General features: G+C 33.6%; 2 protein-coding genes across 2 annotated transcripts; both read left to right on the top strand.

Annotated features, from left to right (window-relative positions):
* The first annotated feature begins 19,172 nt into the window (after positions 1–19,172).
* Positions 19,173–20,499, top strand: LOC125051211 (carbonyl reductase [NADPH] 1-like). The gene is made up of 2 exons (XM_047651417.1): positions 19,173–19,303; positions 19,533–20,499. The coding sequence occupies exon 2, from the start codon at positions 19,564–19,566 to the stop codon at positions 20,428–20,430; it is 867 nt and encodes a 288-aa protein (XP_047507373.1). The 5' UTR covers positions 19,173–19,303; positions 19,533–19,563; the 3' UTR covers positions 20,431–20,499.
* A 7,082-nt stretch (positions 20,500–27,581) lies between these two features.
* LOC125050985 (carbonyl reductase [NADPH] 3-like) lies at positions 27,582–28,637 on the top strand. The gene has a single exon (XM_047651096.1). The coding sequence runs from the start codon at positions 27,623–27,625 to the stop codon at positions 28,583–28,585; it is 963 nt and encodes a 320-aa protein (XP_047507052.1). The 5' UTR covers positions 27,582–27,622; the 3' UTR covers positions 28,586–28,637.
* The last annotated feature ends 33,500 nt before the right edge of the window (positions 28,638–62,137 follow it).

Raw genomic sequence — 62,137 nt, 5'->3', positions numbered from 1 at the left:
AGGGAAGTTTGTGTATTATCTATTCTCCGCGGCTAACTTTCCTTTAATGGTTTACGCATTTTCTGATGGAGTACAAAGGAAATATGTTTCAAAAGACATTTGTAGCTGTTGTATAAAACGCTAAATGTCATCTATATAAATAAAAACGAATCGCAAAATATGTTGCCAAACGCAAATCTCGAAGATGGCTGGATATTTTTTTTAAATATATTCTTTGAACTCTGAGGTTTTTATGGAGAGAGGAATTGGAAATACAGTGGCCAAAAAGTCATGGTGCGAGCTGCAAAAAATTGTTAAACGTTAGGTCCTTGTAATACAGGTTCACTTTTCGGTAGAGTATTTTTTTTTCACAGTGGGGTCCGAAGTAAACAAAAAGTTATGATTTGAGAAAATTTTATATTGTATAAATTAATATTATCTTCAATACACCCAATAAAAAACCGTAAATAGCATGTCTAACGCAAGGACTCGTCACTACCAATCTAGTGGATATTATGAAAAAGATACAGGTACATTTTTTTTTTAAATTTTAATAAGGATTAGTAAAAAAAAACAGTTTTCTTATAAAACGCAAAATTAATTATAACTCTGCAGGACCTCCCGTAGAACAATTATTGCAGCTGATGACCCCATCTAACCCCTAGTTGCGTTTGATCCACGACTTTTTGGCCACCCTGTATATGAAAAAGAAATTGAACAAATTAGTACTTAGGTTTTTATTCCGGAAAAGCGAACAGTCTCTAAGGGGTAAATGTTCCATAGCTACTAAAAAAGTAGGCTAAGTATAAAAAATCATATTAACGCGAAACAAAGTTCGTAGGGGACAGCTAGTTTATAATGAATACTGTTTTAGTCGTGAAACGAGCTTTCGCTGTGAAAAGCACGGGACAAACTGCGAGCATAAATGGCCGCGGCGCGAGAACAACTCGCGGAACTCCCCACAATCTTCACGCTCGGTGCCGAAATCATTAAAATATACTAATTCAATCCACAGTAACGTAGTTAATATTACTATAATTTATTAATATTACTATAATTAGTTTGGATACAGCAAATAATTGTTTCATTAACTGACACTCAATCTTCAAAGTATTAATCACTCAATTATTACAGACAATAATATAATCTAATATTTATTACATTTAATATCATATACACGTAGGAAACCTTTTCAACACTTTTACTTGGTTTAAAAGTACTTTTCATTTATTTTTAGTTCTAAACTACCGCACTACAATTATTTGTAAATTAATTTTTACTAACTAAATCAACGTATCCAATATTTTCTTTTTATATTATCAATATAATATAAACGTTAAGGGGGAATTGCTTATTGATACGTTCCCTGTACTAAGAAGTTGAACTTTGGTCAAAGGAAATTGTTATTATCGAAAACTTTACGTCTAACTGCGATACATTTTTCTATGAATATGCTTTCAAACTACGCTTTAAAAATAGTAAGAGTAATTTTTCTTATTATAAATTTCTTATTCTTCTTAGATTAAATTTGTTAAATTTTATTTAAAATACTATTTCCCAGTCTCCTCTTTCGCATGATTAAATATTTTGGAAACAAGTATAGCCTTTACAGTGATTATGTACCATTCGTTAAAACTTACAAACACATATTCTTCTTTATAATATATCTCATCTAGTATAGACTATTCTTCAGAAACTAGTTAATAATTAGTCGTGTTGGAGCCAAGCTCAGTTCTAGTTAAATTGAACATTAATAATCTTTCGCATCTCTATTATAAGTGGGTCTTATTAAATCAAGCAAACAATAGCTTTGAACGCGTTCACCGAAGCGGAATGCGGCGGGGAAGGGTAAGAGGGGGAGGAAAGGCGGCCATTTATAGCGAATGCAGTTAATTTATGACCGGATGTGAATGGATGGAAGTATCTGAGGAGCTCATCAATCTGCCCACCCGTTGGGAGAGCTGGGAAAGCTTCAATTGTCATCTCATATTTTATTATTCTATAGATGGTATAGACTACAACAAGTCATAGATAATATTTATTATATAAAGTAAATGTTGGGCTTAAGTACCTCGCCGATGCTTCAAAGGGAGACATCCGATACAAGTACCCAAAATTAATTCTTTGATCTGATACAAGCGTCTAGATATAGCACGTCTAGACGCTTCGTCTAATAAGTTTTGTATAAATAAAGGACTTTGCAAAAAATTTTGCTCAAACATCAAATACTTCTAAAATAAATAGAGCTATAGAAGCCCTTCTAGTAGGTACTCCATGGTATAAAATATTAAAAAGTATAGTTTTAATTATACGCTGATTTATATCACCAATTTATTTTCATTTTAAATGACGACCATATCAAATAACATAGTTTGGCAAACAGCAAAGGAGTGGAACTCCTTGACCCCTTCCTAAACAGTTGAATATTGGTTCATTTAAGACGCGGTTAAATAGGCATCTCTTGGACCTGCCCAAATTGCCCTCAAATTGGCCGCATCTCACTTGACACGATGATTGTGTCCAAACGTCTATCCAGTTCTCTATTAAAAAAAATATTCGTCTGTCAAACCATTATTTTCTGTATGAAGTTTGACATTATTTGATAGTGGTTTCGAGATTGTGCCTTGACTGTGAGCAGTGCAGAGCAGAGTAAGAGCAGTATTGGCCTAGTGGCTTTCTTGTCATCTGCGCATTTAACATTCGCTCGAACGGTGAAGGCAAACATCGTGAGGAAACCGGCTTGCCTAAGACCCAAAAAGCCGACGGTGTGTGCCAGACACAAAAGGCTGATCACCTACTTGGCTATAAGACTGACAAATGATCATGACACAGAAATCAGAGGCCCAGACCTAATTAGGTTGTAGCGCCACTGATTTTTATATTTTATGCTATGTATAAATAAAGTAGTAAGTAAACACAATTAACTCTGTTGTGTTTTACCCTTATATATTGATAAGATGTGAGCGCTAAGCGGACACTGGGTGCCTGTACGTGATCTTGCATCGCTGCACTTGCATATTATAATTTCCATTAGGTTAATTCCTTTGATATGAGCATCTCCCTGCACTTCACAGAGCTCACTGCACAATACTAATCGATTTGTGTTGAGTGCTTGTATAATATTAATTATTCAAACTTAAGAGATGTTTCGTATGCCTTAGATGGGATTCTTGGACATGTTATGTAATAGTTATGTACGATATTTATTATAACGTCTTTGTTTACACATAGGCAATTCCTAGTTTTTAACTCAAGTGGCTGTCAAAAATGTTGTACGTAGAAATTTGTGCAGTATTTTATTCGGACCATTACAGATTCGACCATTACAGGATGTTTTCTCGGACACTGCCACAATGGTGCTTTATTCGTCAATAGTAAAGTCAATTCTTGAAATCAGGTACGTCATGGCATCTACGTGGCTAGAAAGGGTGCAAAAGATGTTCCTTTGAATTTTATATAGAGTAGGTACAACTTCTTTCCTTATCTACTAAGTTCTTGATGAGGGCTTTAGGGTATGATTTACTGGAACTTCGTTGGGATTATTAAGCTTTGATCAATTTTGGTTGAAGCATAATTAATACCGAAATGGAAAGCGCATACTTCCTGGATGAGATTATGAGACTGTACGGCGTACGCTCCGGACAGTCATAACCTTTTTGCTGTGCATTCGACTCGCACTGCCCAGCGTCATCGAGGACCATTCCCCAGTTACTCTTGCAGCTACCTATTCTACTATACCTATAAGCTACCTATTTGTTAAGGGAATGGGGGCATTTAATATATTAGATGGTTGATTTGTAGAGGATTGATGGATAGCAAAGGGTTTTCTGTGGATTTTGTAAAAGTGGCTTAATTATATAGTAGTATTATAATATTTTTCTTGAAATTTGGCTGTAAATAAATAAATAAAATAAACGTACAGCACTTACTTTTGTACTATATTATTTCATTGTCTATTTAAAAATATATATACTCTTCTGGATAATGTCACATTGTATACTTATTTTATATGTCATATCTAATAAGTATATCAATTTTCATAACAGAGTAAAATTTGCCAACTCTATCTACTAAAAACCTTACTCGATCATTATATAGAAATGTATAATGTATCACCTTAACGTGAACATCTCGCTGAAGTTCAAACAACGAAATCGGATACATTAATACAATAGCCAACTTTTATAACAATGTGTTACTCCAAAAGTAGTTCGCTAACGTCTCAAAGGCTTACAGTTGTCCCGACGCGCTTCGCCAACTGAGTCTCAAGGATAAGCAACCTTTTCCAAAGATCCGAATCTCGATGAACGCCGAAACGAGATGAATCTGAGACTGTGACGATCCTGAATAATGCAACATTCCATTATATGGAGCGGAATTTGTTCCGTAAAACGAGTCAATTCATCTAGTTCTTGTTTGTCCCTTCACGCCTATCGTGATTGATGTTTTACTCGAGAAGGCTGCTAATCGTATTTTTTTTATAACTGGGGCAACTGATGGAGGCTCACCTGATGTTTAGTTATACCGCCGCGTATTTTCTGTTGCAATCTAACGAACTGTGTATTGGCTTTCGGTGGAGCAGTCTTCCGTGAAAGATTTGACTTCTAAATAATTAGAAAAAAGATAATAATAATTAGAAAAGTGCTCTAAATAAATAATTATTTAGAGCGCTTAAAGGCACACACTCTTTCTTTCAATTGCTACGCTCTTCGACTGTCCGAAGAAAGTTTGTTTTATTGAAACTAAAAGCAATAGCTCGCTAAAGCAGAATACAGTTAAGTAATCAACGCAACAATAACGCTGAGTTATCGTTATCATATATATAGCATAGGTTGTCTTAAAAGCAAAGTCAATATCTGATAAGTTTAATTTATTTCTAGTAAAGTATTTAACGTTTTCTTGTGGTGTTTGAAAACTTGGTAATTTTACATGTAACAAATATAATTAATACTATTAATATAAGATATTTTTAAGGTATTTGGAAATATATTATTTCTTTCACGTTATATATGGAGCAGTGTTGGCCTAGTGGCTTCAGCGTGCGACTCTCATCCCTGAGTTCGTATGTTCGATTCCCGGCTGTGCACCTATGGGCTTCTTTCTATCTGCGCATTTAACATTCGTTCGAACGGTGAAGAAAATCATCGTGACGGAACCGTCCCAAAAAAAAAACCTCGACAGCGTGTGTCAAGCACTGGAGGCTGATCACTTACTTGCCTATTAAATTTAAAAATGAAACAGACTCAAAAATCTGAGGCCCAGACCTAATGAGATTGTAGCGCCACAGATTTATTTTATTTTTTTATTTGTAAGCGGTACTTGTTGTCGTACCTTTAGATACCTTATAGGTACCTTTTAGATCAAACTCTCTATTCTGCAAAACTGAATAGAAGTAAGAGGACGCCAACCAATTGAACAGTGTTAAACCTTTTATAACCTCACGAGGGAATAAAAAGCAAATGGAACTAGATTTTCTAATAGTCAAAGAAATCTGATTGAATTTGAATCGACTTTATTTAAATCTTCCTTATCTAATATTTTACAAATCATCTAACATGATTCATTTTATAAAATCTATACCCAAGAGGTAAAGATTTAAGTAGTTAATCAGTAGCATAATCCGTAAATTATTATTTGTATTACGTATTTGTTTATTTAATTTGGCGATATTAGTATAGTATCAGGTGCCTGACACAATCTTCGGCCTTGGAGAAAATGATTTCCCGTTAATCAAAACATTATCGTTGCTGGGATATTTTTCTTTTACTGAAAATCTGAATAACGTAATGCTAAATAAAAATACTTTTTAAAAGATGTAAGAATTACTTCAAATTAAATTCCTGCTATGATTTACAGACACTTCAACTGTGACACAATGTCTTTCTTTCAAGTTAATTTTCATTCCGGTTGATTATGAATAAGAATTAAAAACCTGGACTGTATGTATACATCAAAAGTCTTTGCTCCATGCAAGTATACAAAATTTTACACCACTTAAGCGCACAAAAAACAACTCATTATTTCTCTTTGCAATTTTAGTGTTAACAAGAAATGCGAGAGAATTTACGAGATACTTGAAGAAACAGTACTAAAGTACAAAAGGGTGAGGTTAAACAGAGCCGATTAAGACATGTTTGAATACATCTCGGGCAACATTAACCCCTTTCCCGAAAGTGGGCTAGTGTGGGAAGGCGAGGAATTGGCACATAAACCAGTATTTCAGCGAGAGTGGATCCCGCTATTACGTCGGAGATAACCCGCCCTACGTCTATGGCTTTTTACGCAACTGCAGATATATTTTGTACCTACAAAGTATATCATTACTTGACTACCATTAAGTGGTTGTCGAAGACATACCTGTACCTGACAGCCAAGAATTTGGCTAGACCCCTTGCTTCTATTGAGCAAGCATTAGATTATAAGACCTTGGAAGAAATTCCAAATAATATTTATTTAAATTAGATAATAGGACAACAGAGCACCACTCTTGCAATAATAAGGTAAGTATATTATGTGATAAAATTCATTCCCAAAAAATTATTGTGGTTCATCAAAATATACAGGGGATGAAAAATAAAGAATTAGAAATTGAACTATTCTTGAATAGTCAAAAAATAGACTTTTTGTGCATAACAGAGCACTGGCTAAAAAAATATGAAGTTTTGTTTAATTTTTGTAACCACAGGGTTGGTAGTGTGTTTTGCAGAGAAAATGCAATTCATGGTGGCTCATTAATCCTAATAAGTAAAAAACTTAAATGAAAAGAAAGAAAGGATATTATCAGCCTCTCTGTAGAACTAACTATTGAAATCTCCTGTGTGGAACTGGAGCAATTCATTGTTGTATGTCTATATTGTCCTCCATCAGCTGTCTATAATAATGTTGAAAATGTATTAGAGGAGATATTGTGTAAATTAGTAAAGTGTAATAAAGGGCTAATTGTGTGTGGGGACTTTAATGTCAATTTACTTTGTCATTCTAATTCAAGTGTACGCATACTTAGTCTTTTTCGTTCATACAATTTAATAAATCAATTTCATTCACCCACAAGAATAACAGCTAGCACCGCAACTTGTATAGATAACATATATAGTGACATAGCCCCTTTGAATGTTTGTATTTTCAATAGATTTAAATCTGATCACACTGGTCAATGGTTTGAATTCCAATTAAGGAAACAAAAAACATGTAAAAAGAAGAAAATTGTGATAACTCCTATTACAAATGACCGTTTGGACAGATTTAGAGAAGCATTGGTCTATAGAATGCCATTTCTGTGTGGCAACTCATCCCCTAATAATTTATACAATACTTTTTTTGGATCATTTATTGATGAATTCAAGAAAGTATTTACTCAAAAGACTTTATTGGTCTCTGAGAAAACAAGTTTCTGTGACTGGGCAAATGAGGAGTTACACAGGAAAAGGTTAAAATTATATGAAATCTATGACGAAATGCAATATAACACTAGTGTGGAATTTAGGGAATATGTTAGGTTGTATTCAAATAATTTCAAAAAAGATTGCAAAACTGCAAAGTCTCAATATTTAAGTTCAAAAATAAAAAATAGCATGGATAAAGTAAAAGCTACCTGGAAAATAATAAATGAAGAATCAGGTAAAACGTCTGACAAACGAACTGATTATATGTTAAAAGTTAAAGGGAAGTTAATAAAATCTGACCCAGAGGTAGCTTCTTCTTTTGAAGAGTTCTTTACAAATGTACCACTAAATACGACCAAGTCCCTAGATTCTTCACCTGCTGCTGCGATCTCATTGCTAGAAAAATGTGTACCTGAATGTAATATTAAATTTCAGTTTAAACATATAACTTGTAATGATATCGTTAAAACTTTTAAGCTTATTAATTTAAAAAAAAGTAAAGATATATGGGGTATGTCAACAGTCATTTTAAATTCCGTTATTAATGTAATAAGCTCTGAATTGTCTATAATTTTTAACAGCTGTATCGATTGTGGAGTCTTTCCGGACGAAATGAAATTAAGTAAGATTACACCGTTGTTCAAGGCAGGTAGTGAGTCTGATCCGTCAAACTTCAGACCTGTTTCCGTGCTCCCTGCGTTGAGCAAAGTTTTTGAAAAGATAATGCTAGACCAGCTTTCTTTACATTTTAATAAAAATAAACTCTTACATAATAAACAGTATGGTTTCACTAAGGGTCGCTCCACAATCGATGCCGGTGTGAAGTTGATTTCGGACATATTTAACGCCTGGGAAGAATCATATGATGGAGTCGGCGTCTTTTGTGACCTGTCAAAGGCCTTTGACTGTGTTCATCCTGATATACTCGTTGGAAAGCTTCAACACTATGGCGTTGATGGCAAAGCTTCCAGCCTGATGAATTCATATTTAAAGGGAAGGATCCAAAGAGTTCATGTCAATGGAGTCACCTCTCCGGGTTCGCAGGTATCAATGGGCGTCCCCCAAGGATCGATTCTCGGGCCTTTCTTATTTCTGATTTACATAAATGACCTCCCATTCTTTGTCAACGAAATTCATGAGATGGTGAAGTGTCATCAGCAAACAATGCTGATGACACTTCACTTCTATTTAAAGTGAATAGGAATAACGTATTATTGGACGATGTAAACAATTCTATCTCTCGTATAGTTAACTGGTTTAATGTAAATAACTTATTGCTTAATGAGAATAAAACAAAATGTATTAGATTTACAACTACTAGCGTAAAGCGAGATATTGGTAACCTGAAAATTAAGGACAGTGAACTAAACTTTGTTGACAAAACTGTTTTTCTAGGCATAACAATAGATAGTAAACTCCAATGGGGCCCACACATAGAGACTCTTTCGAATAGGCTGAGCTCTGCAGCATATGCAGTAAAGAAAATCCGACAGTTTACTGATGAGGACACGGCTAAAATTGTGTATCATAGCTACTTTCATAGCGTTATGTCGTACGGCATTTTATTGTGGGGTGCTGCTGCAGAGGTTCAATCCATATTTGTGCTGCAGAAGCGGGCTGTTCGGGGTATTTGTTGTGTTTCTCCGAGGGAGTCGGTACGGAATAAGTTTAAGGAATTAAATATTATGACACTATCTGGTCAATATATTCTTGAAGCCTTGTTGTATGTCCAAAAAAATATAAACGATTTTAAAACAAATGGTGACTTTCACCAGTATAATACGCGAAATAGAACTAATTTGAGTGTACGACCAACCAGGCTCCAAAAGATAAATCACTCCTTATATGGAAATTGTATTCGTTTTTACAACAAACTCCCAAGCGCAATTAGAGAATTATCACTAAATAAATTCAAAGTCCTCGTTAAACGAAAATTAATCAACAAAGCTTTTTATAAATTTGAGGACTACTTAAATGATCCTAATCCTTGGGATTGAATTGCTCCAGTTCAAACAATTTGTTTGACAATACTTGGCGATTAAAAAGAGTGGCGGAAAGTTTCTTGCCAGTTCTTCTTACCCGCTCTACGCCCTTGACTTGCGAACTGGTAGTAAATGTAAATTTACGATTAATTTAACTTGACTATTCAAAAGTGTACTTGGTTACCTACTTGAATAAAGATATTTTGAGTTTGAGTTTGAGTTTGAGTATATCTTATTATAATGAAGATAGCAACGAAGCACCTGTGCATTAGGTTAGGTTAGGACACTGGGACCACACTTTTTAGATTTATTTTCTATTATATTACTTGACTTTATCGCACGAATATTTGATAAATAATCGTATATGTGCGACTCGACCCTCAGAGTTTTGCGATCGAATAACGATTGTACTATTCTTATTCTCTCGAATATGTATGCATTTAACACTTGCAGTAAAAAACATCGCGAGGAATCCGTCTATCGTCTAATGAACAATAATTAAGAAAAAAAATATCACGAAACTGATGCAGAAATCGAAGATATCTTCTCTACGGTACGATACGATGTGATTTTTGGCAGCTCAAATGCCTTCATTCAATTTAGAATAACGAAAACGCGCTGGCCTATCGAAGATCAGCGTGTTACAGCCTAACAATAACATATACGTATATAACGTATCGAAGGTTAACGTGCAATTAAATTATTTCCTCATTTATTTTATCTAATTTTTGTTTAAACTTTGACATCGAAATATTAATATTTAATAACAGGTACACTGCTACACAGAGCAAACTTTTTATATTTATTTTCTATTTATCCATTTTTAATTATGACTATTTAAATTATGAAGATAATGTTATCCCTTTTTCAACTGTTTTAAACATGCACCACGTAATAGTTGTTTTCTAGTTACCCACAACACAGGGCCTCCCTAGTATGGGGACTAGCGCTATATGAATTCTGTCACAACCCTTTTGTCATAAATAAAGTTTTTATTATTATTTATTTATTATTAATAATTTATTCCAAATACCACGTAATAAAAAACGTGAATTTAATTACTCTAAATGTTCAAAGCATTGATATCAAATCAGATAATGACGATGAATGTCTATTATACATTATGAGTTTGAACCAATCAATAAAGGAGCCTCTGAAAACCTGTTGCGTTATACAAAATTATAGGTTTAATCATATTACCTTTTACAGATAAATACGAGTTTTTGAAAGCGGAAAGAAATCTCATATAAGCCGAGCGTGAATTCCACATCTTTCATAGAAAAGGTACGCTATTTAGTTTGGGAAAAAATTGGACTTAATCTGAAAAGGTAGTGAGGGGAGATGGTATTTATTTGTTTACAGGCGATAGGTTTCTTTGAGACGCGTTAGAGCGAGATTATTTCATAGAAAATAGATTTAAACGGGTTTACCTGCCTACGGATGAACACGAGAGATATTTATTCTATTACAACAAATTGTTTTTAAGCACCTTACAAATATAGCATTATATTATAGTAAAATAAATTATTGTTTACACAATTAAACCGACTTAGAAATTACTACTCTACTACTACTTATTCGAATTAATAAACAATAAACTACAAGCTCCCACCTTTTCAGAATGCCAAAGCATAAAATGACTGCTTCACGACTGATTTGAGAGCGACCGCCGATGCGAAAACCGCTGTGTGAGTTCGAAAAGTGAGTTACAGAATCGCAGGGCAGCTCTGATAATTAGAGTCACTTGCGTAATTATGTAATACTACTAATATTATTATAGTGTGCACATAAGTTCAGATGTTTTTATTACAAAATACATAGATTTTTAGTAAAACGGATTTATTAATAAACTTGTCCAACATATTATTATGTTGAAAACATGCATGACCTACAATGTTTTACTTTAATCTTAAGCATAATATGTAATTACGTTTTGTAAAATTAATCATCATAGCCCTACGCGCTGACATGTCGATGATCAGATCAAATAAATGTAATTGCTAAAATCATTTTACTTATACATATATTTAATACACATATTTTTATTATTCACCAACTAAATATTTAGCTTTAAAATAAAGCCGTCAATGCCCGACTTTTCATACTTATGAGCTCCAATAACCCGTGCCTGCGAGGTCGGTACTGCACTCAACGAAATTAATTCAACGAACCAAATTAAGACGTCTGCGATATTCTCACCTCGGCTTAATAGGAGCTTAACTTAGCTCGAGTAACGTTTAGAGATTTAGGCTAAAAGCATAGCATATTCACGTGAATTAAGCAATTGGATCGCTTTAGAGTTTAGACGATAATTACAGTCGTAGAGGCGCGCGCGGCGATGGTTTGCATTACCACCAATTGAGTTCCCTGAATGCCGCTAAACGCTTTTCCTGCCAGAGAAATATAGCACGAAGCTGTACGGAATATAAGCGACATTCCCTCGCACGCGGATAATGCATGAATGAATTTTGGTTACAAACTACCTATTGAATTGGTGATTTTTGGGAATGCCAATTACATACGGCCGATTAGTATAATAATGACTTGTTAGCTTGGCTCTATTAGCAAAATATGTTTGCAGAAATGATGGATGAATATTTAGAATTGCCTATTGTGTTGAATTATTAGGCAGAATTTGAGCCGATTAAATATTACTATTAAATAAAGTGTTAAACTGTGTACAGATGGATGTTTCTTTTTATGCGCAGATAACATTAACCAACAACCCCAAACACATTACGCGTTGTGTGAACTGAAAGCTGATCATTAACTAGCAGAAAAATAAAAAAACAAGTGCAATCTGTGGGCCAAGGCCCATTAAAGGGTTATTATTGATTGACAGAAATGTGTAGATTTTGTTGTTTTGTTACATAATATATGACAGAGAACTAGAAAAGAAATTAGACCAACATCGTATAGACATATTAGAATTTACTACAGATTTATGTTTTATTACTGGGTGCAAGTCTCATCCCTGAGATCGTAGGTTCGATCCCCGGCTGGGCACAAATGGAGTGTTAAATCTGCGCTTGTACAGTGAAAGAAAACATCGTGAAGGAACCGGCGTGCTTTAAACCCAAAACATGACAGCATATGTCTAGCACAGAATGCTTATCACCTTGCCTATTAGAGAAAAACAAATGATAACGAAACAGATACAGAAATCAACCCAGACCTAAAACTGTAACGCCACTGGTTTCTTTTTGTTCAATCTAGGCTCAAGGGTGTTAAAAACCGCCCACAAATTTATAGTTGATAAATTTTTCCTAGAAAAATTTATTAGTCAAAACATTTTTATTTTTATTACACATCTAATGAAACCCTCATGATCATATATATTTCAGTAAAATTACAGAAAGTAGATAGCGACCGGCAGGTAGGTGTAAATCGTTGAAAATAAATAGAAAATTCCGTAAACTAAATAAATTGATCTATTTAAATACAAACGTACAGTGTAAAATCATAAAAAAGTAAAACAATATTTTAACATAAACATAGTCTATCTACAATCCCTTAATGTTATTACAAAAACCCGAGTAAAAAGTATCCGCAAAATATCCCTTTTCCAATCCGGCTATCACGTTTATTACTGTACCCCTGTAAAGGTACGTCCACCACGAGATTGTTATCACGTGCCCAATCGTTCTGGTACCTTGTAACAGCGTAAAGACTCATTCCGCAACATCCGACCCCCTCAAAAATAAAGCGGGCCGTAATTTGAGCGAACTCCGTAATTAAGTGAAATCTCGTATAATCCCGAGTAATTCTAATATAACACAGGGAATTTCCCGCTCGCAGTTCCCAGTACTTTTTTCCTAATAAATTTAATTCCATTTCTGACGCAGAATTTAATTAACGAGAGCCTGACAATGCAGGTAACGCTGTTGTGCTTAATCGTTCTAGTCCGGAACGAAATTATTATTAAGTAGGAACAAATTACGTCGTCAAAATGCCGTGGCGGTAACAACGATTCATTTACAATTCGTCTGGGGCTTTGTGTTAATTTTAGGGGTCAGGTTTTGGTACAAAATTATTATATCAATGTCTTATTTAAATAATTCATAAATTAGATTACCTCGCTATGGTTTGTTAGCATAGAAAATTTGTTGAGACGTCTTTGGTACAAATAAATCTTCAATTCAACTAAGTATTAGTTAATTCTTTAAATATTGATTTATAACATTTAAGAATATTATAAATACAACCTTTTTCTTATAGTTTTCTTTTGCATCTTGATTTTTGAGCAAAGTTTTGAGCTTACTAGGAGATTAAAGACAAAAAGATGTTGGGCTGCGTTTCCTCGATCTATTCCCTTTTATTATTTGTTATAAATACTTCACAACTATGTGTATTTAACGTAACCTGTAAAACCAGTTACCATAATAAAACAATAACACGACAGTGTCAATGAAAAAAGTATTTTTTTTAAATAAGTTAATCATAAGTATTGAAAAATAATCCACTATTAGCTATAGCTCTCTATTTCCTTCACTTTAGACAAAATATGCCTTAATTTTAGAGAGGATATTTTACGTCTTATCTAATTTAGAAATAATACATATCCAAAGAAAAGTTTACCGGCTTTATATAATTTGGGGAAGCAGAAACATTTTTTTCTGTAAATAATCCCACAGCCTGGTACGTTAATTTGATTTAACTCACTATCCTTACAGGCGAATTAATGACATATGATATCACAATATAATATAACTTGTTAAGCCATTTACCACAATAACGCGATAGCACAACAATGCAACTGCAACTTGTTAATAGCTTTCAGTATTTCCGCGAATTTGGAGAAGCCACTCTAATTCCCGGCCAAAGTTTAAAGTGCTCGAATTTATAATCCGTAGCGTTTGCACGAGAACACTATACCATACAAGCACACACCGTACACTATACATCACACATACATCTCGATTCTGGCATCAAACCTGTCACCAGCCAGCACTTTAACATCGGCAAACTGGCCGCAAATTGCTTCAATCTACATTGAATAAAACCAATACACGATAAACCGTTTTGTTTTGCATAAAATTTTGGGACATGTAAATCAAAATAACGTTGTAATAGGCTTGGGTTAAAAACAGTTTATAACAATATAATTTTGTGAATTAAATGATATTAAAGTATGGAAGAAACAAGATCAGGTTATCTAAGGTAATAGGAATGTCTAAAATTACTTAATATCTTCTAAATGTGATACAAAAATAATTGAGTTAGTTTTCATATGTACAATGAAATCTCGCTAGCTCTCTGAGCCAATTTAATTTTATTTAAAATTAAATAAACTTTCGTAATATAAAACTGTGAGAAGTGCAATATATCATCGTCCCGGACACAATACAATACTGGTACTGCTCGCTTCTCGCCAAAACCGGAGTATTCAATGTTTCTATATTCCACAGGCATATGGAGGCATCGCTACACAGCATCCAATACTGATGAAATCAACTACACAATATATAATATAATATTGTATGCAGTGTACAGTTATGAAATATTACAGTGGTGAAATATTGTTTGTAAACGTAGAACGAGACTTTTAAGTTATAACTGTTTATATGTGTCATATTTTTTTTATTAATCCTCCATCCTGTTTATTGAATGTTGGTAAACGCTTTATAATTGATTGTAAGCAAAGAAGCAGCCCTTAGAATTACTACTACCCATGGATGTTATTGCTTACCGCTACCCATGGATCTGCAACGCCTGGAGGTTTTCGAGTGTCGCCTTTAATGACACGCTCAACACGGTTGTATTTCGTTAAGGATTATTAGTTGTCTGTATAGATTTTCTTACTGTGGCATATGTACTGTGCCAACGGCTGTCTCTTGGCGGATCACTCATACCTTATTCATAGCAGAGCCGAGGGGAAACTGCACCAAAACGGCACACTTTATTTTATTTACTTGCGCTTTGTTTCCATTTCGCAGGCAGATCTCAAATCTTTTATATTTTCCAGCTTTACAACGCAATTGTTTTCCCTACATTTTTAAAGTATGCCCGTATTTTGAGCCATTACCTAGCATATTCTGTTTTTAGAACTTCTGTACTAAATATTTCTAATAATTTTATTGTTTAACATAAAACTGTTTACACATAAATTTATTTTCTACCCGCAAGTTGAAGACCGTAAAGTTACTTTTATATTATAAAAAGTCCAGACTGAATTGGAAACAAAAATGGTCTCATTTTTGGTTCCAAGCCGGTGTCAGCACGCGTCACCGAATACGATATCATTGAGAGGTAGATACATAAATCACCGAACAATATAAAGGTTCCGGCGCGATGCCAGACCTCGCCAGACCAGACCTGCCAGCCTGCTTGCCTGGCACGCTGCCAGACGATTTTAATTAAACTGTCTCGACTCATAATCCCGGACAAATTGTTAATGAGCGTTATGCGAGGTTTGACGAAGTTACGATCACATATTTTAATCACTTTAATTTTTTTATACAATTTGAATAAAAACTTGATGTGCGTTAATAATTAACGTTATAATAAAACCGTTAATTATAATTACACCGTATAAAAGCTATCCTTTGATGACTTATTTATTAACAAAGAAGCGACAAAAAATAACGCCGAGCCCAAATAATTGGAATAGAAAAGAAAAGTTTTCGAATCCGAATAATCACTTGTGAAATTAGTTTTTTCTTTTTCTGTAAAACCTTTTCATTGAGTCACGGTTCATCAAAGGACGTCCTATTGAGAGACATTATGTTTCGATTTAGAATGATACGTATCTTAAGAACAATATTCATTATTGACTCATGCTTGCTACGGGAAGGTGTATGCAATTTGACGCGCTTGCAAACTCTTGTATATTAATAAAGTAAGCAACAATACATTTCATTCTCTTATATGAGGCCAATTTTAAATAATAATAAAAACACTTTATTTACAGTAATATAACACAAAAGGGGTAACCGTTCAAGTATTGCATAAATACTATAGGGGGGAATTGATTTTCTTATTTGGTGATTACGTCAACAGTAATTATTTACTTTTTACACATATTACCCACACATTGTCTATCCTTGAAAACGAAATGCATTTTCGAGGATTCCTACAAAACCTCAATAAGTTTGCTTACTTTTCCTGACAAGAGGAGGGTGGGGGGGATAAATTGCAGTAAATCTGCTTACGTAATACTTAAAAGACCCCAAACCGGAGAAAAATAAAATTAAATGAATGAAGGCAAATGGTGTAAATGGGCTGTCTTACTGACAAAAGCAGTTTCTAATCTGTTTTTATACTTTTTCATGCATTTTGTCAGCCATATTTAATAAAAAGAATCTGTTATCTGTGCACATGTGTTATGGCGTGCATTATATTCAAAGTAGAGCCATAACGCATACGTCGTACAATAAAGGCAGTCGTTCTACCGGTTATGGAGCTCTCGAAGCGTTTATACAGCAGTAATGAGCACGTGATGTCATAGTCATTACACCTGATGGCCCAGTGTTTGAGCGCTTATCATGCAAACTTCACTTCTTACCAACTTTAGTTATCGTATAAGACGGAACCATATTTGGATCTGTTATACGATAATGAAAATTTCTGTAATGAATATTCTTAAAGGTAACAATGTAATACTTGTAAAGGCGACAATTTATAGTATCTGTAACGAGGCGTCCCCTAGCAAATGACCTTGAGTATTTCTCCCTGCCCCACCGCACCCCAAGGATATTTCGTTAAATGTTCGTAAAGTGTCATCTCGCTCATAACATACGCTAAATAACTTAATATAGCAGACGTGACATTTAAAATATACGGTAAACCTTTATTCAAAGAAAATCAAGAAAAACTGCATTTACAAAAGCAATGTTAGTGCTGTATTATGTGTTTTTACTTTTTAATAACAATATTATAATCTATGAAACAATTTTTTTAATCGGGCTGTCCTTGATAACATTAAAATTCTTTTTTAATTTTTGAATCCACTTGAAAACACAAAAAACTTCATCAAAATTTTAGCTCCAGTAGTTTATGAGGAATAATAACGAAGACACGCAAAAAAAGATATATATGTACCATTTTGATATCAGTTATTTTACGATAAATTAAGTTGTACAAAAATTGGTGTTTAACCAATATATACAGGCGAAACATAGTAATGACATGTAGGCGTATTTAAATCGAACATTGAATTAATTTATAGTAATAGTAAACATTTTAAAGTAATTAAGAATTACAGATGTGTAAAAATAGACTAGACCTCGGGGTAACTTAAAATGGTATTCACGTAAATGCCAACAAACTGTGATCTAAAAATTGAACCTTAATCTTTAATAAGTATACTTTAAAACAAAGCCACTCAAAGTCATGTCATGTCAGTCAACTGTCAAGAAACCTGATATACCATTTCTGCTCTATAAAAGAAAAATGAAATAAAACTTCAGAACAAACGTCATAATGAGCAAACGAAATTCTACAGAGCATTGACCTTTTGGTTTTAATAAATATATTTACGCTCGCTGCTATTAATACGGACATTTAAAGCTCTCCTCGATAGAACCCACGTTCCAGAGTAAAATTAATTTACAATTTAAAAGAACTAGCAGAGTTCTTTATACTGTAGTATAACTATTAAACAAAAGTTTATAGACCCTTCAATGAAGCATTAACGCTTTATGCCTTTGAACCTTCCATTGTATACTCACTAGTATTTTCACTTAGAAAACTCTCAACATAAGGTCTGTACTAGCCAAGGCTGTACATTTTACTCAATGAGGCTTTCTTAGTTTTATATGCTTGGGATTACCTAAATCGTCAGAGTTACAGACAGTATGGGCCTAAGTATACACTGCTATAACATGATTCCTAGTGAAATATTGGAACTGCCTTTAAACAGATTCAAAACACATATCAAAAAAACCTTAATGTGTAAAGGTTACTACACAGTCAATGACTACCTAGAAAATAAAAACGCTTGGCAATAGTTCTAATTATATTCTTATAATTTGATTTGTTATCTTTGAAGTGTTGTGAATATGTGTGTAATGGTGAATGTAGTAAATCACAGAACAGATTTTTATTTATTTTTTGCTTATGTAACTTTAATGACGTTGTGGTTTATGAAATTTCCCTTTGAATAATTGTAATGTAGAGGGAGCGTAAAACTTGCCGAGTTTCTTGCCCGTTCTTCTCAGAACAAGGCCTCCTGGTAGTTTTGCGAACGGATGGCGTAGTCTTGCTCTTTCGCGAATTTTGTAAACGTTTGTGACTTGATAATTATACCGTAAGAAACATGAAGGACCTCATCTGCCACCATGATGACGCTGCGTTGTCAACAGCGTTTCAAAAATGTTTAAAAAAAGGTGGTTGATATTATGTGCACATGTCTGCCTCTGGGGCGGATGATCATAGTCACCCTGTAACCACAAATATTCATAGAGGCATACACGTGCGAATGATTTAATATACGTACATACGCGACGTAGGACCTTAGTTGACTGGACCAAATCAATTCGTACTGACGTAAACTGCAATCTACCTCGATGTAAAACTTGTGAAAATCATATTCCTAAATGCTCACCAGCTCCCTAACTATATGTTCTATTTATTATTTTGATTATATAAACAATTCCTGAATATTGTGCCTTTAAACCGGCGCCCTATATAGCTTTTGGTGACGCAGATCAGCGCACCATCCTCTCCAAGGAGCGTAGCTGACTTTCCTTGGTTTACTGTATTTACTAACTTATGTAGAATATTTTTTGTTTCTTTGTTTATATTCCATTTTAATTGCGAACTGCCTCTGTGTTTGTGTTTAGAAACTTGTTATTAAGATAAGTCTTTGTTTTTACGAGCAAATCGTGCGTATTTAACACGATTTCTGATTAATGACTAGCCATAAACATAGCGATAGTTTAACAGTAATCTACAGGTTCTTTCTATACAATAAATATTTCATTTTTAAATCCACTAAACAGTGCAGGAAATTAATAAAAAGTAAGTATTAATAATTAATAAATTCTGTTGTTCTTTCATTACAATTACCAATATATTAAAGCGATACGATCATTAACAATAGTGCATATATTATCTGAGTGTTATCGACCGATGCATTAATTAATTTTTGTTTGAAACAATCGCTTTGTTATTACACTTACATACACATTGTTTCGATAACATTTAACCGGTTTTATTAAATATAGATAATTTTAACAATAACAATTAGGTGCTCGAGCCGGGACAGAGCAGACGTTATCATGACGGAACGTGTTGCCGTCGTCACGGGCTCCAATAAAGGCATCGGTTTCTCCATAGTTAAGGGTCTCTGTCAAAGGTTTAAAGGAGTAGTCTACCTCACCTCTAGAGATGTCAAACGAGGAGAGCAAGCAGTCTCACAACTTAACAAACTAAACCTCCATCCCCTCTACCATCAACTCGATGTAGCTGATCGTGACAGCGTCCTGCGATTCAGCGAGTATCTTCAAAAAAAGCACGGAGGTGTCGATATTCTCATCAACAACGCTGCTGTCGCCAATAGCAGAGATCTATACAACAGTTACGAAGAAAACAAATACATCGTAGACATCAACTATAAGAGTATATTAACGATTCAAGAACTAATATTTCCATTGGTAAGAAATAACGGTCGCATTATAAACATATCGAGCGACTGTGGCCACATATCTAATGTAAAAAATGAGTTTTGGTTAAAAACGTTGTCTAAAAAGGATTTAACCTTAAAAGAAATCAATGAATTTGTAGATTGGTTCCTGGATTCGTGTAAGAATAATACTTTTAAAAAGGATGACTTCGCTGATAATGGTACGGTGGTCGCTTATAGAGTGGCTAAGGTGGCGTTGAGCGCTCTAACTATGCTCCAACAGAAAGAGCTGGATGGCAGAAATATTAGTGTGAATTCAATGCACCCAGGCCTGGTTCGCACGGATATGACTTTAGGCGTTGGGTTCTACAATGCCGATGAAGCGGCCGAAACACCTCTTTACCTTGCTTTGGAAGCCCCACAAAGTCTGAAGGGTGCTTATGTGTGGTATGACAGGAAGGTTCTTGACTGGTACGATCATGGAGCTGATTATTATTTTAAGACATCCACGCTTCGGGCTTGATCGCAACGTGAGTAATACGCGGCACTAGCACGCCCATTGTTTTAATAAATAAAATGCTTAATAACTTGTAAATTTGAATTTTTATTTAAAAAAGTTTACTAACGGGCATTACAATAAAAGAGGTGTCTAAGAACACGCAAAAATAACTATAAAAACTGATAGTACTACTTTAACTGGCAAACACATTATGCTTATACTTAATAACTATTGCTAAGTAAGAGAATTCTTAAACTATATATTTTGATCTAAAAAGCGAGAGATATAAACGATAAGTTATTGAATTTTGAGAAAAGATAGCTCTGGGAAACTGTCGAGTAAGGTGAAAGGGCGTTTACTTTTAGATATTGCTATTTGCGATTATATATATATTTCGTAAGATATTTTCTTAAGCATGAATGTTTCTACGTCTTTCCTTTGTAATGTTTATAAAAAAATCTGTGGGCTACAACCATTTAGGTCTGGGTATCACTTTCTGTATCTGTTTCGTGATCATTTGTTTATTTTAATCGGTAGGTAATCAGTCCTCGACATTTTGAGTCTAAGGCTGAATTTAGTCTCACGCTCACCGTCAGCGCTCATAGATCAGCGCGTAGTTCATCAGCGCTGACGCTCAGCGTGGTTCGTTTTAGTATCGTACTGACCGCCTTACTCGACCTGTATCCACTTCGCGATTTGCCATGACTGTACACGCTGACGACGTCCGTTCGACACTACAACGCTCACTGAAAGCAGAGGCGCTCTAGCGATCGTCAGCGCTACGCGGCGCCGACGCGCGACGTGTACGGCCGCGCAGCCATCGGCGCTGACCACCGTGCGCGCTGATAGCTACGCGTCATTCAAAAACGCTTCCTAGAAGTTCATATATCTCGACCATCAGCGCCGACGGTGCGCGTGCGGTCGGCGCTAAATTCAGCCTAAGAGATGCCAATTTCCCCACGATGTTTTCCTTCACTGTACAAGCGGCTTTAAAACGCGCACATAAAAAGTCAATTGGTGCACAGCCGGGATACTACAAACTCAGGGATGGAAGTCGCAAGCTGGAGCCACAAGGCCGACACTGCTTAGGAATGGTTATAGCAACCCTTTTATCATCAGGCTTTAAACGATAATATATTCATTTATCACTAAACGCACCATAAGTCATACCTGTTTTTAATGAATACATATTTCATATTCGACAGTCTTATCTCAATTGAATTCATAGATAAGGCTTTAGTCTTGCCGCCCACCAAAATGAATTATTCATCACTCAATTATACAGATATTGTGTTAGTGCAACCAACATTATATTATTGTTTGAGCTTTATTAGTTATGATCAATAACTTCAATTAACCAAGTACTGGATATAATTGTTAATTGGTAACGACGTTGAGGTTAATTAGGAGTTGTCGTACCTTGATAAATTTTATACAAGTAAAACATTTAGTTTCAAAAGTTAGATTGCTTCATTTTCTATTCGTTATAAGTTGAATCGATAGAAATTGAGCATTAAATTTTAAAAGCATTTATTATAAGCAGTACCTACTCAGAGTTTATTAAATTATATTAAGGGTCTGTTTCACAATGTATAGATAAAGTACCAAATAGTTATGTAACACATAAATTATTTGGAAGATAAATTGTGCTATTTGACATTTCATCGGACTCATAACTTATGATGGACTTTATGTGACGAATAGCGCTGACAGTCGTGAAACGCAACAATAGTGTTTATCCTACCAATAAGTAATTAATAGCTAATTTGAAACTTATGTAGAACTTATCCGAACATTGTGAAACAGACCCTAAATGTTTACTAAATTTAAACTTGTCAATATATTCTTAACCATGAGGCAACTCAGCTTTGAAATTTCAATTCAAAAAACGGCTCACTTCAGCTAGCATTGGGCAGTTTTAGGGTTTGTTGCATGAAAAGGATTTTTAAAATTCACCTCAAGTAGGCTTATTAATATCCTACCCTTTCGTTTTATTATATAAATTGGGATTAATTTATCTCGACTATGTATATTGTATATGTGCTCCAGTAAAAAAGTTTTTCTTAGTTATTTTCATTATTTTTATTAATTGCTTCAAATGTGATGAGGAGCATGATGTTGCAGAACCTTACAAACATTTTGTAAAACGAACAACTTGGAGATCAAAAATAATGACGGTGAGTTTATTGACAGTTCTCCTCTGTTCTACGCCCGCCCCTTTAATTCCTTAATCAGAACTTGCAGTAAAACCTTATAAGCATTTTTTGACGTGATAACGTCTTTAAAATCGTTTTAGTCGGGTGACATGTTCAGAAACTTGTGTCACACCAAAACCTCACGAGCGCGATCGCAGGTATAACGAGAGAGAGACGGACCGATCTCCCGTCTCATCTCGAGCGCTGCCAGTCATTCCGTGAATGTATGAAGAAAAATGTATATCATAGTCGAATAAGTAAACTTGTCATTTTACACCCGAAATTTATCATCAAAAGTGTGAATAAAACGATAGATGTAATTTAAAATTTGAAAAAATTGTTATCTTCATTAATTCCTTACTTCCCAAAGACTTATATCACCAATAAGACGTTATCACGTAAACATCTCGATCGTAAACCTACTTTACAAACAACCAATATTTTTTTTAATAATTTCCTATTGACGTCTAAAGTGTATATTATTTTAATCAAATATAATCATATTTTGAATTTTGATTTAATCATATGAATGATTTATGATATTCCCTGTATAAAGTACGTCGTTATAGTCTAATGTTTGTAAATTGAATAATATATTATTACTAGCTGATCCGGCAAACGTCGTTTTGCCATGTATATCATTTATAATAAAAAATAGTAGAGGTAGAGGGGTTGTATGTATTTTTAATGATGTATCATAAAAAAATAAACAACAAAAATTTATCTAAAATAAAAAAAAAAATTAGGGGTTGACTACCCTTAACATTTAGGGGGATGAAAAATAGATGTTGTCCGATTCTCAGACATACCCAATACACACACAAAAGTTTCATGAGAATCGGTCAAGCCGTTTCGGAGGAGTTTAACTACAAACACCGCAACACGAGAATTTTATATATAAGACTAGCTGACCGGGCAAACGTCGTTTTGCCATGTATATCATTTATAATAAAAAAATAGGGCTTGATCGTAGAGGAGTGAAAGTTAGGGGTTGTATGTATTTTTGTATGTTGTATCATAAAAAAATAGAAATTAAAAATGATGTCTAAAAAATAAAAATAAAAATTTACCCCTAACATTTAGGGGGATGAAAAATCAATAGATACCGGATAAGCACAAAAAATTTCATCAAAATTGGCCGAGCCGTTTCGGAGGAGTATGGCAACGAAAACTGTGACACGAGAATTTTATATATAAGATATAAAAACCTGCTGGTTTTAGATTATAAATTAATTCCAAGCTTCTAAATACGATATAGTATTGTGTGCCGTTTAACAATAGAACTGTGAATCTCCAGAAATAAGAGATACAGCATATTAACTCGCGCTCATTGTTACCTTTGAAGAGAGTTAGCGCGGCGAGCGGCGTCACTGATTACTGTATAAATTAGATTGCCCTGTCTCTCGTACTAATTTTAACCCTGCTTCTTCAATTTCAATTTCATATGAATAATTTTAATGAATTAAAGTTTTCTATACTGGTGTATTCCTTCGTAACCTAGTAACACAAATTGTGTTTACAGCTATCCGTTTCGGTATCCGTTTTATGTATTAGATACAAATCAGACATAGGTTAAAATTTAAATGGACGTGGAGCAACCGTTGCCCCATGACTCATTAAAAATTATCCAAACAAACCAAAGCTTTGCTTAAAAAGCTTAAGATTCAATCTTTACAGTAGCAATCAATAGAAATGTTTTATTACCATGTTTATACTCAATACATACATATAAATTATTATATATATTTCATTAGCCCAATACTTGGCCTAGAACCAGTACAAACGTTTATATAATCTGTTCGTAATTCTAACATCAGCCCTGCGATTCTGTAACTCACTTCACGAACTCACACAGCGGTTTTCGCACCGGCGGTCTCTCTCAAATCAGTCGTGAAGCAGTAATTTTATGATTTGGCATTCTGAAAAGGTGGGAGCTTGTACTTTATTGTTTATCAGAATGCCAAATCATAAAATTACTGCTTCACGACTGATTTGAGAGAGACCGCCGGTGCGAAAACCGCTGTGTGAGTTCGTGAAGTGAGTAACAGAATCGCAGGGCAGATTAGGTAAATTATGTACATTTATATCCAGTTTACCCTCAATTAATAAACATAAATCCAATTAAGCTATAAATTTGAAATGCACAACCACATCATTTATGCTTGTTTAAAATTTATTTAGACCGTTATATTATGCAAGTTGCAGTTGGCTTACCATATAATTTCAATATTGAGGTATCTTACCACCTTATTTTATTCGATATGGTGCTAAAAATATAGGAATGCAATGCAATGAAACACCAATGAATTGTAAACCATTTATTGATTATTATCAATTACAGAAATGGCCATAAAAGTTTACTTGCCTGACCTGCGATTCTGTAACTCACTTTTCGAACTCACACAGCGGTTCTGAAAAGGTGAGAGCTTGTAGTTTATTGTTAATTAGAATGCCAAATCATAAAATGACTGCTTCACGACTGATTTCAGAGCGACCGCCGATGCGAAAACCGCTGTGTGAGTTCGAAAAGTGAGTATCGAATCGCAGGGCTGGACTGCGAATGCTGCTTCAGTTATCAACAAAACCACTGATTGTTTTAAGTATTAAAGATTAAAAAAATAATTGAAATAATGATTCATTGTTATCGGTTGCAACTTAATTTAACAGTAAACATTAATCGGGCTGCATTGTAAACGCAATGCGGCCACAATAGTACTGTTTTCAACTTTAATTATATTTAACAACGAACCTTTCACGTCCGCAACACATCTTTTGTAATTCTGCACGTTTGAAGCTGTTTTTATTTTATTCAAATTCTACAATCTACATGAATACACATTATAACTAGTATAATGTCTGCCCTGCCATTCTGTAACTCACTTTTCGATCTCACTCATCGGTTTTCGCATCGGCGGTCACTCTCAAATCCGTCGTGAAGCAGTCATTTTATGATTTGGCATTATGAAAAGGTGGGAGCTTGTAGTTTATTGTTTATCAGAATGCCAAATCATAAAATGACTGCTTCACGACTGATTTGAGAGCGACCGCCGATGCGAAAACCGCTGTGTGAGTTCGAAAAGTGAGTTACAGAATCGCAGGGCTGATTATTAAATTACTTACTATTATTTTATAATTTTATGAATTATGAATATACCCGGGTTTGGTTACCTCTCTGCCGTTACACTTTGAGAACTAATACGGAGAGTCAAAACAACTGCAATATAATGTGATGTGAATAATTTTACTGTGAAAATTAAAATTAATAACATTAATTTATGTTCTTTTACTTAGTTTCTTTATGATGTATATTAATCCCATTGAAAGGATATAGTTAACGTGTATGTACGTAACACAATACACGGCGTATCGTTTGATTGTGATTGTTCGGAGTATCTCTAGTTCAATAACAGACACGACATTAATCGACCGTGCTGTCTATACAACGAATTGGATATGTCACCGTAAAATTGTAAACACCGTTAGATTGTAATATATCTCGCGAGATTGTAAACTGTCGAAAGATTGTGAACCTCAACGAACTGCTTACAATTTAAGGTATTATTATTCGGTAGTTATATGAAATTGTTGGGAAGTAAAATTAATCTGTAATTGACCAAAGAAGTTTGAATGATAACTAAGTTAGTGTAGTACAATCTACCGAATAATAATACGTTAAATTGTAAGCAGTACGCTGAGGTTCACAATCTTTCGACATTTTATAATCTCGCGAGATAGATTACAATCTAACGGTGTTTACAATTTTACGTTAACAGATATTTATTTTCCATACATAAACGTCTAAAGATGTCATAACCGAACAAAGCATATAAACAAGTGAAATAATATATAAATAAGCCAGATATTTCTGGCTTTCTAAAATATTGTGTTATTACACAATATTTGGTTGGGTTGTATCAAAATTCGGAGCGTAGAACTCGTATCATTAGCATAGTCATTAATTCGAGAGCAAAGAAAAACTGGGTCTAATTGAAGTGTCACAGTTGTTTATTAATGAGTTACAGGAGTGGAGTATCGGTGGGTCATGTAAATAATTCACGCCTGATGAATTAAACAGAACCAACTTTTTGTGTTTACGTTTCAATTAAAAAGTTTCGACATGTTTAACATGGGATGAAGGAGTATGTGAAACAATTAGTAACCCTTTTTCACCTTTCTATGCCTTTCTGATGCTTTTGTATACTAGACCATATTTCCAGAAGGATATAATAGAAAGTGGGGTGTAATCCTGGTAACCAAAAACGAAACAGATGCTGAATTATGTGTGTACTGCTACCGGGGGACTTTAGACATCGCCACAGTAACTTATTATGACTATTATCAGTAAATGATAAGCCTCACAAAAGGTCAACAAATCAATAAACAATAACAAAAATAAGCCAACAGAAGTCTAACATCACTAATTAAATAACAACAAAATTCTACCTCTCCTACCCCCTCTGATGAAGGTTACAAAGAACAAAAGGTCAATTACAAAAATAAATGAAATTATTGAGAGTTACGCAGGAGCTGGGAAAACCGTAATTTGTTATTCTGATGTAATGCTAGTACCTGTGTGACCTTGCTTTGGTTATAAGATAGCTATGCGCTATATTATATAGTAGATGTTTAAAGAAAAGGTTATCGGTAAATATTAAGGTTATATATTATCTTATAGTTTAGTTTTGCAGTAAAAGTTTAAAAAAATTGTACCGCCTAATGATAATTCAACACAAAGATTTAAGTTTGGAGTTTTCATAAATTTATTTTTTTCGTCAATAATTCAGATAGTCAAGCAATTTGTATTATGAAGAAATTCGTTTACGCAAATGATTCATTAAAATTTTAAAATATGTATAATTAATTAAATATTAATTAGTATTAATTCTCGTAGGAATAATAATTTACAACTCAATAACATCTAGACGCGTTTATCAATAGTTATCGTCAATTCACAATTAAATTTATTGTATATGACATCAACATATGAGCCAGTTTTCATAAAACAGCGACCGGTTGCGAACATGTCTCGCGTTGCTCTCGTCACTGGTTCCAATAAAGGTATTGGATACGCCATAGTAAAGGCTTTGTGTCAAAAATTCGACGGCATTGTTTACCTTACCTCTCGTTCCGAAGACCTCGGCAAAGCAGCTATCATTAAACTAAACAAACTTGGACTTCAACCCGAATATCATCAACTTGACGTCACGAATAGAGATAGTGTTATCGCGCTTAGAGATCACATAGCATCGAAACATGGAGGTTTGGATATTGTCATCAATAATGCTGGTTATGTCAACAGTGTACTCTTCAATTCATATAAGGAGGAAGAGAAAGTGATCGACATTAACTACAGGGGTGTTCTGACCATGCAGGAACTGATATACCCTATGGTAAGAAATAATGGTAGAATATTAAATGTATCTAGTGACTGTGGACACCTGTCCAACATCAGAAACAAATACTGGATAGACAGGCTATCGAAAAAGGATTTAAAAATATCTGACATAAACGAATTCGTCAACTGGTATCTCGATTCCAAGAAGAACGGTTGTTTTAACCCAGATGATTTAGTTGATAAAGGTAGTATAGCTGCCTATAGAGTATCAAAAGTGGCCTTGTGTGCACTAACAATGATACAGCAAAAGGAGTTAGAGTTTAAGAACATCAGCGTAAATTCTGTTCATCCAGGCTTTGTTAGAACTGATATGACTATGAAACTTGGATTCTTGTCTACTGATGAGGCGGCCAAAACTCCAGTGTATTTGGTTTTAGAGGCACCTGAGTCTCTGCGAGGTGCCTACGTGTGGCACGATGGAACGGTTTTAGATTGGTTCGATCACACATCAAATGTTTACTTCACGACAAAATTTGCTAGGAGTTGGGTACTGAGCAGTGTAATTGTCAATATAAAAGAGTATATTTTTATGTGGATAAATTATATTTTGGAAAAAGTAAGGCTACCTATAACAAGTAAAACTTTGTAAATAATGATATTATAAATAAGTTGCCATGAATAAAAACATCTAGTTAAATAAACATACTTTGAAAATGCCCTTGAACATTTACAATCACAAGTGACTATTAATATAAATTTTATACAATAAGGAAAATATTTTTTAAAACTCCTTTGCAGCGTTGTAATGACCTTATATTACTCATATTTAAATACTGATTCACGGTATAACCAGTAGGTTAATTTTAAAGTGTTAATTTTTGCTGTTTAAACAAAGTTGGATTAAATCACATTTACCTGCTAATTATACCACTATTTATCTGTGCGCATTCTTATCGCACATGCGATAAACATTAAACGATGACGTGAACGAATGTTCTATATTCTGAATGAATTATATTCAAAACTGCAATAAAAAGATTTCTTAACATAGTTATCATCTCCACATAATACCCTATTCCCAGTGGGTGACTTCGCTAGACAACGGCACGTGGCGTCAACTCGTCGTCGGTTGTGGCGCGTGAAGCTGCAATAAATTACTACGACAACGTTGCACTTTTCACTGCTCTCCCCACACCACCTAATACCCACCCATCTATACCTCGTCTGTTAGTCGGCGTCATGCCTCCTGCATTAATTCCTTCCCACGTAGTTGTGGTCTGTAAAACAGCTTGACTTTAGATGAATGTAAAAGCGACAACGAAACTAATTTTGCAACAATGAGGCGACTGAACTGCTGAATTTACTGTACCTCGTTGTAATTTCTAAATCCATTTGTTTAAGAGATATTTTTTTAGAAAGCCTTTTTCAAAAGACATTTCAATGTTATTTCATTATTTGACAGAGAGATAATCGGCAGAGACTCATCCAATTCCCGAAGAAGGCCAATCATAATTTACCCGCTAACGTTGTATTATGAAAATTTAGTTAAGTTTACTTTTAAGTTATTAATTAACTTAAGATATATATATATATATATGTATATATATATATATATATATATATATATATATATATTAATATACTAATATAATAAAGAGGAAAGATTTGTATGTAACTATGTTTGTAATTAATAGGTTGAAAACTTCATTATCACTGCTCCATTATCACTGATTAATATCGGCTATTTTAATTGCAAGAAAAATATAATGATATATTATTCTAAACCTCAGTTAAATGTTTTTAAAAATTACCCGTTGATGTCATTTATTCTTTTATCATTTTAGTTTCATCAAGTCCCGTACACAAAGGGAGCCAGCGATACACTATTGCTAAATACATTATTATTAAGGTATGTATATGTTAATAGGTATGTCCTGTACAATGAGCATTCACTGTACGCTTATGACAAAATGTTTCAAAAATAAATATCCACCCGTGCGAAGCCGGGCCACGGGCCGCTAGTATATATAGTCAGTGAAATTATTTCTATTCATCACATACACTGTGATTATTATGAAAAGAATAGTACCAAGCTGTAATTCACATGTGTTTGATTTTCTTATCGTCGGCTGTTGGCGTGTCATAAGCGTTCTAGTAACGTATGCTAATAGGAGGAATGCCCACTTCCCGCGATATAAGTACTTTGTTCCTGACACACGGAAACACGGATTTATTGCATTTTCCTTCTTAACATAGCAATGTCTTCGACACAACATTAGTATATCAAAGGTACACGTTACCGCTATAAATTAACTAACCAAGGTAGCTAGTTAAACAATTTATTGCTAGGCATTAATGTGCATTGTATGTATGTTTTAACGAATACGAATATATTAAGCTATTTTTCAGTTAGGGGGGTTCACGGAAATGCAGATGAAAACTTTGTCTATGTGAGACAATAAGTCAAGTACTTACTGCAGTAATGTGTCGCAATGGTGTTTGATTGCCACCATTCATTTATACAATCTTGCGAACATCTATAATTCCTTCAAGAATAATGAACAATTTTTAAGAACAATAAAATAAATGTTATTTACATGCAATAGATATATATTTGTGTATAACGTTACTACAAGCTACACGTCACTTTGCGGCTCCGATATAAAATACAACTTGAGTAAAAATGGGACACATTAAAAAAAAATCTGATGGCTGTTACGTTTGCAAGATTGTGTATAATATTAGTGCTTTTTCTAGATAAAGAAATAAGCGAAACTCATAAGGTGAGATATAATATCGACTCTTTTGCGTGTTACATTAAGCAAAAACGATTCCGCAATCAAGAGTATAAAATAGGTCAGATAAAAAGTACTGCAGTTGCTACAATTCATAAGATTTATAAGGTTAATCTTATATTATTTCTTATTTAGATTAAGATTAAACGATTCGATATGATCGATGTAAAACCAATTTTCAGGCAATCGAGTGATAATTACAGTAGTTAATGGACACAAATGAAAAGTACTTGCTTCTGAACAACAACGAGCCGGTATCATTAAGTCGATCAATCAAGAGCGGAAGTGAGCGGCTCATTTTATTGGCGTTTTGACAACAATGAGACTGAAACAATCATTTTTGATTAATTAGCTTTCACTTTAGTAATACAATATGGTTGAATAGTTAAAACAAGTACGTACTATCTTTTGTTTTAAGATAATTTCAAAATTAATTATATATCTATTACCACAAAAATATTTAACATAGTTTATGTACTTTATAAGTATTGATACTTTCAAAGTAAAAAAAAATAAGTTTTATTCACTGGTGCTATCTCCCCTCCACACATTCACACTTTTAAATTTCCCATCATCACGTCCGTTCAAACCATAAATTTACATTATCCAAGCCGGCTGGTCACCGAAGAAGATTATGACCAAAACCGTCCAAAGGATCAAACAAAAACAAAATCGAAATGAAAACTAAAATTAAAATGAAAAATTAAATTAAAATTAGCAACTAATCCAATTTATGTTAGAATCCATGTTAGTATGTAGAATATATGTTAGATCCAAACTTAATTACTAACAAAACTAACAATTGTTTATATGTAAGTAAACTAACTTAATCTAATGTAATTAAAGAAACTAAAGAAACAAAAGGCTTTTTCATTTTATTTATTTATTATATTGTCGATAAGGAAATAAAATAAAGGCCATTTCTTTAAACTGGTGTTTTTATCATTTATTTATACAAACATACTCTAATAAAAGTAAAGCATCTGAGCTTTATTTGAAGCCCTATTTAATACTCTATGCGTGTGCAAGAATTCGATCGTCTTTCTTGACAAATAAAAAAAGTTATCGATTTTTGATATGAAACAGACCTCCATTTTCTATAGTGCCACGGCTATGCACCAATATATTCCTCTTTCCAATTTCGTTATTAACACTGGTATGGTATAGGCAAACATCGTAAAGATAAAGCCTAAAATTTATTCTTACAGAATATTATACTATAGGTAATACAGCTTCCGGAATGTATATAATATAATATATTATATATGTATATACACATATACATATATAATATATATATACATACATATATAATACATATAACAATATATATATAATATGTATATATTGAACTATTAACAATTCAGTAATGTGACAAGTGATAAAAAAATCAACTACAATCTAAATTAACTGGGAATAAAGGATTAAATTGAATATCAAGCAGTTTCGATAACCGCACTGGTTATTTACAAACTTAGAAGCGAACGATTAAAATGTAATTATACAAAACCGTTTCCCAGAGGTTCGCATCGAAACAAAGCGAACAATGTTGCCTCAATTAAAAATACAAATAAGATTTTCCCGCGGGAGAAATGCGAGGAAAGGATTGAAGAATCTCTGCGAAGGCGGACGGCGAGCAAACTTGCAATTTTAATAACACGTATCAAAGATTAAGCGCAGTGTTCACTCGAGAAACGTTTAACATTTACTATTTTCTTGTCAGAACACAGATTTTAGTTATGGCAATATATAAGGCGCTTATTTTAAGACGCAGCAACTCTCTTGTATTTTATCCATAGAATAATCTAGAGAGAAAAATATTATGAAAATATATTTTGAAAATGTTATAATTTCACATTACGAAACCACTCAGCAAGTCAAAGATTAAAATAACAAGTCAAAGTTTAATCTGAAGTTAACGAAATTTTCCGTGTTTCGCGCCAAAATCGATTTGGAATTTATTCAGCTATAATCTGTAGCCAATCTAAATCTGTATTCCGGGAAAGTTGGCGGGCTTTTGGTAAATTTAATTCCCTATCAAAATGGAGGCCCGGACCTGCGTTATAAAGTTGCTGAAAAAAATTATCAATCTCCGTCGGTCGGGTTTGATTAGATATAATTTAACTTTGTCGCTTTATACAATTTGCGAGATGAATTTAAAAAAGTTTTCTTTTAAATCTTCTTGTTTTTACGAAGTGAATATATTTAATATTATACCAGTGCTTTTTCTATGGTACATAATATATCCATTCAAAACGTAAAGCATCACGTCTTGATTTATTTCATGTTAAGCAACGATGTGCAAGGTTCACGTTCCGGCAAAACGATAATTTTTGAGACTACAACCTGAAAACATTATTCTCCACTTAGTAATTGAAGAAGACGTGTATTTAGTTTAAATTAAACATTAAACCTTATAAACACGCAGTCGTTTCATTATTTAATAACGTAAAAAAAAGATTTGAGTGTTTTAGTAGCATATAAATATATAATCAGCTCATATATCTATACTAATATTATAAAGAGGAAAGATTTGATTTTTCGTTTGTTTGAAATGGCTTCGAAACTACTGGACCGATTTCAAAAATTCTTTCACCGTTGGCAAGGTATACTATTCCCGAGTGACATGGGCTATGTTTCATTTTCAAAAAAATTAGGGATGCTTACTAAAATCTGAATAATCTAATAGGTATATTCCATTTGTTTTAAAATGTCTAGTTTATTATTACAAATATGCATTTACTAATTGAAATAAAAGTTTTATACCGACAGGTGGCGTGGCAGGACACTGTCAGCCTTTGTTACTGCTTTATTACGGAGCCCTAGCGCTTCGGGTGACACATGCATGATTTATGTTTCTCTATAAGTACATATGCGACAAGACAGAGATTTATGAATTACTGTAATTTTTGGGACACTGACGCGGTCATCCCTTAGTCCCTTATATTAAAAATAAACTTTTATAAGTAAATTAGCAAAAAAACTGTTATTCTTGGTGTATGGTAACATTTAATTGTTTAATATAATTTTTAATAAATAACTGACAATATAGGTACATAATCGTTATGTGGAACTTTTAGAGTAGGATTTTTTTTTAAATAATGAAAAACATATAATTGTTTGCATAAACCTAAATCTAAACGAAATTAACTATGTGAATAGATTGACACGTGTCAGACGCGCAGTGAGTTTATTTTAACAAAAGAAATTTATTTCAATAAGTCCTTTGAGAAGGAAAACATAACCTCTTCACCCCTCTGTAGAACAAGCGAGATTTAAAACCTCGGGCGGTTTTATTCGCACATAAATTCTCAACTAAATCCCTCAATCTCGTTCCCATAAAGATCGTAAAACGAAAATCGAAATGATTCTGTCAACAGCTGCTATTTGGGATGCAAATACCACCCGCCCCCGCGCCGCCCGCCCTAGCGAAGTGTTTTCGTGAAAAATATTCTCAGAGCATGTACCCATGTATTATGTAAATACTAAGCACACTCAGCAGTTACTTTTAATTTGAAAAGCTTTGAGAAATCTTGCAAAGTTTTTCCCGTGGGAATACAGGCGGAGCACTTAATTAAACCAATACGTAATGTTACCCGTATTTCGTTTTACTTTAAGTGAGAAATGTGGGGTTTAGTTGCATTGCAAGGTTATATTAAAATAAAAAGAGTTGTTGAGAGAAATATTTATTAGCAATGAATTGCTCACTTCCTTGTTTTAGAAAAATAAAATCAATAAAACAAACGTAAAATAGTCTCCTCATTCAGTCATATGACGAATTGATTAACTAGCAACGTGGTATTTTGAACGCAGAATAAAATTATCCGGTAATACGTTTATATGTAATATAGAAATTACTATGCATAGGCTGTTTAAGTAAATTATTTATTTTTTGAGGCATATTTACAAAATTGAATAGCCGTCATCCCCGTTCATGGACAGTACAGTAACATTTTTCCCTCCGAGTTTTCAATTTCAAATAATGTTATTGTTAACTCTTACCTGCAACAAACGTTAAGAGAGATATTAAAATTTTAATATTACCCCAAGCCCTTTCTGTCATTTAACAAGTCTTGAATTGTGAAATTAATCCCCGCCTCTTAAACATTTCAGTAAACTTAAGGCTGCTGTACACAACCAACCGTACATTTACATATAGTTGAGCATTAAATACTTAGATATTTTATAGCAAGGTAGCACTTATTACCCTGTCTATATAGAGAGAAGGATAGACGACGGACTGATACTTTATACCTACGATAGGAGATTCCATTAATCCCCGCCTCTTAAACATTTCAGTAAACTGAAGGCTGCTGTACGCAACTAACAGTACATTTACATATAATTGAGCATTAAATACTTAGATATTTTATAGCAAGGTAGTACTTATCAACCTGTCTATATAGAGAGAAGGATAGACAACGGACTGATACTTTATACCTACGATAGGAGATTCCATTAATCCCCGCCTTTTAAACATTTCAGTAAACTTAAGGCTGCTGTACACAACCAACAGTACATTTACATATAATTGAGCACTAAATACTTAGATATTTTATAGCAAGGTAGCACTTATTGACCTGTCTATATAGAGAGAAGGATAGACGACGGACTGATACTTTATACCTACGATAGGAGATTCCATTAATCCCCGCCTCTTAAACATTTCAGTAAACTTAAGGCTGCTGTTCACAACTAACAGTATATTTACATATAATTGAGCATTAAATACTTAGATATTTCATAGCAAGGTAGCACTTATTAATCTGTCTATATAGAGAGAAGGATAGACGACGAACTGATACTCTATACCTACGATAGGAGATTCCCGCGGCTGAAACCTAAAACTCGTAGACGGAAAACCATGGCCAGCAAAAAATTCAGATGACTGCATTGAGACAGAGACTCAGCGAACCTGCTTATCAAACCACAAACTAGAAGAAAAAAACACTTAAAATAGGATTTCATGTTAGATCAGGGGTCCATCACAAAGATAAGGAAAATGTACCCATTAGATATTATAAGCACTTAATCGCAGGCTTATGGACAACCTAAGGAACCCGTGACCTACAACGCCATCTAAATAATTAATATCCAGAGAATAACGGAAATTGAACAATGCCTCAATAGCGGTCACGCTGAATTGTAGAGGTTCTTGATTAAATAAGATTACCTTGTAAAAATAAGAATTGTTAAAAATAAATAAATAAATGTTTTTAACGTCGAAATTAAACAAAGAATTAATTACAAAGATTATTATTTAATTAAAGAAAATCTTACTGTACCATAAAAATAGGAAAATATTTTTTTAATAAATAGTACAGTTACCTTTATACGTTTGAAATATTCGTCAAACTTATTAAAATACATAAAAATTTACTTAAAAGGTAACCATAATGTATAAAAGCTGCATATATTCTGTATGAGCGAAATTAATAGTAGTAATTTACAATGCAAAGCGATATATACAAGCAAAATTTACTTTACACAAATAGTTTTAGAGAGACAATTTTGCATACAAATAATGCTTCTAGGAATTGATTCACGTTCACAATACGTGCGGGGTGGTGGGGCGGGCAGGTGCATTTGGGACAAAGCTTTACCGGAATATTCTCTACATAATACAACACTGCCATTATTATGAATGCAAAAGATTAAACTCGTTATAATAAAACTCCATTATCACTGGATAGAAGCCTCTCGCAGATCGGGAATTCAGATTGCAATTATGACGGCGAATGGCGCCATTTCTTTATTTAATGACGTCATTACTATATCGGATTGTTTTCGGCAAAATTATCTTTAGAAAATACTTCACTCACGATTTTATTTACATTCTATATCTGCCCTGCGATTCTGTAACTCACTTTTCGAACTCACACAGCGGTTTTCGCATCGGCGGTCGCTCTCAAATCATTCGTGAAGCAGTCATTTTATGATTTGGCATTCTGAAAAGGTGGGAGCTTGTAGTTTATTGTTTATCAGAATGCCAAATCATAAAATGACTGCTTCACGACTGATTTGAGAGCGACCGCCGATGCGAAAACCGCTGCGTGAGTTCGAAAAGTGAGTTACAGAATCGCAGGGCTGTTATTTAAAGTAATTAACATCGCTTTGGTTGCGACTGGAGTAATGGAGAACGAGGAAACTTATTTGTGAAAGTACACAGAGAACAGAAGTAATAACAACTTCCGTAGTAAGCAAAGTATCAAGAAATCTCTTGTATACAGGTGCAGCGCGCATGTGGGGTGGGTAAGGGCGGCATGAATAGCAGTGCAGTGCGGTATATTGTTTGTCGCGCACTCAACCGGACTCTTTATAATTGGAGTTCCGTTAATGAACACCTCATCAAAATTTTATTTTTTATTCAATAAAAGCATATACAACAATGTAGTGTGTCGTGAAATTATTTTTACTCTCAGAATACATAATAATAATAATAATAATAATAATAAAGCCATTTATTCCAAAACTTGCTTGTGTTTTACAATGTTGTTAGTACTTAATTGCTTAAATTTAAAATGGTTACTTATAATTACCGTTAGTATTATTATTTATGTACAAGGTTTGGATCCCTGTTGGGTAAAGGCCTCCTCCATCCTTTTCCATGACTCCCTGTCTCTGCCTATTTGTATCCAGTCGTTTCCTGCGACGTGTGTTATATCATCAGCCCACCGTCTTAATTGTCGACCAACATTTCTCTTCCCCATGGGTCCTTTCCATCGTGTGGTTTCAATGGTCCATCTTCTGTCTCGGTATCGTGAGATGTGTCCAGCCCATCTCCATTTGAGTAAGAGTGCGTGCCTGAGAGCATCAGTTAATTTGGTTTTTTGACGAATTTCTTCGCTCCTAATTTTGTGTATTCTCCTAATTTTCAGCATACTCCTTTCCATTGCTGTTTGGTTACTTTTAATTTTTTGTTTTATTTTATTTGTAAAGGTCCAAGTTTGGCAGCCATACAGCAAGCAAGGTAACAGGCATGTATCAAATATTGTCCTTTTCATGTGTGAGCTGTAATTGCCTTTTAAGATTTCTTTTAATGCCCAGAATTTCTTCCAAGTTGTGTTGATTCTCCTTGTCACTTCTTCTTCGTTATTTGAAGTTTTGAAGGAAATTTGTTTGCCCAAGTATATGTATTGCCTGACGTATTCTATATTATTACCTTTTATCACTATCTGGCGCTCCCGATTGTTCGTTAGTATCTTCGTTTTATTTACATTCATTTCAAGGCCGATTTTGGAACTTTCGCAGTCCAGTGATCTCATCATTTCGTCTAAGTCTTTTGCAGTCTCAGCAATAACAGCAATATCATCTGCGAACCTCAGATTGTTTAAGTATTGTCCGTTTATGTACACTCCGCTGTTCTTCCAGTCTAGTTTTTGGAAGATAGTTTCAAGGACTGCTATAAACAGCTTCGGGGAAAGAGGATCACCTTGTCTAACTCCGCGTTCTATGTTTATTTCGTCACCTCTAGTTTCTAATTTAACTCTGCTCGTGCTTTTTGTATAGATATATTTCAAAACATTGATGTATTTCTGGTTGATATTTGAATATTGTAAAGCGTTCCAGATTGCACAGTGACTAATGCTATCAAAAGCTTTGCTATAGTCAATGAACGCCACATACAGAGGTCTATTGTATTCTCTGTATTTTTCTATGACTTGTTCTAATGTCTGTATGTGGTCCATTGTGCTGAAGCTTGATCTGAATCCTGCCTGTTCTTTTGGTTGCTGCTTATCAATATCGTCAGATATTCTCTTTAAGATTATGGATGAAAAGAAGAATAGAGAATACATGTCACTGATTATTTATTCATAGCGGGTGTGATAAATTACGCAATATTTTGAATGAAAATATGTGTGGTGAAAACAAATTTTTCTTTCTACATGCGGTTACAAAAAGTATTGTATTGATTTAGTATTCTCTGACTACACAAATGAAGTTTCATTTCACATCAATCACCAACATCACATAGTTACGTGAAATAAACCATACCAACCCTACCAATACTTAAAAGGCCGGCAACGCACTCGCGAGCCCTCTGGCATTGTGTCCATGGGCACTTAACATCAGGTGAGCCTCCTTCCCGTTTATCCCCTATTCTATAAAAAAAGTACAGATATTTGACACTCTCTGGATATGAATTGACATACATAATTATTGTTACGTACTCTTATATATAACAGCGAATGTATTTGTATACATGGCTAGACGACGAGACGAGAAAAAATCACGAATCGTCATGGACATTATAAATATAAGTTTACTCGTACATAAAATATTTAAATGTACTCAGAAAGAATAAATACTTATTTTGTAATTCAGGAGAAACGAAAATGAAACATGTTGCAAAAAGTATTTAAATCCATCGTGTAATTTCAAATATTGACACAGAACCATCCCGTAGTGAATAGAAAGCGACGCACAACAATAGCTAACACAAAGGTGTTCAAATGAGAGACGTAATTTCAGGAGAATAAAAGATTTTTCAGCAAAGTGCCGCCCGCCCTCCACGTTCTTCGCCCCGCACGCCCTTAGATTGGAAACAAGATCAATGCCCTTTTATACTTGTTAAGTAATGCACACTTATTTATTGTAATTAAAGTATCTAAAGTAAATCTTTGTCTTATTAAACTTAATATAAAATTAGTAGTTAATAATATCATGTAAAGTGAAACGGGTTTAAACCAATATTTACCTTTTATAATTTCTTCGGTAGATATTTAAAAAAAAAAACCTCGTTCCAACAACGTTCATTAGCCTTACTATGGAATATATTTTCATCAATACTCTCTATCTTTGAAAACATTGTCGTGTATTTACGCGTTCTACAACTACCTCGAACACTAAGCAGGTTTTGCTGTACTACGTTTATAACTCCTTAATCCCACTGAGGCAAAGTCACACATTTCTGCAATAGTGTGTGACTCATTATTTGGTGAGCTGCCTTGCGATTCTGTAACTCACTTTTCGAACTCACACAGCGGTTTTCACAGCGGCGGTCGCGCTCATATCATAATTTTATGATTTGGCATTCTGATAAGGGGGGAGCTTGTAGTTTATTGTTTATCGGAATAAGTGCTGATAAACAATAAGCTGTGTGAGTTCGAAAAGTGAGTTACAGAATCGCAAGGCAAGTCAATTATCTGTACGCAATTCGGGAATAAAGAGAAACGATACGCGTACGATGTATGCCACTATTACTTATTACTGTAATGATGATACTTTAATAAAAAAACGAGTACTACGAAACCATAACCTTTAATCTTTAAAATAAAAATAAATTGAAAAATATGTTAACTCGATCGGATCAATTCGAGTATTTTTTTGAATTTATTTCTTAAAGTCTAACAATCGCATTTTATTCCGGAAAGCGAACTATGCCCAGCGTATCTATGTGGTAGCATAGAAAAATGTAGGTACGCTAAATAAATAAGTAGAGTTTTTGTAAATCCATATAATCTACTTATATGGAGTATGAAGAAATACTTTGTCTTTTCCTTTTAACTGGTGAACGGCTGGAGCACTTCTCGTATAAAAATTAATTAGCTGCAGAGCACACGAGGCTTCGCTCTACACTTGGGAGCGGTTACTTCATTAGAAATGCCTTTCTCAATTAAATAGAAAATTATAAGGGCATACTCAAGCACAGTTTTTACTTGAACGCCAAGAAAACTTAGTGAAAATCGTGCGCGTGCATTTAAGCTTGATGGAGTACCTTATTTTTATTCAGAACTTAAAGTGAAAACGTTGATATAACATAATAAACAATGAGTACCAATACTTAACGAATGAAGCGTATTTTATACTACCTAAAAAGAGATTTTTATGTCTATTTTAAGGTAATTTGATGTATTTTTTTTATTGGTTTTAATTATGATTCAACAATTGCATGCTAGTTTGATATGGCAGATTGTGGTTTTTTTATTCATCCACCTGTGTAGTTTCAAGACAGATTTATTTGTTTATTTTATTATTTATTAATTAAATCTAGTGTCTTCAAACCTTAAATACAACACTAATGAATTCATATTTCTTAATATAATCTCATTAATTCATATTTTGAGTATCCTAAATTAGGATAAATCAATAAAATTCTTACGATTTATTTAATAATCTTTTGTTATGTAACAGGAGGTCCCGGACGCGGACGGACGACCACAAATAATAAATATGTCTAGGGAAGAATGGAAGGAAGAAGCCAAAAATAGATCCAAAACAAGAGTTTAGAAGGAGATGTTTACCGAAAAGCGGTCCATACACACGTATAATAGGGATCTCATGTATGTAGCGTAACGTAGCGCATAAATGAGGTGTAGACAATTTCTGCGTCATTTATTGATTTAATTTAATTTACCTGAATATAATTAGGTTATACCATATTAACATGGCTGCCAACCACCGCGCTTATAAAACTAAGAAAAAGTGAGTTAGCCATTTTACAAGCATGAAACTAAACTTTTATTATTATTTTTTTCTACAACTATTTATTACATTCCTTTTCTTTCTTTTTTTGCGACTGAGGCGCAAACTAGCTGCTGTGGTCACTGGCAGAATGACCAGCGCTGTGGATTATTCTGCTCTTCAGGATAATGCTGAGCCAGGGCCACAGCCATAGCACACACGCATTACACACTTGGAGCGAACCAAAATGGGAAAAAGGAATTTTTAATTTTTTTATTGTTTTTGATATTCTCTCATTTTTTTTCTCTTTGATTATTGTTATTTTGTGTTTTTGTTTGTAATAAATGTTATGTCTATGTCTTTGTCTAAAGGTAGTAAATTTTGGAAATCCACCGGGGATCACGCCTTAACATGTAATCTACGTTAGATATGTACCCATACCGTTTCACTCTATATTTATGTCCAGAATGCTAGAATGACTCACCTTATCATTGGCAATACAGCCTAGGCAAGGTCTTCTAGGCACGTAGGTCAGCCTTCCGTGCCTGACACACACCGTCACATGTCTAATGTGTTTTTCAAACTATGTTTTTCCGTAACCACAATGTTATATTAAATAGGAAGATTGAAGTTGGACCGTGATTCGAAAGCTCAATGGACTAAACATCGTATTACGCAGTTCCGCGCGCGTCGTCAACCTGTCAACATCGTATTACGCAGCTCCTGTGTTTTTTATTTTAATTATATGGTTGTATACGCGCGATTGTAGTGAAAAGTGTATGTGATTTGGAGAAAACTTTTAACTTGTGCTAGAACTATTGGAAACATAGCTATTGTTGTGTAACACTCTAAAAATTAGTAATTTAAAAGTGCTATAAAAGACCTACCCTCAAAAACCAAAGAAAAAAATAAAATAAATATATTGACATTAAAGAGTCCCATCATGTCTCAATGTTTTAAGTGTCTTGCTAAAATGGACGAGAAAAATGTCAAAGTAACTTGCAAAGGGTGTTGCCGACTCATTTGTAACAAATGCAACGGTCTTTCTGCGACCGAACTGCGTGTCTTTGGACTTCAGACGCACAAACTATCGTATCTTTGTAATGACTGTGAGACCGGTTTAAGACAAGTTCCAGAGTTGCGTAGATTGGTTACTGAGCTCCAACAAGAGGTCGAGGTTCTGAAGACCACTCAACCGTCCATTGTCAACTTGGATACTGTTATAAATGAAATAGAGGAGAGAAAGAAGCGCAGTTGCAATGTTATTGTGTTTGGTATACCGGAATTAAAATCATCTTCTTCAGAGGAAAGAAAGGATTACGACAAAGCTAAGATAGCTGACGCCTTCAATCCAATACCAATCCCTGACCCCAAGATAGTGCATGTGTTTCGCTTAGGTAAACCGGCAGTCGTTAACCCCTCAAAGCCACGTCCGATAAAAGTCGTCTTCGAGAATAAACGCGCCGCTACCGATATTTTAAAAAACAAGAGTAAAATTGGTAAACCCGTTAGAGTTTATTCAGATATGACCCCGTACCAAAGAGATCAGCTAAAAGGTCTGCGAGACGAACTTGCCCTAAGGATCGAAAAGGGTGAAAAAGATCTCACTATAAAATATGTAAGCAACATACCAAAAATTACAACAATTACAAAAAACTAGCTTTACCTCATATAACCGAACTTATAAACGCAAGAAACAACAATAAAGGAAACTCCAAAAAACTGATGACGTCCAAAGAGAAAATAACTTACCAAATAACCAACAATTACACAGATATTATTTTTACAAAAAAATCTCTGAAATTTTTCTATGCCAACTCTCGCAGTATTGTCAAACCTGGAAAATTCGATGAGCTTAGATGTATTATCGCTTCTTTACAAGTAACCATACATATCATTATACTAACGGAAACTTGGATTAAGAGTGAAGATGAGGCAAAAATGCTCCAGATACACTCCTATACCCATTACTTTAATTATAGAGAAAATAAAAGGGGCGGTGGAGTGTCAATATTTGTGTACAACAATCTCAAACATCACCTTGTTGAAGAAAAATGCGTCGATGATACTCATTATCTCTGGGTATACGTGAAAAAATTCTCTCTAAATATCGGTGCCATTTATAAGCCTAATAAAATAAAAATGGATAACTTTCTCGAGATATATTCACAACAATTACACAAATTGAAACGAACAATAGTCTTTGGCGATTACAACCTGGACTTACTCAACCCGGACTCAGCGACACGCAAATATAAGAACACCTTAAAAGAGAACAACTACAAAATCCTGAACAAAATAAGCCCAAAACACTGTACCCGCGAAACAACCTCAACCAGGACAATGTTAGACCATGTATCTTGTAATTTAAGTGAAAATAATTTTCATTTTATCACTACGGAATCTTCATTGTCTGACCACAAACAAATACTTTTAGAGATAAAGCAATACCAACCACCAACTATCATAAAACAGCAATACAACGCAGTTGACTTCAGCAAACTTTATCGATGCCTGGATGAATATCCTAAAAATCATGAAGACGTAAAGTATGATGAATTGGCAGGGAAACTGAAATCCTGTTTAAATAAGTGCAGAATCACAAAATTTAAAACATTGAATCCTCCGCGGCAAGACTGGATTAAAAAAGAACTATTAGAAGAGATAAATAGCAAGAACATATTATGGCAAAAATATAAAACAAATGCGATGGACACGAAATTAAAAGCAGAGTACGAACATATTAAAGCAAGAGTATCACACAATATAAGAAAAGCGAAAAGTGAATATTATCTGAAGAGGTTTGAAGAAAATTCTAGTAAACCACGAAAAATGTGGAGACTTATAAATGACTTAGCTAAAAACAAAGTGCATGACAGACCTGGACCAGACAAACTTGAAACGGCAGCTGGTACTATTACGGACAAAAAAGAAATATGTGAAAGTTTTAACTCATATTTTTCGACCATTGGCTCAACCCTAGCAAATATGATTTCTAAAAAATCAAAAGTACCTCAAATTTTAGAACAGTGTAGTCTAACTGATAGAACAGAATTGCGATTTCTGAAACCAGTAACCACGAAAGAAGTTATTACCATAATTAAAAATTTGGACTGTAACACTGCATCTGGCATTGATGGTATTAGTACAAAATCAATTAAATGCGTAAAAGACATTATTGCCACGGAACTAACAGTCTGCATTAACTATCATTTGGCACGAGGTATTTTTCCCAACGAGTTAAAGGTTGCAAAAGTTGTACCAATTCATAAAGCCGGAAGTAAGCTTGACCCGTGCAATTATCGCCCTATATCAGTTCTCCCAGTGCTTTCTAAGGTCTTTGAGAAGATTCTTTATAACCAATTAGAGTCATTCCTTAATTCAAAAGGTTTCTTTTACCGAAAACAATATGGCTTTAGAGCTCAATCAAATACTCTCGCTGCCACAATTGACCTCGTAACCAAAATTAAAAATAAAATTGATCAAAAACAAGTTGCCTTAGGTATATTTATCGATCTAAAAAAAGCCTTTGACACCATTAGTCATGAAAAATTATTACAAAAACTAAAACTTACCGGTGTTACAGGCAAAGCACTTGAAATTTTTAAATCATATATGGAGAACCGAAAACAAATAGTAAAAATAGGTGAATATGAAAGCAATTCCTGTATCCTGAATTTTGGCGTTCCCCAGGGATCAATATTAGGCCCCCTCATGTTCCTCATTTATATTAACAGTATCAGTGATTTGGGTCTCAAAGGTGACATCTCCCTTTATGCAGACGACACAAGTCTCTTTTACTTTGGAAACTCGATCGAAGCTCTAATAGCCGACGCTCAAAATGATCTTAATCTGTTAAATGAGTGGTTTCAATCAAATCTTTTAACTATTAATATTACAAAAACAAATTATGTTATTTTTGCAGCAAAAAATAAAAAAATAAATAATAATTTCGAACTTAAAATAGACGGAAAAATACTTGAACGAAAACCTAAAGAAAAATATCTCGGACTTATTTTGGATAGTAACCTAACTTGGAAGCCACATCTAGAAAAAATTAAACTTAAACTAACTCCACTCACAGGGGCACTGCGAAACATAACAAATTGTCTCCCACAAAAAGTGCGGTATCTGATCTATAATTCTCTGGTTAAGCCTCATGTCGACTACCTCATTGAGGTCTGGGGTACTGCAGCAAAGAGTAATTTGGATCCTATCCAGAGAACTCTGAATAGATTGATTAAAAACTTATTTAACTATAAACTTCGGACGCCTACTGAAAGGATACACGAGGAAACAAAATTAATGAATATTAAACAAACGTACACATACTACACTTGTATTCTAGTACGCAAAATATTAAATAGGGAAATTAATTCTAATATAAAATTTTTAACCAAACAACAAACACGAAATATTAACTTAAGACGTGCTAGTTACTTGGTGACCCGCCCTCCTAGAACTAACTATGGCAAAAGAAGTTTGGAGTATGAGGGTGGTACAATTTATAATAAGTTACCATCAGTTATAAAAGCAGAACAAAATTATGCCCGATTTAAAAAGCTTCTAAAAACTTACACATTAATTAAATACAAATAAGTGATTAAAATATAATATGTATATATATATATTGACAGGAATGCGATAACACTTGAAATGTTTAATGTCTAAAGAACTTTAAACTAACACTCCTCACGGTGTTAAAGAATTGTATTTGATATTGACCAAAATCTGCCTAAAAGTGATTTTAGTCTGTAAAAATGTTTTATAAACCTTGTACATGCCCTAAATATATAAATTTAGGAATAAACTAAAAATAAAGTAGTGTTATGAAAAAAATTAAAATAATCAATGTAAACTTGTTATATCAGACTATGCCATCAATGCCACATCTAGTAAAAACTCAAATTCGTACATCCGTGTTTTGCTTGGTTGACTGATCAAGTTTATTATGTCTACCCACATTTTTGGTGCTGTTCTGTTTTGTTATTTTATATATGTACCTACATCTGTGCGCTCTAATTTCTAATTTTTAATCTTAGTTTTAAATATGTGTTTCTCAGTAAGTGAATTTTGTATGCAATTCTTATGAGAAATAAAGTTATTCTTAAACTAAACATCGATAATAACACGAAGCTTTTTTATTTCAATCGCCACCGCTCCTCACGCACTCCACACAATAAAACTCATTAATTAAAACCAAATTACTTTGAGAACAACATCAAACTTGTAAGGTTGAGCCAATCATTTCTATTTGTCTGTTTTGATGGAAATACATTTGCTTCTCTCAAATTACTAATTTAGGAAGTACGCTTTGTTATATTTGTAACGATTTATATCTTTAATATCATATATGTAACATCTAATAATTGTTTGTAAGATAAAAGAAGAGCGCATTATTTACAAGTCGTCGGCATCTAATAGTAAATTATTTCGCGGAAAATCTAAGGTAAGATTCAGAGAGAGGCTAAGATATAAATATGACTCTAAAAAATATTGTAATTTTTCATACGGGAGTCGTACTTCGCGCTATGTCTCGACTAACCCGTATGGTGCAAACGATTGTGCCCAGAGTAATTGCCCAACTTTCAGCAATTTTTTGCAATACTAAATCTAGTCGTTTTGTTGATTATACTACGCTAATATAAGATTCAATAGTAATATTATTTTTAGTAGTTGCGGCGACCCAAGATTAAAGATAATGGAACGAAATTGCTGCAGGTATTTTAGAGTGAAACCTTTGCGTGATGGAAACTGTTTGATCATAAGAATATTGACATATATTACCTTGGAAAGACGAGATATGAAAATAATGATTGACTTTGTGATAGTGGCCTGCCATGCCTACATGAATGCGATACACACCGACCATTATTTGGTGATATCTCGGAAAATATATATATTTCCGGGCTGGCGCAAAAAAAACATGTACAGTTGTACACATATGGACTAGAAACAATAAAAGTAGAATCACTTCGAAATTGAAATATTCATTTAACGTATAGCAAGAGTAAGCAAAATATATGTAAAAGTATAGGTATCATTCAGAAATGTATCTATTAGTCTCAGCGGCTTATCTGGAGTCGCTTAGAGGAAAAAGATAATTGATGGAAGGAATACATGGATGAAGCAAGAAAGGCAGTAAGCGAAAAGAAGAGAGCATGGTTAAGGTTTAGAATAAATGCCGTTGAAATGACTGCATTGAGCAGTATGTGTTGTGTTGCGTGATAGGATCAACCATAGTGAGGTACGAGCAGTGTGTATTAAAGAGGACGTAGTGACAAGGATACGAAAAAGCAATGTAGGCGTTTGGCTACGTCGAAGGGATGAATGTGAAGCGATTTACGAGTAGGATATGCAAGGCAGTCGTGGGTGGTAAGGTCGGTCGGGTATGCCTTGTTGTACATTCCTGAAACAAATCCAGGACGTATTTGAGAAGGAACAGGTCAAAAGTATATATTAGTAGTACCTACCAACCGACCAGCTCGCATGGTAAATATCATGAAAGTGGATGAAGCAAGAGTACCTCAGGGTGTCTTTACCAATAAGAGTCCCGTGGTCTCTGCCAACCCCTGTGGGAAAAAATGTGAATTTATAAATAAATAAATGCAATTTCATCACATTGTCTATTATCTTTTACAAAAATATTGTCAAATTTAAAACGCCTGCTGTCATTATTACCCGAATTTGCTCTTGGGGCCGTTGATATTTTCAAAGCACCCGCAATACGTTACGGTGAATGAAAATTGTTTAAGTACACTTCAGATAAAATGTACATAAAACATGTGCCCCGTCCTCGGGAGTATAGATAAAAAGATAAACATATGTACAGCAACGAGATTTCCCAGCTACTTCACATGTTTGTTATATTCATTATTCAACGCGTGCGTTGGGGGAATACATCTAAATTCTAAAGCGATCAACTACTCGAAACTAAATAAAACTTTTCTTTCAATAAGGTGAAAGGGACTTTGTGAAATTAGGGCAACCTTCAAATTAATAGGCCTGTAATTAAAACCGCACTTCTCCAGACTGATATAAAAGTCATCATACAAAAAATATGAATTGAAAACCGATTTGCAAGAAATTCCCTATTTACGTTACGTTTATAAATTAATTAAATATCCATTTTTCAATTATTTCCTTACTTCGTCCGCATTCATGGTATCTGATATTGAACTCAATTCTCATTTACGCTTTAATTAAAATTGACCGAAATTTGTTTTACTTATTTTAATAAGTTGACTCTAAGGCGGTCTTTAACCTTACATTATTTAATTATAAACACACAATCAGCTACTTTAACTTCTGGGAATGTGATTAAATATTTTGATGGCTATGGAGATGCTTTTTTTGTGTTCATCGTGGTGCCACATGCTGGCACCTACGGCATGGCTCAGTTGTAGATATCTTTAAACGTTTTAGATAATATTTTTTATAAATTTCATTCGTTCTTGCCTTTTAATTATTGCCTGATGAACCCATGCAACTTTCTTCATCACAGGCCACTATGAACGTGGATTTGTCGTCGTTACCTAGTTCGTATTGTTTTATCTTGATCAAAGTGTTTATTATTTCTTCTCTATTTAAAATAAAAATATTATTTAATTTATTCATTCATTGGGGGAGTGCTGCGGTATAATAGACTTCCACAAAATATAAAAAGTGCAGACAGCCTGGCAATATTTAAATTTAGACTAAAAGACCATCTCTTGAGTGATCTAAGTTACCTGCGTAAATGAAAGTCCACCCAAGTTATACTTCGATAATTGATCCTTGAAGCTCTTCAATGACCCACGACGTGATAAATTGTATCTTTAGTATATAAGTTCTCATGTATGTGACTATTGTCTGTTATGGGAATAAATAAATGTCTTTAAACCTATTCATCAATTATTTTTTACTACACAGTTATTTTCGAAAACGCATGCAGGTGGTAGAATTGTAACGAATAACTGTGTTGCATTTAACACATTCCGCGCAAGCCCCATTCTGAACAAACAGATGTAGTTAAATATACGTAAAAAATATGAATATAGGCCGTTTGCGAACGATTGCCGCTGTTGCAATAAATTAATAATTCCAACAGTAAGCTTTCCACGGCTCGCCTATAAAGGAAGCTTTTATTTTTATATCATAAACGTTTTAAACCAAAATAGTGAATGGCAAAATATTTCACTAAAAAAATTGAGAATGGAAAATGAATATCGCATCTATTTAAATAAACTTTCAACATTACCACAATAACAATGTCAACCTTTATCATTTTAAATACATTATTGTGAACACAAATAGTCGACCACGAGTTATCTATAACTTCACACGCGATTCCAGTTCCAACTCCAATGTTCAGTATATGAACAGTGCGATCATAAGGTTGCGACATCAACGCTATGGATATTGAAAGAACTATAATATCGCTATTGGAAGTTACAGAGTACTGGCACACGGCTGTAGCCTGTAAAGCAACTCATAAAAATATTTTTATGTACCGGTCTCACGCATATGTTTTTCCTACAACGTTTCTATTAACAGATACTAACGACTGTTATGTATAATGATGTTGTAAACTCGGACGGTCATGTTGATGTGTTCGAACTCCCCATCAAGCTTTCGTCAACTTACACTGGCCACTTTAAGGTTTTAACTTTATGATGTATGGTGCCTCTACGAAATTAGTTTCGCCTTAATATGATTATTTTTCTTAAATTTTTACGAATTTTTCTCTCATTAAAAACCGTCCTCGAAGTTCGAGAATAAATTTAAAAAATACTCGAAATTACCAGCCGTCTTCGAGATTTGCGATTAACAGCATATTTTGCCATTAATTTTTATTTATATAGATATAGTTGTTGTCTATTACATTTGTTATATTTTTGTGTAGTTTTCTTGAATTCCTATTTTATTTTATTAAATGTATTACTTACTTCGCAAGTCGTACTAAGTAATTGTTGTGCATGTATATTGTATATATATGGTTTTACTTCTCTTCTGTATTTTCTAATATTATTTTTGTTAATACTGTTATCACATATAATGATTGGATGCACAATAAATAATGGCACTCCAAATAAACAAAAAAAAAGATAATTTAAATAAATATCTGCCTAAAAATATCGTAACAACTGTAATAAAATAGCAATAATTTCTATTATCTGGTTCTTGATATGTCTATATCATAACATAGGTATACATGAAATAGGCTTCTTATACTGCTGACAGTGATTCGTTATTAATTGTCTCAATGTCTAATGTCTCGCTGATAACCTGGTATTGTGATAGTGGGTGATATAATCTCATTGTTATTATATCAAAGCTTTGTTCTGGCGCTGATGGACTTGTATGCGAGGTCAAAGGGTAACCACTCACCAATATTTCTCATTATTCTAATACAATATCTCGTGAATGATTTAATATATATTTTTCCAAATAAAGATACTAATGTCTCTATTGAAATGGGGGCTGGTGGTAAGTTTAATATAGGTTTTTTTAATTAAAATAAAATTGCGATCGCTAATATATATAGATACAATAGGTATATACAAATTTATATAAATAGATCGAGGCGTTTCGAAGTAGTTTGGTTACAAATACTGTGCCACAAGATTTTTATATGTTTATATGATATTTAGCTATGAGAAAACAAAAAAGCGTCTTCTTTGAACTCGAACACTAAAGTCGAATTATGTAATTAACGTAATAACGTTTACATCCACTAAAGAAGTTTAAATATCTCTCGTAACCAAAGACTGTGGAATAGCTAACAAAATAATGAGTATTCTTGATTTTATCAGCTATGCGAAAAGCAATTTCGTTTGGATATGCTGTAATTACTGGAAATAGCTGAAGGTAAATTATTGATAAAGTGAACGGCTCGGCTCGTGGGGACTGTATTACTCGATGTTATCCGACGAACGCTGAATGTTTGGTAACCCCTAGCGTGTATAATGCAGAACCGAGTCACTGAGCTAATGTTGGCAGCCTCCATCGATTCCATACATCGAAGCACACGGTGGACGGTGACATGCAGTAATGGAACGAACTTCAGAAATTAATTACTGCATAATGGACGGCATACGGTAGTGTGGTTGGTCTGAAAGCCGCATCGATACATCAATTTAGATGGTCGGACTGTTTTCACAATGTGAGTGAAAAACTGTCACGCTGACGTATATTTTATTGACTTAATACTGATTGATGGCTTGACGCGAAGGCACTAAGGCTGGGCATACACATGCCAGTAAATCGGGAAAGTAGCTGGCATGAAAGTTACTGGCATGTACGAGTAACCGGCACACTGCGGATACATTTGCAAGTAATAATGGCATGCATACTGTGCCCTTGCATGCCAGTATTACCATCGCGTATACACAGGACAGTTCGTGAGAGTATTTCGTACCTACCTATATAATCAAAGTACTAGAATCGATGGTACAAGTAACACATAACAGTCCTCGCTCGATAACGGACACAAGAAATGTGTCCCAATATTTTTATTAAGTTTTTTATATAATAAATTGTCAATCCAATCAACCTGTCAATAAACCTATTAAGTTTATCCATATTAAACTTGTATATTTTAGGATCAATAAATATTGTTACACCTCACGTTCAAACGTCTTCGGAACAATTATAAACTTAACACGTAACTCATTATTAGTTTGATTAGTTTCCTTTAATAATTTGCGGGCGTCTGCTTCTAGCAAATATTATATAAACAAGTATTAAAGCTACTGGTTATAATTTTAAACATAATAACTATGGAGCAAATAATTATAGCTGCATCTACGTAAACGAGGGCAGCGACGGGACCGTGAACTACTCGTACTTGTAATGACTGGTCGGACTTGGACCGGCATATACATGTATTAATTACTTTACTTATTAACAAGGTGAAACAAGGCTGATTCACATTATTAATACGTGTTGGCCTGTTCCCAAAGTATTATAAATGCTCATATATTTGCTCACACCGTACTTTGCTAAATGATGTGCACCGTTTGGTATCTTATTTATTTGTTATTTATTTTTGTTTAATTACAATAAATAACGGCTTACATAAAGATAAGTAAGATGAATTAATTTAAATGTGACGTTATGAAAACAAAATTTTATTTAGCTGTAATCAAAACCCGGAATGTTACTTTATTGTTATACAAATAATCTTCAGCATTATCTGAAATACAAGAATGTATATGAGTTTTAATTTAATTTTTAACATAATAAATAGTCCAGTATTATGATAAAAATTCATTACGGTTATAAAAAAACCAGTGGCGCTACAACCTTTTTTGTTCTGAGCCATAGATTTTTGAATTTGTTTTGTGATCATTCAAAATTGAAAAAAAATCTTAAGGACATCACCAAAGTAATTACATGTACTGCCAGTTCTCAAAACAAAGGTGTAGATGTAGAACAAAAGAGGAGAACTGGCAATATTCTCTCCGTCACCCCTTTAAATAACCAAGATATTTCACAAAATGGTTGCAGGTGCTTACAACTATTGTACAGCTAAATAAAGTTTTGTTTTCATATCGTCACATTTAAATTAATTATCATTGTCAATTAATGGCATGGTGCGAGCCATGAGGATGCCACGTGCCTCGGGAGATGATCGCTTATAAGCCGCAAGCCTCCGCCTGCATAATGCCTGTTTGTGGTCTACACGACCTGATACTCGCTACTTGCTATATAAACCATACAACCCTGCATCGATTATTCATTATTAATGCGTAATTGAATACACAATGTTAACCGAACTGCGAATATACTTAGAGGTAATTGTGAAACATTGTTCGAGATAATGCGATTGTATTTTGAAACAATACAGTTATGTATTCGTACGGTAGATTGGTATTTAAACGAGCAATATGTTGAAGTAGGCCAATACTTGTTTTAATAGCTGTTCAACTCGTCTGCTGAGCGAAGTTTAACTTATTTGACCTATGCGAGGTCGTGATTATTTATTTTAGCCATGGTGATCGGCCTTATGTTTCTGACATAGTGTTCGGAATCACACGCCCTCACGTAGTGTTTTTTAAGGCGAGTACTACGCATTCAAATAGTGAGAGACCAATTCCCTTATCAAAGAATTTTTTTAAGATCTCATTGTCCTTATGATGTCTAACTTACCAAACTCTCTACACAGATTTTTATGTCACCAAGTGTTTTAATGTTGTGAATGAATAATAAAACTTATCAGCAGGTTGATGGAATAGCTCTAGTCATTGCCGACATCTTTATGGAAAAAATCCAGAACTTTTTTCAACTGCCTAATTAAAGTATGGCGTTAATAAATGCGAATTCTTTTAAGTTTCCAACAACAAGAAACATTCCAAGTTTCGTGGATACATCACATATTCATAATAAAAGTTTTAACTTAAAATAATAGCCGCCCATTAAAGCTGAATAGAAAATACAGTGTATGGTAAATAGTGATGTTTGCACGAGCAAGTTGAGAGCCGCCCGCCCTGGCTGTAAGCCAACTGCTACCTATTGCAGCACATCACTAGCTCTGTTTTATGGTCTTTATAAAATATCGGTTTGTTCTAGCTCTAAGTTTATCAAGTTGGAAACATAATTGTTAAAGACAAACATAGGGGCCTCATAGCCTAGCGGTCTTATTAAGTGGCAGCTAGGTGAGGGGTACCGGGTTCTATTCCCGGTTCGAGGGCAAGTTTTAATTTAATTTAAATTTGTTCTCGGCCTTTGGGAGGGTTGTGCGGTACCGGGCGAGTGCCTTAACCGTACATGGAGGACACGGTCGAATTTCTAAAGACAAGCACAAAAAATCCTATACTTGACGCTGGCTAATGCACAAATTGTGCCAGAGCCATTAAAAAAAAAGAAAAAAAAAAGACAAACATATATATTTATTGCTGCTTGTGTCGCTTTACGCGTAATTCTCGGCAAAACAATATCTCTTCAGAATTCGTTATACCAAATTCCATTTAAAATATTAAAACCATTTCGTTGAATGTGACTGTAAATCTTTGGAAGCTACACTTTGGTTTCTTGAAGTACTTAACAGATATAGTACAAATTGTAACGGTTTATTTGTAAGATTATAAAAAGCTTTTTGAAGTTATACTTCAATGTAAACTGAACTTTATTGACTATAATGACTCCTTTTCCAGTCTTTGATTATTTAATTGTAATTAATTATTTGCATGCAATCAAAAACTATTTTTAATAATGCCAAAGAAGTATAACTTTTAACGCGCGTACATAAGTACACGCACCCTTTTTTTACCATATTAGAACGAAAATTTAAAGCTTAATTTTCCCACACAATATAAACAAATTGATACGATGATGATGATGTCGGTTAATTTGCTGAAATAACGATTATTGCATATTGTTTGTGTCGGCTGAAACAAAGCTGAATGTAAAGCTATCAGCTGATAACATTAAGTAGATTTCGTAAATGTAAGCTAATTGTAAATGACGAAATGTTTAGTAGCCAATTTCAGTGCAATTAATAATACAATATTATTCTATATACGTTTAAAAATGTAATATTGTATAAAACAAAATTAACGTATGTTATGAGTAGTGTGTGTCATATGAAATAACAGCTTAAAATAATAAAAATGGATAGATAAAAAAAAATTCCCGTGCTTCCCAATTTACGAAAATTATACAAACTGTGGCAACACACTCGCACAATCACACTTTAAAGTCTATGGTGTAACATTTGTAATCCTATATATATAAAAATGAAACCCGTTTTCCGTTGTCACGACATAACATGAAAACGGCTTGACCGATTTGTCTGATTTTTTTTATATAATATTCCTTGAAGTACGAGGATGGTTCTTACGGAGAGAAAAATTAAAAAAAATTGAGTGAAAAAGTCTAAAAACAACACTTTTCTATATTCCCATACAAAATATTCGTGTTAATATTTAAAGGCAATTTGAACTTTAATACCATATCATAAACTTCAAGTGTTAGTGGAGGGGTTATGGGAAGGTAAATTTTTTTTTTTTGACATAATGTATTTGTTGTATTATCAACTTTCTTTTTTTATCTTACTAGCTAGACCGGTGTCCCGAATAGCAGAATAAGTATTAAAAAAAATAAAGAATCGACTGTTAGGCGGTACGATGTTCGCCAGGCCAGCTAGTATAAAAATATTTCTGTTATTTTTCAATAAACGTCATTGCTATTACAAAGTCCAAATAAAGTTGTATACAACAGCGGATGCCCTTGAGTATCTAACTTTTACCAAAAAACATTGTAACCAGCCAAAGTTATGAGAATTAGAGACGGACTTATATTAAATTAATGAAATAGAGGAAACATAAAAATAACGCTGCAAGAATTAAAAAAAAGGGTGCGTGTACTTATGTACGCGCGTAAGATATATACTTCTTTGGCATTATTAAAAATAGTTTTTGATTGCATGCAAATAATTAATTACAATTAAATAATCAAAGACTGGAAAAGGAGTCATTATAGTCAATAAAGTTCAGTTTACATTTGAAAAATTAAATAAATAAATATTTATTATTATTTTTGTGTCACGGTGCGCGCGCATCGTAAAATGTCACTCTCATCAATTTTTCATAACGCGCCTAAAGAAGTATAACTTCAAAAATATCAGCAGGTATTACAATAGTTACTAAACAGGTGGAGATGTCACTTGGTTTTCGCTTATACACATCACAGAGTTGAAAGATATTATTAACCTAAGTGTTGCTATAAACAGCTTTATTCAACTCAATAACTAACAAAGTTTTGACACGGCTCGATGATAATCCCTCCAGATGTTATTGAATTATTGACACAAAGATGTAGTCGAAACTAGTTCACATCAGCCTAACCTCACACCAACTTTATTATAAGCTTAGTCTGCTGCTTCAGTACTGTCAAACTTTATGGCGTAACTTGATAGTTTAATGAAACAGGTAAGATAATTTTTAATATATGTAAATGTCTTTAAAACCAGGGAACTAAGTAAGTAATCAATACAATAAAAAAGAAATCAACAACACTAATATATACATCAGCTTCATTCAACTTACAAATGTTGCAGATATTACATGATTAAATCTATCTATATATATATAAGAAAAATGGTCTTCGTTTGAGGCTCCTTCTCGCCTAAACCACTGTCTAAACCATCGTATCGACATGAAACTACTGACATTCGATGCGAAATTTTTCCTAGATGGTTTATGGCTATTTATTTTTTTAATTCCAATTGCTGTTTTACTTTTATGAAAATTTATATATACGGTAAGATTTCCTAGAACCTCAAAACGTCAACATCTGTTAAATACTCGATTTTCGAAAATTTTCAATTTTCTTAGCGAGAAGTTAAAAAGAAGATTAATAAAAATATGAAGAAAAAAAAAATTAAACATAAAATTTTTATTTATTTCCTATTTTAATTCGCCCAGCAAAGCGGGCGGGAAACGGCTAGTATTTAAATAAACAGATGATAATTTTAGCCTTTTGAAAGTGAGTGTTTAACTCAATATGGGGACACTTCGCCGCCTATAGACACTTGACAGCGTCCGAGGATGCTATACATTGTTTTGCAGTTCACATCTTCCTGGGGAGACTTTTGCGAAGCACACTCCACATTCCACTATTAGTAACGCATTTCATTTGTTTGTTCCTTATATATATATTTATTTTTTTTGATAATTCACACCAATTGACCTAGTCCCATGCTAAGCTGGTGAAGCTTGTGTTATGGGTACTAGGCAACGGATATACATACATATTATAGATAGATAGACATATAAATACATATTTAAACACCCAAGACCTAAGCACAACACCAAATGCTTATCACATCGATATTTGTCTCAGCCGGGGATCGAACCCGGGACCCATGGATTCGCAGTCAGGGGTACTAACCACTAGACCAATGAGCCGCCTTAATATATACGCCTTTATATTACCTTACATAAAGCAAATGTAGGGGAAGCCCGGGCAAGACTATATGTTAAAGAATAATGTAAACAAAAAGGACAATCGGTCAATCAATAGAACTCTTTATACTTTTAATTTGTACTGTATCTAATCATCTTTGGAAAATAATCACATAAAAATAAAAACTTTAATGATCTCAATATTAATTATGAGCATTAACAAAAATGGATATCTATCCGTTTTGTCCATATTAATTTTTCCTAACACGCTCATATTAGGAACAAGTCTAGACACACAATAATTTTAGTCGGTAAACAAAAAGTTACGATCACATATAAACGTGCAATTGGCTAAATAAAACATGTTACATATAACTAATGTCTAATATAAACACTTAATATATAAACCTACACAAAAATCGTAACAAAGCAACGATATTTCTTATGATAAATGCACAATGCGTATTGTTTTTGTTAAACTGTCATAACAAGACGACGACTACGTGAAACGACTAAAAAATTTGTCAAAACCTTATCTATTATAGATGTATGGAAAAAACAGTTATTATTCTTATCCGTACTAAGCTTCTTGAACAGACTTGCCCTACATTTTTATCGAGAGAAGTAGATAGTCTTGACGTTTTGATGTTGCTGCGGAAGTCAGTGAGAACATACTAAAATAATTATTTACATTCTAACTAATTTTACACGAAACAAACAACTGAATTATAACATTAATCGCTATATTTTGTTGCAGCGTTTGTCAAATTATCTATAAAATTCAGTTTCTAATTACCCCTTCGAGTTTACAGATAATTGGTTATACAATTGGGACCATCTAAAAATAGTATGCCAAGCATTTAAGAAAATGTCGTCCCGTATGCCATCAGTATGACCCGCCACATCGGCTCTCTGCCAAATAGTTAACACTTACGTCGCTTCACGAGATGCCAACAGTTATCAGGAGTTCGCTTATGGCATTTTCGAAACCGGTTTATCAATGTACCTATTTAGATAATATCATTGTGGTAAGAACTTTTAAATAGCATATTATGTTTGAATAAAGAAAAAAAATAAATTGCGCTTGTGTCAAGTACACAAACTTCATAGACACTAAAGTAAATATATAAATAAATCAGTGGCGCTACAAACTTTTTAGATCTATTCCTCAGATTTGTATCTGTTTCATGATCATTTGCCAATCTAATAGGAAAGTAGGTGTTCGGTTTCCTGTGCCAGACACACGTCATCGACTTTATGGGTCTAAGGCCCGCCGGATTTTCTTCACAGTGGCACATCCGGGGCTTGAACCTACGACCACAGGGATGAGAGTCACACACAAGCCACTAGGCTTCATCGTGCGACTGCTTTAGACACTAAAGTACTCTATCATTTAAGCCAAGAAGTATTTTGACTACGTCGTGATACAATGCGGCTGATTTTGATATGCATCCTGAAAAAGAAATGCAATTTAGTGTTTGAGTATTCTAATATAAGCCCGCTTATAAAACAAGGGTAAAATGATATTAACAATAGCGGTAGCAAACTATGGCTTATGGTATCAAGTATAATATTTTATTTATTACTATTTTAATATCATATACCAGGTATTTGACATTAGCTACCAATGGAATAAAGAGAAACGGTATAGATTGCACCATTCTTTATATCAAATTTATGTATCGATCAAAAATCAATTTATTAGTAATATCTTAGTATTAAAATGTCATACATTTAGCGTTTAAGTTAGTTATAGTATAAATCTATCTGAAAGCGGTATCAATTGTTATCCTAATTAGCGACACCAGCTAATATTGAGAGAACTATATCGATATCTATATAATGGATACAAAATTGTCTCGATCACAATTGGTATTATATGTTACAGAGTACTAGAGCAAGAGAGTATTTCATCCGGTAAAACCGTCCTTATATCTTATGCATTGTGTATGTAAAACTAATAGGTGTATAACATCTCTCAGAAGGTTAATAAAATTCTTATCATTTCACAACACCGTGTTGTTTTAGCAAGAAATAAACAGACCGATAAAATCATATTATTTCGAAGCTTATTTTGAGAAAATGTTTCTTAGCAAACTCTTTACACAAATAATAAATAGAAATTGGATTTCTCCTTGATATTCTTTAGAATTAAGTGTGTATAAAATGTATTGTGTGTTGTAAAGATATTCAAAGTCATTTGGTATCGAAATACAGAGCTATTTAATATAATATAATGATTTTACAGTCCAGCAACAAAAGTTTTACTTAGCACTTGCAAACTAACATCTTTTTTTATATCTAAGCAACACAGTTTAGGTTTTTAAATCAATGTACACTCAGTCACTAAAACGACAATAAAAAAATAAATGTTTCTAAATTTACATATACGTCAGTTAGTTCCCAAATCAAGGGCGTAGAACGGAAGAGAAAAACTGGCAATAAACTCTCCGCCACTCTTTTTAATAGCCAAGTTTTTTGTTTTACACAATGTTTGTAAGGAGCTGCAACCATTACACCATGTTCCACATGACATCTTAGGTAATTAATATTAAATAAAGTAAATATCACATACAATTCTTACAGCTAACACGTATCCATATTATAAAACAATACACTCAGGCAATATACAACGCCAAAGCAGATTACGTTGATAAACAAAATACATGTATATGAAAAAGAAAACTGAAATAAACGACAATTCATACTTAATATTTTAAAGAAAAAACTTAATTGTTACTGCTAAACGAAGTCAAAGTATTCCTGTTTCTTCAAATATTTTATCAACTTCATAATTAGTGTCATAGTTAGCTAAAACCCGAAACATTGTCGAATTACACACACAATTCGTGTTCGTACTGTTCCTATGTTTAGTACAAAATTACAAAACTGTGATAATAACAAAGCTTATATATGCTTTATGGTATTAAGTTAAGTTACGTAAACAAGAGTTTAAGCTCGCTCTGAAAGCATTGTGTGATTATACATTCCGCAGACGATACTTCGGGCCTCGCTCGTGAAACTTTTACGACACGCAACACGATATGAATTGTGTTTGTTCACGATCGTTTGACTACCGGTAACAGTATTAAGACAGTGTAAATGAGATTAATATTCTAACTTAGCAATGGTAATAATTAGTGAACTAAATCATGAATAGTGGATGATTCTAGTAGTAGAAAAAGATTGTCAGAGTGAGTAAGATTTGTCGGTTAAAACGTTAAACTTTGATTTTTGTATGGACAATTCCAGAAGACACTTTCATCGCTCAAGGCCGTTTCACCTTCCGAGGCCCTTTCATCTTAACCCACGTTTTTATTAACAACTAAAATCTTAAACAACATCTTGTCAAACTGTCCTGTGCTGCTACAGAAAATATTCTTATTGTGCAAAAATAGAGCAGTTAACATGGCAAAAGAACGTGGCCGCCCCCAAAACAGGGAATTCTACTTTATTTTACCTAAATATCCTGTTATTGTGTATATAAAGTTTATATTACGAACTATATGAGAGCTCGAACATGCAACGAAGATAATAATCAAGCCATATGGAAATAATATCGATCTATTAAAATCTGAAATTGTCGAAGTGATGTTTAGGAATATTTAACTAACTATCGTAAATTTCGTACTCAGGTCATTTGCTCTAACAGTAGAAAGTTTCAAATGAAAAAAAACCAAAATAATTTAATTCTGTTGTTTAATTACTGTATTTGGGCGTATAAAAGAATAATCGTATATTGTATATTTATAATTAGTCCGTAAATATTTGTCCATCTCGGCTACCAATTGAAATTTTTAAAATTGTGGAGGTTAAATAAAAAAAAGATAAAAATCTGTTTATTTATTTAAACTACATAAGCATTACAATGTGATGATACAGGGTTTCCAGCTCTTCCATAAGAAAATTAAGTATACACTAAAATATATTTATATATAATCTAATTACATCTTTTATTTTGTTTTATTTACTTTTCAACTGTTATCAACACACCTGAGTTGGATTACGGATTTACGGATGTATCTTCACAATTAACTTCATATGCAATCTATTTATAGAGGCATATTAAAAGTTGGAAATAAAAATATATTTCTCTAAGCCCATAACATTAAAGCTATCATAAAATATCACTCGACATTTTCTTTGACGACACATCAACCCTTTAAAAGAAGCGGTAACCGTTATCGGGCCTATAAACTCACTGAATACAATATCGTAAACAGCCCCCAAGATTAGCTTGTACATACATGTGTCAGTTACATGTATATATAACTCACACATATTCATTTTATGCGTTTTGTTATGACGTATTTGAGTAATATCGATATTACTTTTTTATTGATTTTAATTTTGGAATAACCTTTAATAAAGATTTGCCAAGATTAAGGAAAAGATTAAAGCTGGGTTTTAATGTATATTATGTATTGGATTAAACATATTTTAGTGAGATTTTCCAGCTTTCACAAGTCTAATAATACAATTCAGTAACCATTTTTTTTAACTTTGCAATGCCTTAAAAACTTATAGTTTAAAATCTATTTATAAGTATTCTATGCGCTAAAAATATTTCACTAAAACTATTATGAAGTCAAAAATAGCAGTATACAAACTAGTATACCAAATTCTTGTCGTTCGTTTAAAACTCAATCAAAAACAATTTGTCTCACGCATCCGGAACGTATCCTCACTATATGACATGACTTATTGCTAAAATAAATGTAAAGAAATATAGCCTTAAACAACTTGTATATAGATACCAGAATGCTGTCCATTAATATTGCATTCCATCGAATTCTACGGTTAAAAAGATCATATGAAAATAGCCCTAACGTACATAGTGATAAAGACTATTATGGTGTTTGTTACCAGGGCTATAATAGAGTAAGGCAAGTCAACATTGGGAACGTCAGCTCAAGATAGATGTTTGTTTGTGACCAGTGTTTCTCGGTCCACAGTTGGAGCGTATAGCGAAAAATACTTTTATAATTTAGGAAAGAATATCCGCTTTATAAAAAATGGTTTTATGTGCTATAACAGAAAAGAGTGTACCTTGGAATATAGCTTAAACACAGTGTACGAAGTATTTTTATGTAATAAGAGGCAAACGGGCAGGAG

This window comes from Pieris napi, chromosome 7, assembly GCF_905475465.1.
Source record: "Pieris napi chromosome 7, ilPieNapi1.2, whole genome shotgun sequence".
NCBI classification, from domain to species: Eukaryota; Metazoa; Arthropoda; class Insecta; order Lepidoptera; family Pieridae; genus Pieris; species Pieris napi.
This window is presented reverse-complemented; position numbering and strand designations above follow the sequence as displayed.

Bases quoted from the DNA above. Each gene is read 5' to 3' on its own strand.
- LOC125051211 (XM_047651417.1), top strand. From the start codon at position 19,564: ATGACGGAACGTGTTGCCGTCGTCACGGGCTCCAATAAAGGCATCGGT.
- LOC125050985 (XM_047651096.1), top strand. From the start codon at position 27,623: ATGTCTCGCGTTGCTCTCGTCACTGGTTCCAATAAAGGTATTGGATAC.